Below are 72,089 nucleotides of genomic sequence, written 5' to 3'. Positions count from 1 at the left end.
GAATTTCCACAATGGTCTCTTCATTTGTATGCCTGACACCTAAGCTAGAATGACTGGAACAATGGGGGCTGTTAAGATCTCTTTATCTCTTTCTGTCTTTCTTTCTCTCTTTTTCCATGTGACTAGCTTAGGCATCTTCACATTGACATGGGCTCCAGGTAATTGGACTCTTTCCTCGTGGCTGGAATTTACCAGATTATTGAGCACTGAAAGAGACCAAGAAATAAGCTGTAACAACTTCTTACCAACCCATCTTTACTACTACCATAATAGTATTCTAAATTTTTTGTGAACTTTCCATTACTCAAAATTACTTCTTTATCAATTATAATTTTTATCTAAGAAAATAAAAATAAATAAATGGAAAGTTGACCTCACTTATATGGTAGAAGCATAGATTGAGCTTAGCTATTCCAAATATCTAGAAACTTAGGGTGAGGTGGTGGTTGGAAGAGGTAGGGCATAGTGGGAGGTCTTTAAGTTATTGGAGGCATGACCTGGAAGGGGATGGTGGGACCCCATCCCTTCTTCTTCCTCTCTTTTGTTTCCTGCTCATGAGGTAAGTGATTTTGCTCTGCCATATATTTCCCCATGTTGTGCTGCCTTGCCACAGGCCCAAAGCACAATTCATGGATAGGAACTTCTAAAACTATAAGCCAAAATAAATTTTATCCTTTTATACATTGATTTATCTCAGGTATGTGTTATAACAATAGAAACTACTAATTCCTATCTACTAATTTCAACTACTAATAACACAAATTAGTAGTTGAAATCCCTGAAATATGCCATGTGAAAACAGGTAGAAATTCTATGCTACCTAGTGACTTCTGGAGTCTTAACCAGTTCTTATAGAAAATCAGTGGATCACCAGGCCTTGAAATATGATACTGTATTTAAAATTTTCATGTTAAATATATACATTTCAGTGGTATATATGTTAAATGTATAACACTTCAAAGGTCCCGAGTAGAAAACCATATGTATATTTTCATTTTAAACATATATATATATTGGACACATATGTATTTTGCAATGTGTTACTTAAAGGTATAAGTACATTATATAGAATTATGTAATGATTTGTCTGTCAAGCCTTATTTTTTAAAAAAATCTTTACCAAATGCCTTTTTTCCATTTGTCATTGGATATGTTTATGATAATAGTATCTAAAATTACTAAGTTTATGAGTAAAGTCTGAATAAAATATGAACTTCACAGAAAAAAAAAGGAATCATATATACCTGTACACAACTTATTCATGGAATAAATTAGGAAAAGTAGGTGTTATATATCAATGATTTCTTTCTTATACATATTCCTTTCAGAGTACTCTCTAATTCTTTTCTGTTATGTAATCAAACAATAATAGTAAGACAGTGCAAGGCACCCACATTTGTTGCTCTTTGGCTTCAAGAGAAATTAGAAGTTTTAAAATGGAGTCAGCCTCAGCTTGAGGGCTCTTGTCCAGGATGTCTTTCATATGCTTCAGTTCTAGGCCTGAAGGAGACTGTCATAGCACACATCAGTGGGAACCTTCTGGTACACTCTCCATGTATTTAATAGCATGGTGCTTATCCCTCAGTCACTGAAGTGAACCCCTTTCTGGAGGGTCACCCCTGGGCCACTGGTGGCTCTTTGCCTAGAATTGTCTGGGGAATGCTACCGCCTGCCCTGGAACAATGCTTAGCCACAGCTGAAAATCCTGAGCCCATTTTGAGGTCAAGCCAAGGCTGGTGGCCCAGAATTCCCTATGGGATTATTTGGCATGAGGCTTCACTTGAAACCACCTTCTTTCTTGTGTCTCTCCTGCTAATAGGTGATTTAATAAATCACTTACACACGGCTTCTTCTGATAGGCACTGCTTCTAAAGAACCCAACTTAAGACAACAAACTGTCTACACTTCTAAAAAGTCTCCCCTACCAAAACCAGTTTATCTCCCCATCTGTGGATACTGGTTCCCTCTGAACACCCAAGAACAGATAACAAATTGCTCTCTCTGTTTCCACCCATTCCCTTCAAGGCTGTTCATAGGACAGATAAGTTTCCTTGGACTAATTTCCCCCCTGAGCAAATTACTGTTCTAAAGGAATTAGGACTGGGAATCAAGATGAGAACCTGACTCATTGTGGGGTGACTTGTTCCACGGTAGGAGGATGAGCTCCTCTGCTACTTATTAAGCTGCCGCGAAGAGTACCCCAGGCTGCTGGCTTGTTACTAGTCAGTTTGGCTATTCTTGAACAAGGCAACCATTGTCATGAACAGGAGCTTTCTGACCTCAGAAAGCCTCTGGGTTGAGGATGACAGAAATATGTTCCAAGTTGACTCCTCAATCTTTAACGTCCTATAAGTAAGCTACTTCTGTACAACTGTTGCTTCCACAAGAGAAATAGACTAGTTCCACCTGCCTTCTCCCAGCTAAGCAGACAATTAAGGGCAGACAAGTCCAAATCGAGAAGGGATATGGAGGAACATTTGTATTTGCTGAGTTTTATCTCTCTTCATTCCAAAACCTCTGCCATCTTTCATCCCTAATCTCTCTCTCTCTCTCTCTCTCTCTCTCTCTCTCTCTCTCTCTATCACACACACACACACACACACAAATTGCTACTGCACCTCCAAAATCCAAAGCATATTGCATACAGAAAAAAAAAACTTATTTTTCCTTCTCCATTCTGACCATCAAGAGTGTGGGTTTTGGGGCTCGGTGGTAGGGCGCTTGCCTAGCATGTGTGAGGCACTGGGTTCGATCCTCAGCACCACATATAAATAAATAAAAAATAAAAATTCATCAACAACTAAAAAATATTTTTCTCCCACACTGACCAATTTCCCAACACCAACTGCTTTTCTATAATTCAGTTCATTTCTGACACTAACCGGAGTTAAGTTCAGACCCCCCCAACAGGTTAAGGGCTCATTCCCACAGTAATTCTCCCCAACTCTAGATGCCAATCACAAGCAGTAGCCTCCCAATCTACCCACAGCTTTGGTCTGACATGGCTACAAATCCCTTTCTCAGGTTCATTTGCTTGCTAGTCATTGGCTTGCTAGAGTGACTATTTTTACAAAAAGGATACAGCTCAGGAACAGCCAGATAAAAGTGATGCACAGAGCAAGGTGTGGGTGGGAGGGGTAAGGAGCTTCCATCTCTTTGGGCACGCTTCCTCTAGTCTGCCAGCCAACCCAGAAGCTTTGTCCTTTAGGGGTGATTTATGAAGGCTTCATTATGTAAGCATGATTGATTAAATTAGTGACTGTTGGTAATAAATTCATCCTTTCAGTACCTCTTTACTTCCTAGAGGTATAAGGGTAGTTTCAACCCACTAATAATGGTTGGTTCTTCTGCCAATATCTACCCTCTACTCTGCACTCCAGCATGAGGTCCTCCAGGAGCCAAGAGTCATTTCATTACTATACAAGAAAACACATCCTGGAGAGCATAAGGGTTTTGGAAACTCTGTGCTAGAAATGGGCCTGAAGACAAAATGTACATTTCTTATCATAAATCACAATATCATAGACATGTTCTGGGTCTTCCATTTGCAGGGTTCTCCCCTCAGTTAGTCAGGATGTTTCATGGTAATAAGGAGCTAATATCTAGCCTTCTCAAACTCAGTGATGTAGACAGCCAGTGACACAAGGGATGAGTCACAGTGCAAAATATGGTTCCTCTTCCTTAAGCTCAATTCCACTCAGAGAATTTACATACACACACATACACATACACATGCACATACTAACTATATATATTATATAGTAAAATTCAAATTTGAATTTTTTTTTTCTGATACCAGGGATTGAACCCAGAGGTGCTTTACCACTGAGGCACATCCCCAGCCCTTTTTAAAAAACTTTAATTTTTAAATTTTGAGATAAGTTTTCAATAAGTTGCTTAAGGCCTCTCTAACTTGCTAAGGTTGACTTTGAACTTGTGATCTTTCTTCCTTAGCCTCCCTAGCTCTTGGCATTACAGGTGTGCGCCACCATAACTGGCTAAATTTGAATTGTTTCTAATGAATGTAAAAGTGCAAAACAATTTTATACCAGTACTACTTTGGACAGTGGCCCCAGACCTCTAGTCAGGGCCAATTTGTCCTGCTATGGTCTGAATTCTTGTATCACTCCAAAATTCATATGTCAAAATCCTAATCCCCATGGTGATGACATTAGGAAGTGGGGCCTTTGGTAGGCAACTAGATCATGAGAGCAGAGCCTTCAGCCATGAGATTTGTGCCCTTATAAAAGCTGCTGGAGGGAGCACATTTGCCCTTTCCACTTGTGAGGGCACAGTGAGAAGTCAGCAGTCTGCAGCCTGGAACAGGGCCCTCACCAGAACCTGACCATGATCCTGGCACTCTGATCTCAGAAATCCCAGCCTCTAGAACTGAAAGAAATAAATTTCCATTTTTCTAAAAGCCACCCAGTCTATGGCATTTTGTTACAATATTTCAAATGAACTAAGACATACTCACAGAATAGTAGACACCATGCCCAGGGCCCCACAATACTTGTAGAAGTACATGAAAGTGTTTGTTTTTTTATTTTCTTTTGGGGGGTACCAGGGATTGAACTCAGGGGCTCTCGACCACTGAGCCTCATATCCAATGCTATTTTGTATTTTGTTTAGAGACAGGGTCTCATTGAGTTGCTTAGTGCCTCACTTTGGGTGAGGCTGGCTTTGAACTCGTGATCCTCCTGTCTCAGTCTCCCAAACCACTGGGATTATAGGCATGCACCACCATGCCCAACATGAAAGTGTTTTTAATTTTAAAATCAGAAAGAAATAAAACAACTTTTAGTGTTCTAATACACAATATCAATATTTTTGAGTATAGAAATTGGTCTGTAAAGGCAGAGAGTGCTTAGGGCCCCTGCTCCAAGAGCATACTTTCAGTATACAGTAAAAACTTGCGGAAAACTCTGAATTTTCAATATCACATTCTTTCGATTAATCATTTTTGAGAACTGAAGTCTTTAAATTCTGAGGTAAAGAATTCCTAATGGTAGAATCTCATACATCTTGAACAGCAGTGGGATGGATTTACGGAACAGGGGCTCCTGCTGACCACACCACAGATCCCACTGTGTAAAGCAGTCTATACTGAAGAGTACTTTGCTTTGGCACAAGCCACCAATTCAGTCCCAGATACCATGACCAATATTTACAAAGAGTGGCAGATCCTCTTGCATGAATCTGTCTACTAAGTCATAAAATCTTAGAACTTAGAACAATGTTTGGTCCTAATAAGCCCAACCCTCCACCAATGCAAAAGTGTGTGTCACCCCTTAGCCCCAATTTGAGCACATCCTGACACTGTCTTCATCTGAGTTTCAAAGCAGTTTCTCTTTGTGTTATTGTCTTGCAAAGAAGGTAGCTGTGAAAAAATGCAGAAACACAAGATGGTTGTGTATATAGCTGGAAGCTTTCTGAATGAACGTACCACTGGGCATTTGGAGCCAGTGATGGTGGATGAGCTACAGAGTTTATGCGGTACCCACGAGGACCATTGTGGTCTCATCGTCCTGGGGGCAGGGTTCCAGACCATCATCCACCACCTTGTGGAGAGTGCTGTAATGTTGCTGGTTTTGGTGGAAAGAATGCAGCTCTGAAGCAGCTTCCCAAGCAGCAAAGGTGGGCAAGGGAAAGTCACTCGGCCTCTTGTTTTCAAAAAAGCATTTCAGGTTCCTCTCACTTAGCTTGGTGGCATAGTCCACAAATGTATTTTCCAACTGCTCCTTCTCCTTTTCCGTATACGTCTTCCAAAAACTCAGCTGCAGATAGCTAACTTGAGATCGGCAGCGTGCATAACAAGTGGTGAGCAGAGAGAAGAAAGATGCTGAACAAATCAGGCACCATCCTAGAATCTTAGGAAGAAAAAAATATGGAGGATATGTAAAAGTAAAATCCATTCTCAGGGAGCTGGGATGGTGTACAGCTAAATTAACCAGGGGGAGCATATAGCTAAGTTGATAAGTCATTACCATACCTCATTTCAAATCATTCATCTTAATTTTAAACACTTTTTAAACAGTCAACATGAAGTTAGAGTTTACCTTATATCTGTTCTCCTACCCAACATCGTTGCCATGCAAAGAAATAACCAAAAGGCCAGCAAATGGAAAAGAATAAAAAGTATGGTTTATCCCAGAATTGGATAAATCAAGTGCCCCCCAAATATTAGCTATTAGAAGGAAAAATTCTATGCATCAGTAATTGTGATCATTTGAACAATGACCAGTTCATTAGTCAGGTGTCTTAAGCATTGATAAATGTGTGTTGTATACATGGTAGAGGCCAATTTTTTACCATGTAACATTGTTTGCAAAGAGCAACAGACACTCTGGAAGAAAAGTCATTACTTACTGCCTGTGGTAAATGGAAGACAGACATAAGAAGGACACTTTAAAGCCTCTCTAAGTGCCAAGAAAAAAAATTGGGGTCATTCCAAATTTTGAGGATAATTCATCTGAATTTTGGTAATTAGAAAAAACAAAATTCATACCCTCTCTGATAAGAAGGGTCCCACTATGTTTCTAGTTTTTAAAGCAAGTCTACATATCTCAGTGTAAAGCCTAAATATTTTTGTTGTTCAAATTGTTTTCCATAATTGAAATTAATTTTATACTTAATTAACAACTAATAGATCTCTTTGAAATCATCTCAACATTTAATTCAAATGACCCTTAGTATCCCTTAACAGATGGGCTCATTTGAAAATAGAATAAAAATCTGCAAATGAACCCATTTAGAGCAAAACAGAACCACAATAAATTCCATATCAGTGGTTCCCAACCTCTCACTCTCAGATGAGGGATTACTGTAAAGGGTCTCAGCCTCTGCATGAACTCCAGCTCTGCATTGGCCTATTTGGTTTTAAACCCTAGCATTCCCCTTGCTATGGATGTTCCCTGTGCCTTGGTTTCCTCAACTGTAAAATGGGGGTTACCCATCTCAGAGGGTATTTGGGGGGATTCAGTGAAAAGATGTTGGACACACAAGTGCATTAGGTATTATCACATGCTATTTTTCGAATGTATATACATTTATAGAAAAGTGTTACTGAACTGATAATATCTTTCTATACTTATGATTAATGAGGTAAAACAACCATCATGTGAAAGTCCTCATATTTACTTCAGTCATTTGTGGACTTGTGGCTTCCTACTTCTTTCCTCTAACTTCCTCTTTCCTTACAACTTAGGCTTCTGAGTTAATTCTAGCTCAGAAACTGTATGATCAGCTTCAGATCCTCATCTTTCTTAGGCTTGACCTTAGCATTGACCTGCTCTCACCTGAGTGCTGAGCACTGAATATTTTTGTCCTTCTCCTCAATTCACAGTATCCACATTTCCAACTACAGTGTGGTAGATGCTTCCACCCCAGCCCTTATTAGTGTCCTGTGTTGCATAAGTCTCCTTCCCCAAACCCTGGCAGTTTTCTCAAGAACTTGGAAACCTATGTGTTCTAGAAGCTTTGTGCTAGACCTTCCAACTACAGTCCAATGTAGTTGTTATTATCCCCCATTATGAAAAAACTGGTGCTCAGAGAAGTTGAAACACAAGTTCTATGTCACATAGCTCATGAGTGGGAGCATCAGGATTCAAACCCAAAGCCAGTTAACTCCAAGTCTTGATCCATTCCACTACTCCAGTTGACTGTCCTTAATAATAGAGTCATCCAGCTGGATTTCTTGTTGCTCTGCCCCACCCAGGGATGAATGTACTTTTCCCACTCCCACCCACATGCCCAATTATTGGTCTGAACTGTATGTTGCCTTTTGCCTATCTGAACCTCATGGTCAGCACCTGCTATTGCCACAACTCCCTGTGTCCACATCTCTGGGGCATCTTCCCATAGGAATCAGCCGCAGGTCTTTCTCATTCTGCTGAAAAGTCAACATGTCATTGTGCCCAGTCTCAGCTATGACAGGATGTGCATGATTTCCTTGTGCCTGTGTTTAGAGAAGAAAAGCTTACACAGTGATAAGTGTTTGGACCTGGCACTGACTGAATGGAGCCTGGTGCCTGAGGACATAAACCATAAATCATTCATTCTGCCATAACATTCGTAATTAATACCTTCCTTCAACAAAAGATGGAAGACATTTGGGAGCCTGACATGTTTTATCTAAGATGTACTTTATGTTCTAAACAAAAGATTTTGTTTGAGGTATTTTTTTGGCTTATCAGTTTATAAAGAAAGTATAACTTTACTGCCAACCAGCTTTGGAAAATATGATTTTAAGAACAGAGTTTGCTGTTTGTGTTGTAAAGGCAAATCTTTGTCAAAAAAGCAAAATCATACTCTTTTCAGTACATTTATTCTGAAACAAACAGTATTCCTGCCAAATTGTAGACAGTAGACAAATCTTTTTGATTTTGCATTCCCCAAACCAAAATAAGCAGTAGACAAATCTTTTTGTCTACTGCTTATTTTGGTTTGGGGAATGCATTTCCTACTACTCACATTCTTTTCCTAAAGCCAGGGAAGGGCTGTACATCTGGATTTATGTTCATATACCTGGACAGATGGTAGCTACTTCCCTGCATCAATTAGGTGAAGCTACAATTTTCTTCCACTAAATAAAACAAAATTCCACATCTTGAGCTTCTAAAGAAATGCAAGAACTTTTTTAGCTGTATGACACAAAGAGTAAAAGACATAATCTCCATTGAGAATATGGTCAGTTTTCACTATTTAAGACTTCAGAGTCCTATGTTGTATAGAAAATTCTTCTCAATCTTGACAATATCTTTACATGGAAATAGCAAACATCAGAACCACTCAAGTGAATCCCTACACTAATTATATTGCATACAACTTTAAAAAGTAGTAGCTCATTTGGTTCAGCTGTATTTTAATAGATGGATAAGCTGTGCTTATGTTTCAAGAAAGCAGAGAATGAATATTTGATAGGAGATAGTAATTTTTAATTACTATTCAGCCATTAACACTCAGTTTGTGATTTGGTGTTATGCATTATTTACAAAGTCATCCCAGAGAGATTGCTTTAAAGTACTTAAGCATTTACATATACATAACCCAGAGGATATTTTCTTTTTGGAAATGGAAAAGATATAATCCAATCAGCAATTTTACTGAGCCATCCAACTTCTAAAAAGCTTTTCCTGAGATTGTCTTACTGCTGCATCATGTTCCAATTTCCATTTAGTTTCAAAATATTCTGGCAGAACTCAGACTCCACCCTGGCTGAAAGGAGGACAGAGAATACTTCAAGCTCATGCGGGGAGAAACAGGCGAGTTTGTTCTTACCTGAGACTGGGCTTGAAGGGACAGTTTCACTTCTTCATTCTCCACGGGTAGCATGCTAGTTTTGTCACAAGACACTTTGTATAGTTCTTCCCAGCACTCCTTGGGCTTGCCCTGGCAAATCAGTCCCAGGAGTCTTGAACTTTTCGTCCCACTCATGGCACATTCATAAAAAGTTCCATTAAGCAAAGCCACAGAGAGCCACATCACTGGAGCCACCAATGAACTCAGAGTGATCTGGCCCAGGACATAGAAGAAGCGGTAGCTGTGACCCCTAGGGAAGATTTTCCTGGGGTTCACACAGCAACCTGTGAAGAGTTTCCATGCTTTGTTGTTCACAAAGAATCCTAGGATCAGTAACACCCAGGCAGGAGCAAAAAGGAAAACCAACCCATAGACCGTATTCTCAGAGCTGCAGGGGCACTTAAAAGCCACAAGTGAAAAGAGACGCTCACCTCCCAAGGTCAGTAAAGCCATGAAGCTGTAGCCAATAGCAGTTTTCTGGTTAAGAAAGAATTTTAACATGCTCTGAAAAGCATCCATGTTGGTACACAAAGAGGGAAAATGCTTTGCCCTTGCTATTGACTCCGCAGCTGTGGCAGTGGCCGAGGGTGGAGCTCTTTCTTCATTAGAAACAACAGTCCTCCTTCTCAGGCTGAATTCAGCCAGATAAGGAAACAATGTCATTCCCTAGGAATGCATATTTCCCAACAGTGTTCAGATAATGCCTCCTACTGGTGGATATTGGGCCATGGAAGGGCAGCCTAAACAGAGGGATTTAGAATATAATTCAAAGTGCACAAGCTTCCTTTTAATATTATTTCCATGTGGCTTAGATTGAAAATCAGAAGGAAGTTCTGGCTAAGATGTACAATAGTCTAGAAACTTTCCAACAGGATGAATCAACACTAGCAGAAATGGGTTTCTGCCATTTGATGGGGAGCCAAATCCAATGTCCAAACACAGAATTTCACCATGGTCTGTCTGTCTCTCTCTTTCTTTCTTTCTTCCTTCTTTTTCTTTTTTTCCTCTTACTATATGGCTTAAGATTTGGAAGACAGGAATTCATTTTATGTCTTCTTAAAACTGCACAGTTTAGAGACTTGAGCCATATCTTAGGATTTGGAATATTTAACCTATATGGAAAAGCTTAGGGAGAGTTTGAGTTTTAAAGAAAAAACAAAACAAGAGGGGTCTTTATCATTACTTCTTTTTGGGGGAGGGGGTATTTGTTATCGAAGTCAGGGGCACTCAACCACTGAGACACATCCCCAGTCCTATTTTATATTTTATTTGGAGACAGGGTCTCATTGAGTTGCTTGGTGCCTTGTTTTTGCTGAGGCTCTCTTTGAACTTCAATCCTCCTGCCTCAGCCTCCTGAGCTGCTAGGATTACAGGCATGTGCCATTGAACCTAGCTGATCATCACTTCTTTCCTAAGTCATCATGGTAACCTCTAGATTAGTATCTCTCCTTTTGACTTTATGCCCATCCCACCCATAACCCTAAATCCATCCTACATACTGATGTGAAAGAGATCCCTCTAAAACAGAAATCCAATGCTGCATAGCTTTTTCACATCTTTAGGGACCCCACTGCCCACAGATTGAGAGATACGGACCTCCCTTGAACCTCATCATGATACCTCATGCCAGGACATATTCCTGCTACCTAGAGTATAATAGAGTGGCCCCTCTCCCCACCCCACCTCATCTGCCTGACAAAACTCACTTATACTCCTATATTCCAGTTCTAAATATGGTGTCAAACTTAGATCAGATGCTCATCCAATAATTTATTTTGAAAATGGCTATTGAACTCCCACTGTGTGCCAGGCACTGTGCTAGACTGGCTGTGCTCAGTAAGTACCTATTGAATGAATGAATAAACTTCTAAGTACTTCAAATTAGAAATAATTTAAGAAAATAATTTGTATTTCTATCCTGTATACTGCTCTTGATTTAAAAATCAAATCAAGGGATTTGGAATATTTAGCTTATATATTTAATATTTAAATTAAATCAAGTCATTTGAAAAATGACAACACATCGAACTAATAAATTTCCATTAATAAACTTTAGAACCCAGGCCTATGTGTTTTGTGAAAAGAAATTGCCTTGGACTAGAAACCAAACAATTAAGTTATACTGAGGTCTTAGTGTGTCATTTTACTTCTCTCCAGTATACTCATTTGTGAAACTAGGGGTTTAAAGAAATAGTCTCTAAAATCTCTTCCATTTTTATATTATAAAATTCTTCATGTCCTATGAAACAATTTTATTTATTTATTTATTTATTTATTTATTTATTTGTTTGTTTTTATTAGTTACACGACAGTACAATGATCTTGACATATCATACATTTGAATCCAATGGGGTATAATTTCTCATTTTTCTGGGGGTACAGGTTACAGAATCACATTGGTTATACAGTAACATATAAACAATTTTTGAGAATAACATTGTCACTCATTTATGTTTTTCTCATCCCACCACTATCCCTTTCTCCTTCTCAGAGACTTGTTATCTACAGTAATATAATTTCCTCTCCAACCCCAAATACACCTTGGCTTTAATCTGCCCTCGGCATCTGTTGCTCTGACCATGACCTTCCTATTGTGGCAGATATGTCCTAGATACCTTCTAATTCAGGATCCTATCATTTTCTATGATCAGTGTGCCAAACACCATGTTAATATGTTTACAATGAATAATATTTTAGTTTCTTACCCTCCTAGAGGATATACATATTTTTAAAAAACATTATTGAAAATAAAGCTATGTAATTTTCACAGAAACTTGTCCCTTAGGATGTTCCATAAAACAAAAGGATTTTACATTTTCACATGGCATAGAGTCAAAAATTGCAAAACTAAGTTGAACCCGAATGTCCTATGCTTAACCCTTGTGCTATAACACCTATAATCAGGTATTTGGTTGTCCTAATACATATCTGTTCTAGACCAAGTGGCAATAATTTATTTTTCTCTTTATTAGGTCGCTTTCAAGATGTACTTGGGAATTACACCAAGTGTCACCTGTAACAATGCAAGCAGAAATGAGTTTTCCCTGATTCTAGACAAGAATCCTCTGGCGGAGTTTGTGGAAGAGCTCCCTGCTGGGCGATCTTCTTTGTGCTACTGCAATTTACTCTGTGGGGTTATCCGAGGTGCCCTGGAAATGGTAAAGCACATACTTCATGTTGCCAGGTGTATTAGTTATCTAGTGCTGTGTAACAAATTGCCTCAAAATATAGCTATAGCAACTTAAAATAACACACCTTATAATCTCACACAGTTTCTAAGCATCAGAAACCTGGAAGCAGCTGAGATGAGGTTGTTGTGGCTCCAAATTCTTCACAGCTTAACACAATGCATTCAAGCTGTTGGCCAGGGCTACAGCCCCTGAAGACTTAGCTGAAACTGGAAATTCTATTCCCAAGCTCTCTCAGATAGCCTCAGGGCCTTACTGGCCATTGGCTCTGGGCTTCCTCAAGGCACTTGTCACATTAGACATCTCTGTAGATCTAATCACAACACGGCAGCATGTGTAGCCACCCACCACCCATGGTGCAACATGGGAGGATACCACCTGAGGGCATAAGTACCAGGAGGTGGGGATCCTTGCCGGCCATTTTGGAGGCTGATTGCCACACCTGAATTTGAATTTTTCATTGGTTTAACTGAGACACCTAGTAGCATCTATTAAGTGTCAGGCACTGAACATGCAAATAGGAATAAGATACCAATGCTGCCCTTAAATTTTTTTCTGTACAGTAGAAAAGTTGTAAGTGTATAGAAGTGTGATAAAGGGCTATAGGAGAATATGGGGCAGGAGAAACTTTCTGGACTTCTGAGCCAGCTTTTGAAGAAAAAATTGGAGCCAAGTGAAGCTTCTGGGTAAGGAGAGCAGGGGAAAATAATATTCCAGGCAAAGAATCAAAATGTGCAGAGGCTCAAGAGATTGTTTCTTTCAAAGAACAAGGAGTTATCTCTGTATGACTGACATGAGGAGTCAGACAGAGATTGTCATAAGAAGCCGGATAAAAGAAAGGAATTCAAACCTTTACGTGGAAAGTATCAGAGAGCCAGCATAGGTTTACAAACAAGGAAAAGATACTTTGAAATTTTTGTTTTAGGAATTTCATTCCCTTGTCAACCACAGAGCATGCACAAGAGGGAATACTTGGGGGGAGGGAGATGAACAGGAAGCAGATGATGATACCATTAAGTAAACCTGGAGAAAGCCTGCCAGTGGTGATGTAAATAAGAAGACCCAAGAGAACAATATTATGAAGGTAGGACAGGTAAGATGAGGTTGTCAATTGGCTGAAAGGGACAAGATTAAGAAAAATGATTTAAGAATGGCTTTTAGATTTCAGGATAACCTGCAGGGAAGATTGAAAAGAAAGCAAAACCAGGAGGAGTACTTTTGAGGTTGGAAGATACAAAGTGAGGAGATCAGTTTTGATCATGCTGGGATTGAGGTGGCTAACATACAGTGAGGACATTCGGGAAGAAGTTGTTTATGTGTGTCTAGGGCTTACAGAGAGATGTGGCCCATAAGAGGTATGGAAACTGGCAAATGATGCCCAGGGAGGGCTGTGGAGCAAGAAGAAAAGGGAACCACAAAATAACTCTAGGAAATAGCCAAATATAATGAGTAAATTACATAGAGAACACAAGGACCCAAAGGACGTAAAGGAGTAACCAGAGGTAGGAAAATAACAGGAAAAACAGAGTAACAAAGACAAGGGGAGAAGTATCTTCCAGAAAAGAGAGAAGTGAACAAGATCAAGTTCATCACAGAGGTTAAGTAAAACAAGACCTGAAAAAAGAGTCACACCATTAAATGAAAGATCAGAGAGGCCTTGGTAAAAGCTGTTTTGGAAAAGTGTAGGGAGAAGAAGACAATCTGTTATAGACTGATAAGTCAATGAGAGCTTAGGAAGAGGGAACACTCAACAAAGTGTAACTTTTCCAAAAGCTTCTCTATTAAGAATGGTGGGGCCAGGTAGTGATCAAAGACTAGACATGTGTTGGCCCATGAGCCATGCATGCAATTTTTAATTATTTTTGATAATTATGGGAAGGATAAAGTAAGAGGTGATCCAAAAGCATAAAATAATAGAAATAGTGTGTTCTTTTAGGCTTATCCTGTATCATCAATAGCGATGATACCAGGAAAGGGAGAAGGAAAGTTCTGGGAGTTTACAGGCAAAGGAAGAAACCACAAAACTAAATCAAAGTAAGATAAAGAAGTTTTCAGCTTTCATGGATGACAGTTAATTATTATGCTGAAAGAGAGATAAATATCAGACATCATTATGACCCCAAATACCCAAAGAGCTTCAACATAGTCTCCTTATTTTAGTTGATTTTATGTTAAAATTTGACAAAGGCATGAAAAATCTTATGGGGGAAAAAAAACCTAGAAGGTAAATTTAGCTTTTGTATTTGAAAGTGCAATCTACATTCTTCTGTTACCTGGTAGGCACCACAAGGTCCATGTACTCTGTAAGCCAGATTATTTATGGAGGTCTGTGGTTGAAAAATCCAGTCTGATAAGCTTAGGCATTCTTAGTGAGAGATTTGATCAGATAAGTTTCAATAAATATTAATCAATTGTCTGCTAGACCCAGGCATTTTTCACTTATTGTGTTCTTTTACTAGGTACTTTCACTTATTTATCCCAATGACTTAAAATAACTCTGGACAAATACTCTATTGAGGGTGGGTCAGCAATATCAGGCTGCTTTTATTTTGAATACAATTTAAATAGAGAAGTAATTCCTGAGGCTCTCTTCAGCACCTAGAAAATGGGAAATGCTTTAGAAAGGAAAAAAAGTCCTGAACATCAAATATTCATGTCTATAATTTCAATATCTTTAATTTTATATGTATAATTTATTTAGTTGATATTTTTTTCAAAGCTCTCAAAGCCATAAGTGATTGCTAAATGTTATTAGTATAAGTGATTATGTTGTTTTGCTAATGACAGAGTGATTTATGGTAAATCAGTTTGAAAGGAATCCTTTAAGAATCCATTTATCCTTGGAAGTTCTGCTTGGCCAAGCACATCGAGTCAGGGCTATATTTGAGTAGGGAATTTGAGTTCTATGTGAGATGAATCCATAGTTCAGCCCTGCTCTGTGAACATAGCTGGGCATGTCCCATGCATTTCGGCATCCTAGCCATCCAAGCTGGGCCAGGCATGGCCTACTCCTGTCTCAGCTGATTCACACCACAGAGGTGATATGTGACCAAACTGTCTCTGGAGGACAGTCAGGGCTCTTCAAACCTAGAACAAGTTCTTTTTTATATTTCCATACAGAAAGTAAAGAAAGCTGAAAAAATAGATTGAGAAAAATTTAGAGATCTTTTTTATAATTGAACAGGCCTATTTTTTTCTTCTTTTTTTCTAGGTTCATTTGTCTGCTGATGTTTCATTCTTGCAAGACAGACTAAAAGGTGACAGAGTGACAGAAATAGGAATAACATTTCTGAAAAAGCTAGACGAGAAAAAATATAGACGGAAAAAATGAAGAATAATGTGCAAAATGTGACAGAGTGGCTAGTTGAGGAGTGAATATTAGTGAAACACATACGGCTTCAGAAATTTTGAATTGCTTTATAGCATGAGCTTTGAAAGGCTTATAAATCAACCAGAAATTTAAAATGCAGAGCATGTGGATTTTCTTTTTCATATTTTCAACCTCACATTCATAGTATTTCATATACAGATAACTTTCTGCGATGAATTCTATATATTACACAATCCATCCTCAAGGAGTCTATTCATTTCATTAATAGGAGAAAAAAGGCACCACCTATAGAAACAGTGTATTATCTCTTTTTAGTAGGACAATGGATGATTTGATAGAGCATAGAGTTCATTATAGAGAGACAGTTTCTAGGTACTGTATATTGCATTCTCCAGAGAAATAGTTCCACTTGTAACACTTTTCCATATTTTCAAGAAATTATGGATTTCATATTTCTTATATATTATCATATAGCTTTAACTTCCTGAAGCTACTCTTGAATTGTAACCACCAAAACAAGTTATTGATTTGTATGCCAATTCAGAATCATTTAAAAATAGCATTTAATTTTTATTCACTTAGCTAGAATTAACAAAACCCCTTCATTTTTTTCATGTACTAATGACAACCAGTCAGGAAATCTCTAAAAATGAATGGTAAATAATGTTCTTTGAAGAACACTTTCTAACTCCAAAGTTTATTTACTTTGAATTTTTACTATCATTTTTAATCCCCTAAAAATCTTCCAAAGAATATTTTGTCTGTGGTCAGAACATATTTAAAATTCAAAATGAACCGCATTGTTAAATAGACAGTAATCTTTGCCAGACCATCAGTACACAAGAGCAGCCTTGAACACAGCCCAGAAATTAGTACTGCAGAGAACTCAGAGTACAAGTAAAAGTTATTATTAGCAGGGCTCCATGAATTAAAACTTGGGTCTGGTAGTGATAGAGGTCAACTAGGACTTGAGGAGCCTGATGATCCAATCCCAATTGTGTTTCCAGTGCCATCAGCTAATCCTGACTAGTGTGGCTAATCCTGGGCAACACACCTCTCTCCTTTCCTCCCACCCTTTAAACATGAGGGGATTGGATATGATAAATATCTAAAAAAAAAATCAGTGTGTTTAAATGATAAAAATGACCTCTGAAATTCCACATTTGGAGATATTAAAAGATCATAAGAAAATTGTTTATTCCTCATCTATCAGTTGTCTCTTTGAAGGCTATTGAGGTAGACCCAAAGGACCAGAGAGGGTCCCTGAGGCAGCTGCAGCATCATGGAAAGTCCTTCAGGTCTGTGGCACAGAAGATGAGTATAATCTTGAAGAAGATGTCAACTATCAGAAGGATATTATTTCACGTATTTTAAGTTCATGCCTCCAACAGAATGCTCGCCTGCAATCCATCTCAAAGCTTCTTTTTAGGATTTCCCCACTTTCTGTTCCATTACCTCTTTTTTCTTTACAGTACACTTATCCCTCCAGGAACCCATGGAGACCAATGTTTAAGAAAGTCCTTAAATCAGCACTCAACTAGCTCTATGCCTGGAGTATTCTCCTATCTCTCTATACCTTCCCTCCTTTTTTCTCCCAATCCAGCTATTAAAATCCATACCCAGAAGATGACTTAATCTTTTATTCTCAGTGAAGCCGAGTATTTCAACTAGCAATGGTTTTAGGATAAAGTTTGTTTATCCTGGAATATCCTTTGTGTTTCTCACCTGGTGGGAAGGGAGTCTCTTGGCATCAAATTTATGCTACAAAAGGTAACCTAATACCCAAGAGAATGACTTGTTTGCATTTAATATGTGTTCTAACCTGAGGAAAGTGAGAAGCTAGAAAGTGCTGCCCATTTGAATTATGAGCCACTAATTTTAAATTTTCTAAAAGTCACATTAAAGAACAGGTGACATTAATTTTAGTAATATATTTCATTTCTACTACTTATCCTAAATATTATTATTTCAACATGGGCATTTTACATTTTTTATACTCATCTTTGAATGTCAGTATGTATTTTATGGCTTTTAGTACATCTGAAATCAATGGTAAATTCTCAAAGATTAAAGAGAAATGTCCTTTCAAAACAATGAAGTTGTGATTAGTGGTGGTTAGTAGCTTTAGTTTTTATATCAAAATTAATTGAAATAAATTCAAAATTCAGTCACTCTTGTCACATTTTAATAGCCAAATATGTCCAGCTGCTACTATGGACAGCAATGGTCTAGAATTCCCAATCAAACGATCTTTAAATCTCCTTCATCTTTGATGCAAAGAAAGAATCTGGAGGATCCAGGATTATGGAAAGGAAGAGAGGAGATGGGCAGACCTGAGAGAAGCTAAGGAAAACCAGCATAAAGAAACTGTCAGACATCCATGGAATGGTCTCTCTCCACTGAGCTGTGACCCAGAGAAACAATAAACAAAGATAGCACATCATCCCTGGGCTCTAATTGTGTTTTCATTGCTATTGTGTAAAGTTGGGTCTCTCTGATAGAGGGTTTGACGAAATTATTCAGCATAACTATGAAGTGATGTCATATTTTCATTTCACAAAAGCCTTCAATTTGGACCTAAAATCTTGATCAAGGCAGAGATTTTTATCATCTTGGCAAAACAAAAAGAGGAAGAAATGTGTGGGGCAGATAGAAAGAGAGAGAGAAAGAGAGAGACTAGTGCCTTCAAATGACACCCTCAGACTGCTGCCCAAGGTGTTTCTGAGAAGGCCAGCCTTGGTTGCCTGTTCACTGTTACAGTTGCCAGGAATCAGAGATGCTTCCCTCAGCATTCCGTGCACTTATTTATTGTCTTCTCAAACTTCTCAGTTTCATCCATTAGTTATTAGAAGCCTGAATCTTTTCAGCAGTTGGAATGGACTATTATGAATAAATGGAAAGTTCCCTCTTTTCCTTGATAGAGACCAAAGAAGAAATGTAGAAAACCAAATGCTTAAAGTGAAGGAAATATTTCAAAATTTTAAACCAAAGACACCATTTTAACTAAGATTTGCTAAATATTAACTGAAGTAATAAACGCTGAAAGAAGCGATGTTATCCATTGGTAAGGGACCCTCCAGTGGGGACGGTAGACCCTCTGCAGTCCTTATGTTTCACAGCTTCATCTACCAGCTAGAGCCCTTGAGGGAGGCATCCTTCCAGACCTGGAAAATTTGCATGATAAAAGGTCCCATATTCTTCTTCTTTCAAAAGAGGGCCAAAGTTTGTTTATTTGCATGATAAAAGGTCCCATATTCTTCTTCTTTCAAAAGAGGGCCAAAGTTTGTTTACTATGCTTAGTTGTATATTCTTTGAAAGATTTGTCCAGTTGCTACACTTCCTCATTCTGGTGAACTTTCCAGGATTTTATCTGGGTGTGAACAGCAGTCAACCAACAGTGTCTAGAGCAAACCATCAGTAGAGAGAAGAGCACCTCAGTCTGTTCTCTGGGAAGGAAACAACCAGTTCAGATCTAATCAGCAAGTATCACCCTAAAATTGAAAACAAGTAACAGTCACAATAATCAGTGAGATTTTATTTTCAAGTATTTCACTAGAGAGAAGGAACTAAACCTAACAAATCAAAAATTGTAAAGCCTTCACTTGAAACAGTTAAGAAATAGATATCCTGGTGTAGTTACTGGTTATCCCTTAAAATCAGATTCTCTTTTTCCCAATTAAATCTTTCATTGCTTTTCTTCCTCTGTTTCTTTTATCCTCCACTTTTTTTTTTCTAGAAGTCCTGTTGCCAATTACATACTTTTTTCTTCCAAGGAATCTTCCTGAAACTTAAGTTTCTTTCTCTCCCCCACCCCCTCTTTAGTGCTGACAATCAAACCCAGGACCTTCTGCACTCTAGGCAAATGCTATACTACTGAGCTATGTCCCCAGCCTCTTTCCTTTAAAAACTACCTTTCATGTAATATACTTTTGTTGACTTGCTATGTCTTTCCCCCTCCTAATAAAATGACATTTTTCTGTTTGGATGTTCATCATTTCAATTAGGCAACACATCTACTTCAGGAGAAGTCTGCTTTATACCCACTTTGTTGCTACTACCTAAGCATAGGGTCTCATTTCCAGTTTAAAAACACTCCTGTGAAAGTCATAATCTACATATGGTATCCCCAGACCACAGTCATTGGTTCTGGCATGTTAATTTTATTTTTTTAAATACACAACAGTGGAATGCATTACAATTCTTATTACATATATAGAGTACAATTTTTCATATCTTTGTATAGAGTAGGTTCATGCCAATTCATGGCTCTATACATGTATCCTTTTTTTGCATTACAATTCTTATTACACAAATATACTACAATTTTTCATATCTCTGTTTACATATAAAGTATGTTGACACCCAATTCAATTCTTCATACATGTACTTTGGATAATGATGTCCATCACATTCCACCGCCCTTGCTAATCCCCTGCCCCCTCCCTTCCCTATCTAGAATTCATCTAATCGTCCCATGCTCCCCCTCCCTGCCCCATTTGAATCAGCCTCCTCATATCAGAGAAAACATTTGCCATTTGTTTTTTTGAGATTGGCTAACTTCACTTAGCATTATCTTCTCCAACACCATCCATTTACCTGCAAACGCCATGATTTTATTCTCTTTTAATGCTGAGTAAAATTCCACTGTGTATATATGCCACATTTTTTTTAATTCATTCATCCACTGAAGGACATCTAGGTTGGTTCCACAGTTTAGCTATTGTGAATTGTGCTGCTATAAACATTGATGTGGAGCATGCTACAGGGACACTGCTACATCGATGTTCATAGCAGCACAATTCACAATAGCAAGACTGTGGAACCAACCTAGATGCCNAAACATTGATGTGGCTGTGTCCCTGTAGTATGCTGTTTTTAAGTCCTTTGGGTATAGTCCTAGGAGAGGGATAGCTGGGTCAAATGGTGGTTCCATTCCCAGATTTCCAAGGAATCTCCATACTGCTTTCCATATTTGCTGTACCAATTTGCAGTCCCACCAGCAGTGTATAAGTGTACATTTTTCCCCACATCCTCGCCAACACTTATTGTTGTTTGTCTTCATAATAGCTGCCATCTGACTGGAGTGAGATGATATCTTAGAGTAGTTTTAATTTGCATTTTTTCATATATTTGTTGATTGATTGTATATCCTCTTCTGAGAAGTGTCTATTCAGGTCTGTTTCTTATTCTAAGACTATGGACAGTGTCTCTCGTATGTGGCTCTGGTTTCTGCTGACATAGGAGGAGGATAGGACAAATGGATGAAGAGGGAAAAAGCCTGCCCTATCTCTAGAATTTCATTTACACAAGCCAATAAATTTACTGTATTCTTTACAAGAACAGGATTCATATTTTGTTACCAACTAGCCATCAACAGGATCTAAAGTAATGCATTTTCCAAATCTCCCATTCCTTTTATTAGCAATGAAATAAAGCCTGTTTCATAATATCTGATAGGTCAAAATTCTCTGATTTCAGGAGCTGCCCAATGATATAAATCTTTCAAACCAGCAGACTGCATTTAGGGACTTATTATTTTAGGGAAGTATGTGAATCACACAGATTTTGTTGACTTTGAAGGTAAAATCCTAATTCCCAGTGATACATATCAAGTAATAGAAAAACCTGGAAATGCTGGTTTCTTTTATTTGTGTCCAATTAACATTTTTAGCAGGTGCTTGGTACATGTATTATATCATTTAATTCTCACAGCAGTTTATGAGGCATTAAGTTTGTAGTAGAAAGGAGAGGGTTGGCTATGAACCTACAAAATAACTTAATTTTCCAGTGCCTTACATGTATTAAGATGTGAGGCTAGTGGGTAAAGGGAGATGGCAATGGCTCCCAAGAATTCAACCTGGAGGATTAATGAATAAGGGACCATCGCGGGAGCAGCCAGCATAGGAAAGATGCTAGTTAGCCCTGAGTATTTTGAGTTTGCAGTGGCTTTGAAACATTCAAAAACTACCAGGAGCTCAGAAGAGGGAGTTGAACTGAAAATGGACTTTGAAGTCATCATTATACAGATCATGGATGTGGATGGCAACACTGAGAAGAGTATAGACTTGAGAAAACACAAGGGGCAGAGATAGAATTTTGAGACTCACCATTGTTCACGAGGCAACAGGGGAGAAGAACACCAAGGAGGCCAACTTTTCAGTCAGAAACATAGAGGGGAGAAACTCGGGGCATGAAGCCAGGTTTCAAAGGAAATAGAGCAGGCAGAGGTGTTAGATGCCACAGAAAAGCCAAGAAAGTTAAGCCAGTAAAGGGGTTTGGAATTTGCATTGAGAAGGTCTTTGGTTCAGAGCAATTTAGGGCAGTGGCAGTGGCAGAGCCTTCATTATGGTGGACTAAGGAGACCATGGGAGCTGAGACACTGTGTAATGGTGATTCTTTTGAGGAACTTGATCATAAAAGGAAAGAGGATATTCAGTGCAAAGGTGTGCTATTTGCTTTTTTAATTTTATTTTTTAAGAATGCATCTGTTTTAGTCAGCTTTTTCTCTGTTGCAACTAAATGACCTGACAAGAACAATTTTATGAGGAAAAGTTTATTTGAGGGCTCATGGTTTCAGAGGTTTCAGTCCATAGTCAGCTGGCTCCATTCCTCGGGGTTTGAGATGAAGCAGAATATCGTAGCAGAAGAGTGTGGTAGAAGAAACCAGCTCACATGATAATCAAAAAGCAGATACAAAATATATACCCCAAAGGCACACCCCCAGGGACCCACCTTCTTCAGCCACACCCCACCCACCTTCAGTTACCACTGAGGTAACCCCTGTCAGGGTTTTAATTCACTGATTGGGGTAAGGCTTGCATAACCTAATCATTTTTCCTCTAAACCTTTTTTTATTGTCTCATGTGTGAGCTTTTGGGGGACACCTCACATCCAACATAATAGTGTCCTTTGAAAACACAGGAGAGAGGGAATAACTGATGATGCAAAGTCATGAGAAGTGGATATGCGAAAGATCTGGATCACAGGGGAAGAGTCTGACTCAGAACTACTCGATTACTCCTTCCTCTGAGAAGTTGAGTGAGCAGAGAGCGGGATGGGATGAGAAGTTTTAGAAGACCTTGATCCCATTCGTGACCATTGACCTCAATCTTCCCCGAGAAGCAAGATTCAAGTTCTTTGTGGAGAAGGGGGTAGGCAGAGGCTGTTATACTTCCTGCTGTGGAGCTTTGTCCATACCCTTAGCTAATAATCCTTAAAGTAGCAAATAACCTGCCTTCAGATTGAATGATCATGCTCAGGGAGAAAATGCACATTATCTTTGCTTTACTTGTGCTCATTAATTTCCATGATGGCATCCTGACTGGTCAGGCTTATCTGAGATTCCCCATGAATGATGAGAACAATGTCCAGAAGAGATGGGCCATTTGGTTGTGTGCCATCATAAGGAGTTCTTCAAGCAGCCATCAGACTGTGGCTGCAAATTTTTCCCAGGTTTTCCTGCATTTGAAAATGTTTGTGATACACACATGGTAATGCCACTGGGGAAAGCAACGTAACTGACACTACCAAGACTTGTTGGCGATTATCCCAAAGATGTCACAGAAATGGGAAAAGCTGATAAAAGCCACAATTGGGAAAAAAAAGAAAAAACAAAACAAAACAGGAAAAACAGCACAAAAAGCTGGAGTATCATGAGCTGTCCATGGGCTGTGTGTGGATTGTGTTGCACATAGTAGCCTCCTGAGGGGATAGGCCTGGCACTGTGAACTCTCTGTCAGGGATTGATCACATGATGCAGGTGAGCCTCCCCCTCTAGCTCTGCCTAAGATCCCACACAGCACCTGAGATGGGTGTGACTTGCCAAGATGTCAATCAATCTGCTGACCAAGAGATGTCAAGAAGCAAGACTCCACCTTTGAAACCTTATCCCTTTCTCTGATGTCCCAGCTAAAAAAATAAAGGAACCATGGGCTCACACTCTCTTTGCCAGCGCTTAGCATGGAAGCTGACCCTTAAGGTCGCAGAGCCGTCCTGCCCTTGGTTTACAAACTACTCTCTGTGTCATGTGATTTTTGCTGCTTTCTAAGCTTAATGTTGCAGCCAGCTCTTTTAAACTGTGTTTGTCTCCTCTGCATGGATCATGGGGAAGACTGCCAATAAGACCACTTTTACTGCTGGAGAAATGCTTAAAAACTGACAAGAAGAAAATCTCCACTCCCACTGCCAGGAGTCCCCCCAAAACCATAACCTGTGTCTGTCTGGTGGCTGCCTCAGACATTTCACATTTCAGACAGTCTGGAAGCACTCCAGGTCAAAACAATGTCCTTTTAAACCCACTAGACAGGTGAAAGATAGGCCTTTTAAGTTTCTCTGAACACCTGCTGGGTGTAGTCCCCTGGGAGGGTGTCAAATCAAAATGAATGAATTGAGGGGAAAAGTCCCAAAACTGGTTGCTCAAGTTCAGACAACTCAAGGGGTAATTCTTTACCAAGAATGTAACTTCTCCAGACTCAAAAATTGATTAAAGTTGTATTTCTATGCATGAACTCAGCCAGCTGTCTCTTGGCAAAGATTTATTCCTATAATATAAACTTAAACGTAATTGAACATAGTTGAACTAAGTCTTAATGATATCCATGGTAGCTACCTTTTAGAAGCAGAAATATTTGTCACAAATTTGGCTAAAAGACAGGGAGGCAAACTATGTAGGAAATTGATATTTCTTTCCAGTTCTGGTATATTAGACTTTATATAAAAAGTTATAAAGATAAAAGTTTAGAACAACAACAAAAAGTATTGGAGAATTTATAAAGTATCCTACTTTTTTAATTGATAAAGTTATGATAACTGAAAGTTTGATTTGATGCCATAAGGAAGATACCAAAAAAGAGAAAATTAAATTAGCAATTACTAGTATATGGAATTGCTTCCTCTTGGAGATATGTAAGAGTGCTCCAATTCCTATTACCTCATCAGCCAACTTACTTACTCAATTACCTCCTTACCCCTCCCACTGCCTCCTCCTTAGAAGCTTAAAAATATTCTCAAGTCTCTATCATCCTAGAAAGAACACTCCCTTGACACTTCTTCCCCACCAGTGCCTTCCTTATCCTTCCATTGCCAAACTTATCTGAAAATCATGATGTGACAGAATAAGTACCAGCTTTGAAACTGGACACTCTTGTGTTAAAATGCTTACCTTGCCAATGAAGAGCTGAGGGACCTTAGGTAAGTCTCTTTCCTTCAGGAAAAATAACACAATAACACCTTCTTTGAAAGATCATTTAATGAAGGGCACCCGTTATTCTTATGCTTATTGATTTCTCTTCTTTGTCTACCATTCATTCCTCCTTCACTGCAACCTGGTTTCTAATCTCACATTCCACTGAGTCTTTAGTACTGCTGCAATTTACCCACTTATTTGTCCAATAAAATAAACATTTTATTTCTAGTCTATCTTTACCTCTCTGCAGTGTCTTAATATTCCTCACTCCTCCTTCCCGGTCCTTTCTTCTTGTTGGGCTTCAGAAAAAAGTCTGCATCTTGATTCTTCTGCTGTATTTCATCAAATGACGCCAAGTCTCCTTCATGGCCTGTAGTTCCTCTGCCTTTCCCAGATGTTATGCACAGGGCTCGTGGCTGGAGATTTCTCAAGTTCAACAACTCCTTGGACACTATGAGCCTCACACAAAATGCCTCTCCTTTCTACCCTCCTCATCCCCTGCTTCCATTCCCTACAAGTGACTCCACCTGGATGTTCCAGAAACATATCTGGTAAGTTCAAATTTCAGCTCATTATTTCCTTTGCTCTCTGCTAACTCTCCTTTTCTCTAATTTTCCACTTCCTAGCTAATGACCTCATTTTCAAAACTAAAACCCCTTTATTCATTTATGGCCCCTTTCCCTCTTAGTACTTACATCCAATCTGTCATTAATTCTTTTAATTCTACATTCTAAATTGCCTTTAATTTTTCTTTTCCACTTAGTTCAAGGATCCTCAATTGGACTTTGTTTGTTTGTAAAGAGCATCTTACCATTAAACTTACATCACCTTCCATTTTTATATTTTTATTTTGAGACAGGGTCTCCCTAAGTTGTTTCAGGCCTCAATAAGTTATTGAGGCTGGCCTCAAATTTGCAATCCTTCTGCTTTAACCTCCTGAGTCTCTGGGATTACAGGTGTACACCACCACACCTGGTTCATCTGCACTCTTGAAGTTGCTTCCTACTTGGTTTTCCATCTCCAGTTACTTCCACCCCTTTTTCACTCTCCACACTGGAATCAAGTGATTTCTAAAGTAACCAGATGGTGATAACACCTATGCTTCTCCAAGGTTTACCTGTCTATAGCATTTCCAAAACATACCATCCTCCTTTTTTTTTTCCATCCTCCTTACTCATCAAGTTAGGTCCATCTCTTTAACCTCCTGCATATACAATATACTCAGTAAAGACTATCCTAACTGGCCCATGACCCACTTCTCTGGACTGAATGATTTTCCCTCCGTTAGTACCTCACACACATTTCTACTATATATGCTGAGTGTATTCTTACTTGTCTTTCCCCCTAAATTAGTCTGTGAGTTCTTCTTTGACAAAGAGTACATCTTATTTATCTTTACATTTCCTAGCACCTAGAGTGATCCCTGACACTCAATAGTATTTTTTATTATATAACAAAATTGCAGAATGAATGAATGAGATGATAATCTAAATATCCAATTGGCCCATCTTGGAAAGTTATCCTCCTTTTCTCATTATTCATTTGACCTTCTATTGCTGATGTCAAGATTTTTGTGCAAGGTTCTCCAAAACTCACCAATATGAAACAGATAGAATGTATCTTTGTAATTATAGATGCATGTGGTCATGAAGATATCCAGAGTGCTTTGACTGGTCATGCACAGAACTACGTAATTTGCTCAAGACATGGGGATTAGGGGGAAGACCATAATTTTCTTGCATATTTCCTAAATTATGTGTTCTCCCTTTTAATTTTCTGGTGTGATCAATCTCCATAACAAATGGGATAAATATTCTTTATTCTACCTGTCCTTTGGTTCACTCTTTCATTTTAAGGACATAGGCTTTAAAATTAAAAGCCATGCAAACTGTAATAGAATGGATATGGGTACCTCATCAAAAAAAGATTTTATTTACTTTCATAGGTAAATTGAAGACATCTTAAAATAAGCACAATAAAAATATCCATTATATCACCAAGTCTGGTTGAATATCAGCAACCCCACCACTACCACTAAATGTCCCTTGAATAAATTTCCTGTTTTCCCTACATAATGCCATTTCCTTAGTTTTATTCCTTACCACCACAGAAATGGCTTTCCCTTCTTGCCATTCCTGAAAACTAACTACCACTTTGTTAATTATACTTTGGATGATAGTAGTAATGTTCTTTTTTAGGATATTATCATTTTTATAGGGATATATAAAATATTTTTGGAAAAATAACATATCTATTTTTCTTTAAGCTTATTCACAAAAGATTAATCAAATATGACGAAATAAATCATGGTAGATATGTAAATAAGACTTTTTATTAAAAATAAAAGAATCATATGTCTATCAATAAGGACTAATTGAGTAGACTATAATATATCCATAAAAATGGAGTATGTACTGCTATTTAAAAAGTAATGAGTAATATATCACTACATGTTATGATAACTTGTAGAATCTATTAAGTAAAAAAAGGAAGGTGGAAAACACTGCTCATAATAAACTAACATTTATCTAAGACAGGGGAGTTCTCAAATAAATAAATGCAATATGCACATATTGTTCCATTTAATAACATACATTTAAAGTGGAAGACTAAACCAAAAACATTTCTTAAAAGGTTACCATCTTTGGGGTAGAGACAGAATGAAAGTAATAAGGATAAAAGGTAGACTTCTCAAAATATACCTTGATTGGTTGGTTTGACATTGCAACTGTGTAATCACTTAATGAAATAATTAAACATGTTAAATTGAAAGCAATTACTAACAATTAAAAGCAACATTAAATAAATGGAGCTAACTGCATAGTGAGTTAGTGGCATAACATATAAAGAAGAAGTAATGGAAATCATTTTAAACACAGTTAATTTTATTGATTGTATGATTTTAGGGGGATATACTTTAAGGACAAGAAAGAACAGCAAAAATTTAAAAATACAAAACTGCCCTCCATAATAAAATTACTTATGGTGGTATTGGCATAATTATCAGCCTTTGAATTTACACGGTAGTATAAAGAAAAGTAGCAATTATGTTAGTGTTATTAAGACAAGGAATTTTTGGCATGAGAAAAAAGTAATTAAAAAGATAAGTCTAATAAAGTTAAGTTATATAAAAAGTATAGTGTATAAGTTGAATTGGAAACTGTCAATATGGAGTCTTTATGTATTTTTGTTTTAGAAGATCACATGGGAACCAAGGTGAATTAGCACATTGTTGGTGGGATTACAAATTAGTACAACCACTCTGGAAATCAGTGTGGAGATTCCTAGGAAAAACTAGGAAGGAAACCGTGATATGACCCAGCTATCCCAAAAGAACTAAAATCAACCTACTACAGTGTTACAGTCACTTCAATGTTTATAGCAACATAATTCACAATAACCAAATTATGGAATCAATCCTGATGTCTCTCAATAGATGAATGAATCAAGAAAATGTGGCGAATACACACACACCCACCCCCACACACATATTTATACAATGGAGTTTTATTTAGTCATGAAGAATGAGGAATGAAATAATGGCATCTGCTGGTAAATGGATGGAAATGGAGAAAATTATGCTAAATGAAATAAACCAGACTCAGGAAATCAAGAGTTGAATGTTTTCTCTATTATGTGGAAGCTAGAGCAAAATAAGGGAAAGAAAAGGGGTGGGGCAATGGAGATTGAAATAAAATTTCTTGTATATATCATTTTGTCAAAATGAACCCAAATGCTATGTATAATTATAATGATCTTATTTTTAAAAAAATTAAAAATATCCCACAGAGACACTCAAAGCACATATTATAAAAGAAAAATTGATGAATTGAATCACATTAAAGTTTAAAATTCCTTGTACAACTGTGTAATATGTGACAATGAATCCTTCTAATATGTTTAATTATATGCACCAATAATTTTTTTAAACTTCTATGTATCAAAGTTCATAACCAATAGAGTCAATATGGAGTCTATGTATTTTTGTTTTATTCACAGAATGGGAGTAAATATTTGCAAATCATATATATAGTAAAGGGTCAATATGCACAATGTATATAAGAAACTGAAGCAACACTCAGCATTTAAAAATATACATGAATAAAATGAAATGAACTCAAATAGACACTTTTCCAAAGAAGATATACAAATGGCCAATAAGCACAGAAAAAGATTCTTATTTGTATAAACAAAAGTCAACCAAGTGAGATACTGCCTCACACCCATTAGGATGGCCACTGTCCAAAAACAAAATACATAGTGTAAGTCAGGATGTGAAGAAGTTGAACTCTTGTGAACTGTTGGTGGGAATGTAAAATGTTGCAGTTACTATGTCAAACATTATAGTGACTCCTCAAACATTTTAAAATAGAATTACCATATGATCCAGCAATTTCACTTCTGATTAAATGCTCCTCAGAATTGAAAGCAGAGTCTCAAAGACATATGTGTACACCTGTGCTCATAGCAGAATTGATTGTAATAGCAAAAATGTGGAAGCAACTTAATGGATAGATTAAAAAGTCTCACAAATATTGAAGTATCATTCAATCTTAAAAAAGAAGGAAATTCTAACATATGCTATAACGTAAATGAATTCTGAGGATATTAATGCTACATAAAATAATGCAGTCACAAAAAGGCAAATATTATATGATTCCACTTACATACAGTATTGAGAAGTAGTCTCATAGAGACAGAAAGCAGACTGGTAGGGTGGGTGCCAGGGGTTAAGAGGAAGTAGGAAATGAGGAGTTACTGTTTAATGAGTACAGTTTCAGTTTTGCAAGTTGAAAAGAGCTCTTGAGATGGATGTTGATGATGATTGCATAACAATGCAAATGAACTTAATATTACAGAAATATACACTTAAAATGGTTAATATGGCAAAGTTCATGTTACAGGTGTTTGACGAAAATTACAATTTTAAATGAATCAGCCAGAAGTGGTAGTACTCTCTGGGTAATCCTGGCAGCTCCAGAAGCTTAGGCAGGAGGATTACAAATTCAAAGCCAGCCCCTGGCAAAGACGAGGCACTAAGCAACTCATAGCAGAATTGATTGTAATAGCAAAAGTGTGGAAGCAACACATTTTTGCTATTGCAAAATAGTGAGATCCTAAAATGCAAAATAGGTCGGAGGATATGGCTTGGTGGTTGAACCTAAGTTCAATGACCAGTACCAAAATAATAATAATAATAATAATAATAGCAACAACAACAACAAAAATAATGATAAAATATGTATAGTAAAGAAATGATTAAACACAGAAAAATTCTTAAGGGGCATTCCAAGTTTGCAATAAATGTAATTTCAATTATTTGAATCGAATTCAAACAGATAATGCCTCTAGGAAGCAAGTACGAAGTAAATGCTGACAGAATATTTTATGATGTTAAGAAACCATTTTTAGATGTGATGATGTTGATGATGGTATTGTGATTTTTTTCTAAGTGATTTCTCTTTTGAGATATATTTTATATTTACAGATAAAATGATGACATGAGAATAGGCCTCAAAATAATCTGATAACAAAGGAAATAGTGGGAATGTAGATAAGATTGGTAAGAGTTGGTAATTATTGAAGCTGATGTGTGTGTGTACACAGGGCTGCATTTTATTATTTTTTTTCTACTTTGTTCTTGAAACTTCCCTTAATAAATATTTCTTTGAAATGATAATGATTAAATATTTAACACTTGTTAAATTTATGTTTACATGATCCATTATACTATTCTATTTTTCTCTATGTTTACATAACAATCATACAATAATTTTTTAAAAATCCTTCACCACGATGGTCCATCCATATCCATTTTTTTAATCACTCCTCCATTGTCTACAGGGAAGTATAAATCCTTTCTGATGACAAATGTAGCCTCTTATGACATTGCATCCAAGGACAGGACAATACTGAACTAGTTTGTTTCCTGAATATACAATGCTATTCTTGCCTCTGTGCCTTCTCATATACTGTTCCCTCTTCCTTCAATTCTCTTCCCCTTTTTTACATCTGATAAACAATTCATCTTCCAGATACATTTGTAGTGATTATGTTCTCCAAAACCTATGCCCTATCTGATGTAGCTCCCAGGCAAATTAGTACTCTATTTCTCTGACATGTACAACATTAATCTTTGCCTAAATTCCAATGCATGATAATTATTGGTGACAGGTCTTTCCTGTCCCTTTAAACCGTGTTCATGTAATGAATACTTAGTAAATATTTATTAAATCAAAATAGCTCCTGCTTTAAATATTTTTTTTGAGTGACATTGCAACTAGAAGCAAAGGTACAGTGAAAGAGATCTATTTAATAACAAGAATATTTTTTCATGCTTTGAATCAATAGAGAAAACAAACCAGAGTTGATTAAAGTGGTTATTAGGAATTTTGTTTTATATCAGAATACAAAATGATTCTTGTCAAACAGCACATTATTATGACTGTGGTCCTAAGATTAGGAAACACAGAAAGGAAAGAATTTAAGCACAGATTATTAATATCATGTAGACAGTAGATTACCAACCACATTCATGTAGATAGTAGATGCACTGACCATATTCAGAGTGCCTCTTGAAGAGAATTGGGCATTACAAAGGATATGTGAAACACTGATTAGAAACACTATCAACATTTCCAGATTCTGTCCATACTTTTTAGTGATGATTTTAGTGACAATGTTGCTTCTCCTTTTTTTCAGTTTACTTTTTAAAAAATTGATTTATACAAATACTTTTAAAACAGTAAGATAAGAATGTAAATCATCTGCCTACCACTCGTCCCCTGCCCGAACTCCACTATTTCTACCTCTTCTGGTATTTGTTGCATTTCTAGATACAATGTGCTCACATGGCCCTTTTTTTTTTTTTTTTACTGTTCAGTGCATAACTTTTAAACTTCTTTTTACCTTCTGCATAAGGAAGAGGAAGCTTTCTCCCACACAGCCTGTACCCCAGTCACATACATAGGCATTCCTGACATGCATTCCTCTATTAGAGTAGGTTTTGAGCAACCACATCATCACTTTTACTTCTCTCTCCTCATTTTAAGTTAGTGTCTGGCACACACTCAAGGGAGGCATTAATCTTTATCTCTTGAAGGAAAGAATTTCAAAGACTTTGGGAACGAGTTTTAAAACCATCAGACACTATATGAAAGAGGTCTCAGTGGTTTTCCAGTAAAACCATAGGGACTCATAATCTTGTTAACATTTTAAATTTTTTCTTCTCTAACTCTTGTCATCTGGGGCTAACTTATTATGGAGGGGCTGGTTTTGCCATCATTTCTGTAGGATGTTTTCATTTCACCATTATCTTAGGGTTTTCTTTCTCCTCTATCTTGCATGGAGTCCCTTGGTTCCTTGATCCTATTACTTTTATTTCTTGGCCTATTCATTTTTTCTGGAAGAGTGCATGAACCGGAAACCTCCTAATAAAGAGTGAAGAGGAGATAAAGGTTGTGCAGATATGATTATCCAGCTTCTAGTTATTTTTCAGGAGTTCGGTACCACTTGATTCTTTGTCCTTGGTCTGTTCTTCTATGTGGTAAGCTGTAGGATTTTCTCTGTGGTCTCAGTGTTCTGAAATTGCACCATGATACAGTATGGGTCTGTATGCTTCCACTTTGCTGATCACCTACTGGAACTCCAGTCTAGAAATCATACCTTCCTTAACATGTGGAATTAATTCTTTAAAAGTTTCTTATCCAATTCTCTCCATTTCTCTGCTTCTTCTGGAATCTTATTGATAGGATATTAAAACTCCTCGAGTAGTTCTCTAATTGCCTTTATTATTTTTGCTTTTTCAACTCTGTTTCTTTTTTTAATAATTACTTTTTAGTTGTAGTTGGACACAATACCTTTATTTCACTTATTTATTATTATGTGGTGCTGAGGATCGAACCCAGGGTCTACGCACATGCGAGGTGAGCACTCTACCACGGAGCCACAACCCCAGCCCTCAACTCTGTTTCTTAACACTACCTCCTACAAGTTTTCCCCAAGTTTATCTTCCAAGCCTTCTATTGTATTTTTAACTTCTGCTAGCGTCTTGTTAATTTACAAGAATTTTTAATCCTCCAAATATTTTTAATAGCATTCTATTCTTATTTCTTATATATAATGTCTACTCTTATGTCTCAAAAGTCATAAAAAAGTAGGTTTAAAAAAATATCTTTTTAAAAAGTGTAGCGCTTCTGTTTCCCGTAACTCTTTTTTTTTTTTTCTATTTTCTTTGGCCTCTGTCTTTCATATTTTTCTCAAACTTCTGTAGCTCCTGGGCTATCCACTTACACTGAATAAAATATGAATTTTGGTTTATAGATTAAGGAAAAGTTGGAGAATGTTAAGTGTGAATCTCAAATTGTGCCAGTTTATTGAAGTCTCTTCTGGGCAGTCATATTTACTAGAAATGGCTCTCTGGACTACTTCCTGGAGAACAGAGGACCAAGGCGAGCGTTCTACAAGCCAGATTCGGGAAGAAGGCTAGGAGGTAAAAATTCAGTATATGTTTTTAACTTAGCTTCCATTTTTTTTTTAATGTAGGGCCCTTCATTTAGAAATCTTTTTTTTTAAATTTATATCTAGAGATTAAAATTCCCATCTTGTGCTAGGGTGTGGAGGTGCAGTTCTCACCTGAGTTGAATGGGAACAAAGAACTGAGAGGCAATTCCTAAACAAGTTCTCCATCCACCCTTTTAACTATATCACTAGCCTCATTTCCATAGGTTACTGTTGCTGCTGATTCCTGAGCTGGGCCTTTTGCAGATTCCATGGTACAAATCTTGTTGCTTCTTACCTTTTCCCCCTTCTTGTTTGGGTTTCAGATTTCTCAGGTCTATTAGCCTAATCATCATTCACCTTCTGCTCACCAGCATCCCAAAACTATGCTGCTCTTTCCTCCTCTCCTTTTCTCCGGTTGCCTTATGCCACTGAAAAAGAACCTTTTATTTTTATTGTGGCTAAATGTACTTTCACACCAACAGTTTTAACCAGAAGTTATATCTTTTTATTGACTTTTGCTGCCAATAATAATGTGTACCAAGCATTATTTATAATAAGAGTAAATTGTTAGACCTCAAATTGGAGTGGCAATATAGAGGATCCAGAATAAAGTCTGAAATTTTAAGAAAATAAAACTATTATTTTAAAGAATATGCTTCATCATAATCTGCAAGGAGAATTAGGCAGCTTCTAGCTGGGATAAATGTGCTTATGATCCTGGAAACGTTGTGGAATTCTGTTGGTATGAACAGTGGCAAACAGATTTAAAAGTTTTCTTTAAAAAATGAACTCATTAAAGTTAGTCCTTTTGATTGCATATGAATTGCGTAGAAGCAGTTGTCTCATCAAGAAATCTTGAGCAGAGCTGGAAGCTCAGAAAAGGGTTAGGATTGTTTTTATTTTTAAGAGGAAAAACATCTGGTTTTGATTTTTATGCCCTTCCCTCCAAGTACTTTTAAATATCTTTAAAGATGCCTAGACATATGATAATCTCGTCTCCATGAAATAACGAGGGTTTAATGACTCCCTTAAGTATTCAGGTACCTGCTTTGCCATCGGAATAGGTTGTCCCATATTTGTACCATGTCTCAGATTCAAGTTTATTCAAATTGTTATTTTGGTATCAAACTGTGTGACTTAAGAATATGGTACAATGAATCAAACAGTTGGTGGCCATCTGCCTCTGATTATCTAATATACAGATTCATCAGAGTGACAGAAATGAACAATTGAGAATACCAAATATTGTAGAGGTTAAAAAAAACTGTGGAAAAAAAATAGTGGAAACTCTCATAGTAATATAAATTAATAAGGGGCTGGGCATGTGGCTCAAGTGGTAGCGCGCTCGCCTGGCATGCGTGCGGCCCAGGTTCGATTCTCAGCACCACATACAAACAAAGATGTTGTGCCCGCCGATAACTAAAAAATAAATATTAAAATTCATTCTCTCTCTCTCTCTCTCTCTTAAAAAAATAAAATAAAATAAATTAATAAACCATTAAGGCAAACATTGGACATAACCTGACAAACTGAAATATGTACATACCCTTATGCTCTCATCTATTCCTTGAAACAAACCCTGAAAAAAAAAACCACATGTACATAGAATACAGATCCATGAATGTTCACTTTGGCATTGCTCATAAGAGCCAGAAATGGAATAGCTTAATGTCTATCAGTAATTCAATGGATGAAGGAATTGTGATATATTCACATAATGAAATAGTATGAGGCAAATCAAAAAAAGTTGTTCTAGACATAATATGGATGAACATCACAAAATAATTCTTAGAGGATGATTCCATTCTCATAAAGTTCAAAGATATGCAAAACTAAACATTAGTAGTCTGCCTAATAAGCAATAAATTCATCCTCATGTTAGTTTGGTAACATACAGGTTCTAAAACTGTAAATAAAAGTAAAGAAATTATTGTCTCCCACTTCTGGGTGAAAAGAGCCAGAATTATACAGACATGTGGGGCAGGGATTTGGGGGGTACTGAATAGGTATTATTTCTTTCCCTTTGGTAGTGATTGCATTGTATATGTTTTTAAATTTTTACATAATTTTCATATACCATTCTAGTTTTGATATCTCACCATTTTTTAAATTGCCATAATTTGCCTGATCATAGAGACTTTTTTTTCTTTTACTGGGAAACTTCTTAGTGTTCTAACAGTGTGTGGCAAAGAATTTTGACAGCATGTATACTTTTTTGATTCAGATCTTTCATTGAATAAAAATATAATATTACCAATTTCATAGTCTTCACACTGCAATTCAAAAGAGATATTCTATAGGTAGGTGATGAAAAGGAAGAGATAAAATTAGGTCAAATAGAGGCTTAGTTTTCAGGGCAGGTAAGGGTTTGGCACACAATGGGCAATAAAAGCAGAATGTGGGAGTTTGTAGTGACAAAATAGGCAGTGGTTGCTGCTACCAGGGCTGACTCAGGGAGTATTTCTCCACCTTTAATCTTAGGGAGAGTTATTTATCATAGGCCACCTGGGAGATAAAATGTGGGTATTGTCAAAGTTAGGGGTTCCAAGATGTTTTCCAGTCAGAGACATTTCGGTATGTGGTTAATTCTGTTTGAGGATGTCTCCCTTGGGAATTTCATCTTAAATCAGTTCAGAGAGCATTGGATGGAGCAAAGAGACCATGCTTAACCTTATTCCCTATAGACTGTATATCATGCCAGTACCCAGCACAATGTGAAATCATCTCTTATATGTTTATTTTTCAGCAAATATTAACAGCAGATGCTGTGTCTGAATCTCTCCCAAGAATAAGGCTTCAGGTCAGCATACAGCTGGGAATGATTCTGAAGAATTATTTGGTAGGCCAGCAAATAAATATACACCAAGTAGAGAAAGACTTCTTGAGCCCATGGTGTGGCCTATTTGAGGCCAGGCCCAGAGGATTGGTGTGGCAAGCCAACCAGCAATGACCAGGTTCCCACCATGAAATAATCCTACTGTATCTTGGTCCCTCTATCTTTATTGAAAGCAGTCTTAGCTATCAACAGTTGCCAAGTTTCACAAAATGAAACGCAAAGTATTAGGGTTTGCTGAGAATATCTGTATCTCTTCTGCTTACAAAGGCACTTGTGCGAAGAAGGGAGAAATCTGATCTAGTAATAAAAACAATAATGTAGCCATATTACACCACAAGATTTAGACAGGATCAGCTCCCTAGTTTTGGTTTTGCATTTGTTGACCACATGATCTGGAACTAGTAATGCAACCTCTCTTAACTTTTGATTCCTCGCACCTAAATGCGGGTGATCTGTTTATGGGTATCCCATTAAACTCATGAAAACAAAATGAGGTCATAGATGCAAAACTGCTTTGTTGACTGCAAGCCCTTATGGTAAGGACTATTTTTAATCTTTTCCAATTATGCAGTTGATATTTATTATTCGTTAACCAAAAAACAACAAGAAAAGAACAATCCAAAGATCAAAAGTGCCTGAGGTTCAAAAAAAAGTCTCCATACAAATCTTAAGACTCCAGGAGTGACCACATTTGACAATTTGGGGCTTATCTTTATACATTTTATGATTCGTGTGTGTTGACAAAAAAAAAAAAGGATTATAGCCTACTAATCTGTAGAATACTATACAGAAATTTTTAATAACATAAATTGTTATATACTGACATAGAATAATATTTTATGTGAAAAGTTACAGAACAACATTTTTAGTGCAGTCTTTTTTTTCCTTTTCTTTTTTTTGCAGACAGAATAATAACTACCACAGGGAAGTGAATATTGCAATTTGCAAATGAGGTACTTTTACTTTCTATCTTACACAATTTCCACTATTATAATTTTTATATGAATATATTTTTATCTCACATATATTTTCACAATAATTTTTAAAACCTGCAAGAAAAGAGAAGCGTACACCAACAAAATAAACACAATATGATACTACTGAAGATGTAAGTATACAGGCTACACCTGGAAAAAAAAAGTTATGAAAGGAAAGAATACACACACACAAAAAAAAATTGGAACTAGGCACAGAGGCACATACCTGTAATCCCAAGTGCTTGGGAGGTTGAGGCAGGAGGATCACAAGTTCAAAGTCATCCTCAGCAATTTAGTGAAACACTCAGCAACTATGCAAGACCCTGTCTCAAAGAAATACAAGGACTGGGGATGTCGCTCAAAAGTAAAATGGCTCTGGATTTAATCCCCAATAAGAGAAAAAAAATAAATAAAAGGAAAAAATGGAAAATAAAATAAAAGAAGCAAAATGAAAATAGGCATGATGTGACTTTTCAAAATACTTTTTTTTAGGAAGTGGAAAAAAACTGATCATGCAGCATCACTGCCAACTTTCTTTTTAAACATGACTCCCAACCACAGGATATTCAGCCCTTCTGACTAGTTCCTTTTAAGGGCCCTGTGCAAAAAAATGGCAAAATAGAACCCAGTACAGGGGTCTGCCAAGAGAGGAAGAGCTAAATATAACCAGTTTAAAGTCTTCATATTCCATTTCCTAAAATGTAGAAATCAGTCATAAATTTGAGGAATGGGCAGGAATGACAAGCTAATGGAAGACAAGCTTCCCTGAAAAGTGCTGGCATTATCAAGTAAGAGAGTTTACAATAAAAATCACAGATGTCATCGCTCTCACTAAATTCTTACATCCTTTCCATCAACAAATCCTGTCATGACCATGTACAAAATCCATTATTTACCATTTTGATTACTGCCCATCCAATTCACGTTTGCTCCTGCCTATTTCCACTGCAGTGACCTCCTGTTAGTCTCTCCACCTCCACCCTAGCTCTTCCTCTTTTCCCTGCCATACCTTTCTCCTCAAAAAAAAAAAAAAAAAATCTCCTTAACATGTAGAGAAAATGAAAACCCAAACCTTAATATGATTCCAAGGCTCTGTCCTATTTGTTCCTTCCTTATTTTTCCATTCACCTTTAAGCTTCCAACTAAGATCTGTCACACCTCAGCGTCTTTGCACATCCTTTTTCTTCTGCCTGAACTGCTTTGCTCCCTACTCTACAGATTTCAGTTTCTCAAGACTTTCTCCAACCTCTTCCTTCCCTACTCTAAATCAAATCACAATTTGCATTTTTTTCCAGTAATTATTTGTATGGCATGGATTTTATTTGCCTTTCCTTCTCTGCTGAAGCTGCTGTATGACTGGGTAGGGGGTTCATAATACTACCCTCTCTACTGTTGTACATATTTTAAACTTATCATAATAGCTTGAAAATGTTTCCTCGGATCTTACAAACTAAAAGCAATAGTTATTGCCTGCAGTTATCCTAAATTACTTTTCCAACTTTATGTTTTTTGAAAATTTTCCTTTTCATGGTTAATTTTTATATAGTAACCATATTAGAGCCATAAAATGCTGTTATATTTGAAAGACCACAGAAGGGTTGACTAGAAGTCCAGCATGCTGGACTTACATTACAGTATGCTGCAACCTGCACAGCTGAACTCTAGAAACCTGTGAGGGGCAACAGGGGATTAAGAAAGACACACAAACATTTACAAAGAGAAAGCTGGGACCAGGTGGGACACCGACCTCTGATGGAGGAACAGTGACCCAGACCTAGCGCAGCACGTTTATTATATAAGTTTTATCATCAAAAGGTTTTCTGTAGGAAAGTTTCTGCAAAGCAGGCAGGCTTGAAGTTCACAGGGCTTAAAAGCAATTGTAATTATCTTGTTATGCTCAGAATTCTCTATCCCTGTCAGCTGGTGTCTGAGCTCAAAGTCAAGACTGATATAATTCCATGCCTTTGCACAGAACTTCCTCAGGCAAGGCATCATATAGCAACTGAGCAATCTTGTCCTGCACCTTTGCACAGAAAGTTCCCAGAGCAAAGCACAGCCACAGCTCTGAGACAGTCAAAAACCATGACCCAGGTCACTGTTCTCCACAATGGTACAAGCAGGTTAGAATGTCACAATTTTTAGGTTCCTAATAAGCTGCTATTGGCAAGGAAGTGAATTTTCAACTAACATCAGATAACTTAACAGAAAAGTCTGAAGCTGAACTGTTTCATTTTTCTCACTACTGAAAGCAATAACTATTGCTTTTAAAAGACCAAAATGTTTTATTTGAAAAGAACCCTAGAATAGGGATATAAGACTTCTAATGTAGTCTCTGTTCATCATTTTGGGTGAATCATTTTTTCTCAGTTGTTTGTTTAGTAATTCATATAATAAAGAGATTAATATTTCAATTCAGATCTAAAATCCTACAATTTAAAAGGGGAGAAAATAGCCATAAATAATATCAATGGTTTTTTATGAAGCAAATAATTCAATATTTCAAAAGAACTTTTTATCTATTCATTTATAAGGTCACAACCCAGGAGAGCTATTTATACCAGAAGAATCTACAAAGCCAAGAACAGGAAGCATTACATCTCCTTCAGAAGATTTGATACTGTCACTCTCCTTCTTTCTGTTAACATATTTGTGCAACATGCTGTAGTACTGGTCCTTTGGATTGAAAGTATACAGTGTTGAAATTTGCTGCCAGTCTTTAATACTTGGGGTGTTGTATTCTTTTGGATGTGAGCACTCAAAGAAACATTTAATATTTTCTTTTGCCAATTCAGTGGCATGCTCCTTGGCTTGACTTTTAAAGATCTCCTGCTCATTCTCCAAATAAATTTTCCAAAATTTCAGCTGCAGAAAACTAACTGGAGACAGGCATCGGCAGACAGATGTAAATATCACAACGACGATAATAACAGCTGCTATGATGATCCAGCCCAGCACCTTAAAAAAACACAATAAATAGCAATTTTTAGTCACTCTTCAGAAACAAAAACAAACTTACAAATCCTCAGATAAAATTTAAATTACTCACCAGCTAGCATGGTGAACAAGGCAACAGTCTTTTAAGTCTTAACCCCTTAAGATTAAGGAATGGCAGAAACTTCCCCAACTCCTCAGTACAATTGCTTACTAGGAAAGTCAGGCACAGGCCAAGTCATGTCAGGGACCCAGAAGGAGCCCATAGGTCTGTCACTCCCCCTAGAACTCAAAATGTGGATTTCCTACAAATGAACACTCTACAGAACCTCTGAGCTTTATAAGCCCAGAGGCAGCGTGGCTGGTGGCTTTAGGTCAGGCAGACCCATTTTATTGTACAGACCCATTTAATTGTGATAATTCTGCTGCTTTCTCCTGCCCAGACAACTTAACATAGATTCTCAGTTTTCGCTCTACAAAGGAGATAATAATACTCCTGCAAAGTTGTGAGAATAATTAGGTGGTAAAGGACCCAGCGCAGCCGGGGCATGCCTACTGTCACCCTCCACCTTTCACCACAGCGCCAAGTACTATATGAGTGCTTTTTCTCCTTTTCGTTGGTTTTATTGAATACTTGCCTATGGGTACGTTAGAAACAGGCGCTATTCCAGCTTCTCTTTGGGTGACATCTGTCTGGAGAAAAGTCACTGAATTCTCCTTCACGAGGTCGCCCTCCTGCTCCTCCCAACCCGCGTCCAGCGCCAGCGCCTGACCTGCGACTGAGCCTTGAGTTCCTTCAGGAGGTCTTGGAGGTCGGACTTCTGGTCCTTGCTGCAGGGAACCAGCGGTAGCTGGTCGGTGCAGCCTGTGCGGTTTCCGCACAGGTACTGCTCCAAGACCTTGCTCCCGCTGGCTGCGCATTCATAGAATGAGCCCCCAAGCAGCGCCACGGCCACCCAGGTGAGGGGTGCGAGCGCTGCAGCCACGCTGATCTGCGCGAACACCTGCGCGCCCCGCAGCCCGGAGCTGCACCTCACACGGGCGCCGGGCGCGCAGCAGCCGGTCAGTAGGCGCCACGTGCGAGAGCTCAACATATAGCCCAGGAGGAAGAGCACAAGCGCTGGCACCAACAGGAAGACCAAGCCATAGGGCAGGTTCCAGGTGGCGCTGCAGGGGCACTGGAACACCACAGTGGAGAAGATGCGCTCCCCGCTTGCCGTCAACAGTGTCACCAGGCCATAACCCAGCGCGCTACTGTACTTGAGGTGCAGGTCCAGCACTGTCTTAAACTTTTCCATGGCTTCTCCTAACCTAGGGAGCCGTAGACAGGCCCAGAAGTTTCTGTCACTTTGCTGCCCTGTTTGTCAGATGAATTGTGTGAACTGGGTCTGGGGCTTTCCAAATTCTGCTGAGAAGCAGCTTTCAAAAAGGGAAGAGGGCTTCTCAGGTCTTTTGAGGTTTCACTTTCTCACTTCAACAAAACCAGCTCTGGCTGACAAAGCTATATACTACCCCTGTTGACTTTGATCTCCCCAGTACCCAACCCTTTCTAAAGGCAGAAGCACCTGTTAGCTTTCTCCTCCAACTCAGGAACTCTGTCAGAAGAACAGCCCTGTTCAATTGGTCATTATCTTTGTTTCCTTCAGTCAGACAGCAAACAAGGGCACTTTCATTGCCCTTTCTGATCAAAGCAGTCACTGAGCAAAAAAGGGGGAGAAAACCCCCAGAATTTCCTCTATATTATAGTCATCCTAGTTTCTAAGCCAACTTTCAATTCCAAAAGTACTGATCATTTTCAGGAAACGTTTGAAGACAAGTTTTTTTCTTTCATAAACTAAATCACACCACAACCCAGAACAAAGTCAAGTTCTAGTACTTCCATGTTATTCTGTCCCCTTCCTGAATAGAACCACTAGCTTCCTTCATATGAACTCTTCTCTCCTAATCTCCCACATGGCATTAGACTGAATATATTGAATTCATTTACTCATCAATGCAATAAGTATGATTTTTTTCAGATATGCCATAACACTGTCAGTTTCTGGGGGAGTGTCAAATTGTTACTCTGTGACCACCAAGTTGATCAGCACAGAGAGGATAAATGGTTGTTCAAAGATCATTAGTAGAACAACAACAACAACAAAAAAATCAAACTCCAGCTACATCTAATACGTTGTTTGCTCTGCCTTCAGTTTTCTCAAGACAGCATTGCTCTGACACAAACTGTAACCACTTCCGTGACACTGATCCTTACTTTGGTTTCAAAGTGAGGTGAGTTACACTTGAAAGAACATGGGCCTGAAGTTAGGTGCATTGGGACTGTGTGTCACTTTATGTGTTCAACAAGTTAGCTTCTCTAAGACTCAGCATCCTTGTGGTGAGCCACCCATGGGCTGTGTGTGTGAGCTGTGAGCATTTTGAGCGCACAAAGCAGACTGGACTGATAATGCTGCTCTGTCTGGGCTGTGCACATAATGTGTCCCCTTCGTTTGTCCTGCCTTTGATCATCACACAGCACATGAGATGGACGTGATCTTCCAAGATGTCAGACAATGTGCTGACAGCAAGAAGCTAGACTCAACCCCCTGAAACCTGACCCCTTGCCTCATTTGAATGGCTTCTTCCCAGTAAAACCTGGGTTCAAGGCATGTTCTTTCTCTTTCTTGCCTCCCTTGCCTCCCTTGTGGGAGCTGTGGCTGAGGAGCGGTCACTAAACCCAAAGAAAATTTACTTTATGTGTCCTTGTCTTTATTTATTCTGCCAAAATTCACTTGGAGTGACCCTAACGTGTTGTCGTGTGTTGTGACACATCCTCATCTGTCATAGAAGGATAATAGTGTCCATTTAAGATTGTTGAGATGAGTAATTGAGTAGCATATCTAAAGTGCTGTAACATAAAAGGTTTGTCATTAATTAAATGCTCAATGTGAGGGATTAATGCTTAAACTGCACCTTTGGGAGTAGAAAAAAAACTACACAATAACAAAAATACAAATGAATGCTCAGTTTCAGATGGAGGATTACTTGATGACTCTCTACTGCTTTAGAGAATTGGTGTGTCTCTAAGTTGTGTACCTAACTACAAGGAGGGTATTCAGATCCAAAGTTCATTTGGACAGTTTTCTATGAACTAGTTGCTATTGGCATCCATCTATTAAGTTTGCTTAATTCTATTAGGAAAAAATAAGTATCCTATAGAACGAAGTGATTTGCTATAGAAGGGGCAAGAAACATAGGATTCTTTTCTTACTTCCACTTGTCATCTTATTACTTCCTCTCACCACCCTGACCAGTGCCCAGCATAGTACCTACATCAGAACTTCCATAGTGATGTGATAAATACCTATTTTTTCTGTGTATTTAGACGCTGACTCCAGATTCTGATAGTTGGGGCCCTATTCTCTGAGATTAGACCAGGCATCGTGTAAACTTGCAGCAAGTTTGCATGTTTGAGGAGAATCACTTTTGCTATGACTTATCTCTGTGATCCTCCATCTTCAAAAACCCTTCCTTCCTTCCCTTGTGCCTTGGGTAACTCTCCTCTTACTGGTAGACACTTCTTCACCCATCTCACTCCTCTAAGATGTTTTCTCTCTCCTCCACACTTCCCATACTCCAATAGAAACAAATCCACAATTTTTGTGCAGAGAACTGTAGTTTATTCTCCCGCAAGGCTCAAGTCATTCAGCACCATCCCTCCCTCTACTTCACCCCTACCACCTGTCTTCATTTCTTCATTTATTAAGATTTGAATTAAGGTGACACACTTCTGCTATTTTTTAGTCAAGTCTTCGGTTTCATGTATGTTTAGCTACAAAAACTTCTGTTAGTCCTGTCCCTCAACTAAATTAATTCATTTGTTAGCCAAATGAATTAGTTAGTTCCTCTTTATCAACAGGTGTCCTGTTCTCCTTGAGCGTGTAGCACTAAGGCAGAGAGAGTTCTAAAGTATTCAGGGAATGAAAAGGATATGAAATGTTAGCGTGTCATAAGGAAAAGCTCTGTGAGGAGATGACATCTAATATTTATGACAAAGAGCTTGGTCTGAAAGGTCAGCATGGTGTGAGCATAGAGGGTAGAGAGGCAAGAGGACATGTCATGAAGACAGAGCTGCAAGCAGAAGGTCAGGTTTAGGGGCTTCACAGACCAGAATATATCATTTTTAATTCTGCTATAGAAATTCTTCACAGAATGAATTGCATCCTGACATACTGTCCTGTCATCTTATGTATCTAAACAACACCTCCTGGGTTTGCTATTTTTGTGTCTCCGGAATAACATCTGTCTCAGATGCTGGTCACCATTTTATACTCATTACAGGTTTCTTCAACTGTTGAGAGTCCAGGTTCTGCAAGTCAGGCCTGAATTTTCTCTCAGCACTGACATTGACTCTAGGACACTGCTACCCACCTCTGACATCTCCAGATCAGTGGGTAATTCCAGTTATGGGTCTATTAAAAATTTCCCAGTTCTTCATGTCTAATTTGTGTGCTAAGAGGACGCTGCTGAGTATCTCAACACTCAGTGAAAACAGACTAACATACTAGTGGTGTTGAGAGGATTCAAGAATTCTTCTTTGAGAGTAGACTACATAATGTTTAAAATAATAATGTTTAAAAGAACTTTTTAAAAAATCTGATTCTGATGCCACTTTTCTTTAGCTTTTGAGAAGTGAGTGGGAGATTCTCATGTTAAGCACACCAGAAAACCAATGTTTATGGGGTTTGTTTCATTTTCTTTGTGGGACATTGTTTTTCAACACTATCATTTGCAATGTCAGGAATGGGTGTCAGAAACCACAATTTCTCAGAAAAAAAAATTAAAAGAAACCCTTGAAAGGAAATACATAGAACTCTGTGATTCTGTAAGTTCTTACATTTATCTTCCAGGGAGCTGGTTCCCAATCCTTATTCTCTGTAGCTCTCATGAGAACTCACAACTGTGGTATCCTCCCTGCTTGGAATATGACTGCTATGACATTCCTACTCAGAGAAGAATATCTTTCTGTATGTGTTTTTTTTTTTTTTTCCTTGTGGTGCTTGGAATCAAACGAGGCTTCATGCTTCCTAGGCATATGCTATGTTGGCTGAGCTACATCCCTAGCCCTCTTCCTGCATGTTGGGAATATGTATATTTTTCATGTTAAGCAAGGGATTTGAAAGTCTGGGACACGTTATTATCTTAAGTTTTTTTTTAAACTAGCCTTATTGAGACATAATTCATGTATTATACAATTCAACCAATTAAAGTGTATAATCCAATAATTTTAGTATATTCACAAAACTGAACATACTAACCCATCACCACATGCAACCATCACCATAATCAATTTTAGTACATTTTCACCACATAAAAAAGAGACTCCATGACAGTTAGTAGTCATTTCCATTTCTCTTCCCTTTCCCACCTATCATCTTCCCCTAGCCCCCGGGGGCCCTGTAATTATATCTTTTGACCAACACCTCCCCATTCCCCCACATCCCCTAGCTACTTGTGCCTCTGACAACCACTGTTCTACTTTCTACTTCTAGGACATCAACACCAACACAATGAGCTCTTTCTTAACATTTTTTTCATATAAATCATCCTCTTCCTAGGATATTCTCTGTTAGTTCCTCTTTATCAATTAAGTGTTAGTTTAAATATCTCAAAGAAGCTTTCTCTATTAGATAGTTTAGGCTATGCTATGCTGCAATAACCACCGTCGATCTTGGTAGCTTAATACAATTAATTTAATTTCTCACTTCCAAGTCATGTTCCGGTGCACCTATTCTCTATGCTACTTTGAATAATTAGTACCTCCATTTCAACCCAATGCCTCTCTCATTCTCTGAATTAGTCAGAGATCGCTGGAAGAATAGAAGTGATATAATTCATGATGATACATTCTATTAGTATGTATGGGGGCTTATTATATTGACTTATATGATCAGAGGCTAAATAGCCCCATAATGGGAATCTGCAAGCTGGAAAGCCAGGGAAACTTGAAGCTCCTCCCTCCATGGAGCTGGAAGCCTCAGAACAAGAAAGATCAATGATGCAGCCCTAGTCAGAGGCCAAAGGCCTAAAAGCACCTTGAGAACTCTGTTGCAAGTCCTTGTGCAAAGTTTGAAGACTCTGGAATCAGATGTCCACAGGTAATAATAGCAGCAGCAAAAACATCCCAGTTGAAGAAGGGTTGAGCATGTTAGCTTACCTCCTTCCACTTTTTGGTTCCTCTGGGACCCTAGCCTAGCAGATGGTGCCTCCATGTTCAGGCAGGTCTTCCCACACACATGCCAATTTTCTCTGGAAATACACTCTCAGACACACCTGGAAGTATGTTTTACCAATTTTCTAGACATTACTCAGTCCAGTCAAGTTGAAAACCAAAATTAAGTGTCACATTCTCCATGATTGTCACAGTAGGAAGAGTGCTAGTAGGTATCCTGGCAGTCATTAATACTTCAGCACAGTCTATGCATGGGAGCAAGGACACATAACTTGCCCATTGGCCAGAAAGAATGGAGCCATCACTAGTGTCTATTGCAGTGTCTATCTTCTGTTTCGTTTTTCAACACCCCCGCCCCCCAACACACACACACACAGAACCCACTAACTTCCTTCCATAAAGACTAAAATCCAAACTGGTCATTGTAGGAAGTTCACTACGTGTGGTAGTCTGTACTTCAGGTCTTCTTGTGGTCCTCTTGACCACAAGTCAAGAGGTTCATATTAGAGCTATGAACTAATAATGATAGATTAATCCATTCCCTGAAGAAAATGCATAGTGGAGGGTCAGGGCCAGCGCAACCATGGGAAATATCCCATTCTGAAAGGAGAAAATGGAAGGTGGTGGCAGGCACTAACCTGTTGCAATTCTGAAATGGCCCCTCAGCAAAAGCTGCAAAGATCCCTACACTTGAGGTCCAAAATGTTTCTTGATTATAAGTCTTCCAATACCTGGAGTGTCTCCTTCTGTTGTGTTCCTTGGCTGCATGTACATGCCCTTATTGGGGTCTGAGCATTTTTTTTTTTTTTGGTCCAGGTCCTTTTTGTTCAAAGACCATAGATACACTTGGGCTTATGATTCCTTTGGTTTAAATCTCAACTGAAATTTAGTAAGGTTTTTTATCCCTTTGAATTTGGTTAACTATACTTGCCAACATTCCACTGTCCTTTTGGAAATTTGCTTCTGAGATTGGTTTTGACCCATTTTCTGTATCTTTTGCCTTTACAGATACCCTGAGTCTACATGAGTCCATGATTTTCTGTGGAAAAGCTACATCCTAATTGAATCTTTGCCTGAATATTTACCCAATCCAATACCTTAATGTTATCTGTCCTAACAGTTTTAATCTACAGAGAAGCATTACCAATAAATGTAGAAGCCACACTGTTAATTTGATCTTTCCACAGGTTTGTTTTAATGGACTTTGTCTTTCAAGGCTTTATCAATTTCTAAGTGTTTGGAGTCTAAGTTTCCAATGTCTAGACCTCCAATTTTGGAAGGCCCCAATTTCTTAAATCTCTCTTTTTCGTATATGCTTACAAACCAGCTAATTCTTTTTGAGTTTATAAAATCTTGCCAAAACCTAGTCCATAGATAACACACACTTGTAGGAACACACACTAGAGACATTGTTTTCCCCCTAGAATCACATTTTCTTTACCTACATAATCTTCCTTCCAATTTCATACAGAAAGTGGTTTTACCAACCACCACCTAAGGAGAACTTTCATCTATCTAGCCTTCATTATCAATTTCTATGCTGTCAACCACTGGTTGCCACACTCCTCACCCTCATTATGGAAGCACACTGCTTCAAATCCCAGTGTCTGGACAGAACTAGCCCCAAGACTCCAGCAGCCTGTGAGGAAAAGGGGAAGTACTGTCCTTTCTTGTGCCTTCATAGCAAAGGGCACTGGGTTGGGTGAGTACGGGGAGTCTCCAGTGCAGTCTTTGTTCATAGTCCTTACCCACTCCTTGAACTTCTTTGCCACATATTTGTTTCCTTATACATGTGACAGTTTTATAATCTTTTATTTCCTGTTTACTACCTTTTGTTTATCTTCCCAATTAGATTTTAAGTGACATGAGGGCAATAATCATTCCTGACTTAATCCCTTTTTTTTCTACTCAGGTACTATCATAGCACCTAGGATATTGTAAATGTTTAATAAATATTTGTAGAAATAATGAATGAATCAATTACATGATTGAATAAGTGAATGAGTGAAAAAAAGACTTGAATTTTCTCTTCTCTTCCTGTAGTTAGCATTATGCCTGTTTCATCCATCTCAAAACTTGACCCCTTTTGCAGCTGTCTTGCCTGTCTGAGCATGACCCAGCTCAGAACAACAAAGGCATCTTGTGACCAACAGCAAACAGCCTATCCAGAGCAGGTCAGGACAAAACCAGGAAGAAGTCAGCTGTGGGGAAGGTTCTAGGTGCAGCTGAAGAGCCTCATGGACACCCACTGCCTCCCACTTTCATTAGGGTCAACTAGACACAGTGAGGGAGGGTGGAGCTGCAGACATGGGTAAAGCAGGGAATCTCCCACAACTTCCTCCTGTCAGGTCAGGTGCTTTGGTCTTGTTTACTCAGCACAGTTGTCTTCCCTGCCATCTCCCCTATTTCTCCATCTTTCCATACCCACACATTACTGAATTACTTAACAGAGGAATATTTATTTTTACTTTAGCTGTAGGAAGCAACCAAAGAGCAATAACTATTTTTCCATATTTTATTTTTAGATTCCTTAAGAGGTTTCACTTCCTTTCTTGGAAGCACTGAATCAAACCTAAGTAAGTTTTGTTCACAGCTAGACTCAGAGCTTTACTCTCTGTGACTACTTTGGCACTCTACCTGACTTCCTGCGGTAGTGCCAGGCACCTGCAGTACTTACCTTATTAAACTAATCCAAGTTTGACAGTCTTCTGGCTCTCCGCCTAACTCTGTGACTATTCATCCAAGTCTCCTTTCCAGGTTCTCCCACCCCTTCCCAACTATTAATATTGCTGCTCACAAAAGTTTAGTCCTTTCTACATACACTCCTTGAATAATCTCCTCTTGGCTGCACCACTAACTAGATATGTGAACTTGGGTAAGTGAATTCTCTCTGTGTGTCTCAATTCTCTCATCTGTAAAATGAAAACATTGTTGGGAAGACTAAATGAGTTGATAGGTATAACATTCTTATGTTAGTGCCTAGCACATAGTGAGTGTTCAAAAGGTGTTAGCAATTTATGGTTATTCTCCTTTCCAATGGCTTTGATAACCAACTGGATGTTAACATTCTAAAATCTTCATCTCCAGCCCTCCCTTCCCTAAGTTGTACATGGATGTTTCTAGGTGCATCTGTAGATTGATTGGTAGATGTCTTCACTTACAAGCCAACCAGCCACCTCAAACTCAAAATAGAACTCATTTTACCCTACTATTATTTTTTTTCTCTGGAACTTTAAGGTCTTTTACGTTAGGAAACTCAGGGTCACCAGTAGGAGTCACTCCATTTCTCTGCAATGTAATTCTGCTCCAAGACTGTCCCTAAGTTTGGATCTCTCCTCTACACATGTGGACCAGCTCCTCATTACCTCACTCCACTGCAGTTTATGCCACACAGTCCGATCAGAATCAACTTCTTCAAAAATTCGAATGAGTTACTGCTATTGGGAATGCAAAGTAGTACAGCCACTTTGGAAGACAGTTTGGTAGTTCCTACAAAACTAAAACACTCTTACCTTACGACTCAGTAATCTCATCCTTTGGGTACCTACCCAAAGTAGGTACATGAAATTTGCATATGAATATTTATAGTAGCTTTATTCATTCCTACTGGAACTTGGAAGCAGTTGAGACACTCCTCAGTAAGTAAAAGATAAACAAGTGTGCTACATCTAAACAATGGAATACTATTCAATTCTAAAAAGAAACGTGCTCTCCAGTCATGGGAATACTTGAGGCAACTTAAATGCACTTACTAGGTCAAAGAAGCCAATCTGAAAAGCCTCCATGCTATATGATTTCAACTACATGACATTCTGGAAAGCTCCAGAGGTAATAAATGGTGGTTGCCAAAGAGGGAAGAAAGAATGAATAGGCAGAGCACAGAAAAAATTTAAGGTAGGCGAAACTAGTCTGGATGATAGGGGACTGCGGTTGTAGTTCAGTTGTAGAGTGTGAAGGAAGATTCTGGATATATTACAATGGCAGATATATATCATTATACATTTATAAAAACCCATGTCAATGCAGGTTCATCAATTGTAACAAATGTACTTATCTGGTGGGGGATGTTGCTATAAAGGAGGCTGTGCATGTAGGGCACAGGGAATATATGGGCAGTCTCTGTACCATCCTCTGAATTTTGCCACACACTTTAAGGTGCTCTAAAATAAATCTCTTTTAAAAATGACTCTAAGTATACTCTAGAGACTGCTGTGCCCATGTCAATGGGACACAGAGTATAAAAATTTGTAGTAGTATTATTCATATCTGGGAAAAAACATGGTTAAAAAAAGACTGATAAAACATAAGAACTGGTAAATAAAAATGCAAAAACAAATATCCAACAACAGCAGACAAGATCAGTTGTAAAAGAGTCAAGGAAGAGAATATTATACAGCAATGTAAATAAACAAACAAATACTGCTATAGCAACAATCGATTGCAAGGATGAGTTTTTAAAATGTAATATCAATTAATAAAAATCAAACACAAAAAAATGTTTGGTATGATTTCACTTGCGAATGGTTCAGAAATAGTCCAAACTAAAGTATATTTTGAGGATGTAGAAAGAAGTGATAAAGAAAAACAAAGTGATTAAGAATCAGAACAGTTATCATCTTTAGGACTTGAATGAAATTATTACTATTGGGAAAGCAGAAAGGAGTATGAACAATGTCATATTTCTATGCCACTGTGAGTGTTACAGAGATGTTTCCTTTATAATTATGCTTTATACAGTGTCTCTTAGTATTTTTATGACTATGGGTTATTTCTCAATTTATGAGGCAGAAAAAGGAAGTAATCCAATTTCATTGTTTTCTAGTTGAAAACCTCTCTGCTCTCGGTTGTCAGGAGAACAAGTGTCATATCCATACCTTGGCAGGGAAGAAGCTCTTGCTTCAAAAACCTCTGCCCCACTTCATCCTGTGTCCTCTGGCTGTTAGCACCACAGATCCCTTTACATTTCCTGTTCTTTCTCAACACCATACCTTCCTACTTGCTTCCTTTGTTACCTTGAATGACATTACTCTGTTCTGTCCTTTAACTGGACACCTATTATCTTCTTTTAATAATCACCCCTATGTCCTCTCTTCATCTTCAAAACTCCCAATGAGAACTAGCAATTCTGTTTTCTTTGCTCTCACACCATTTTAAAAATAAATAATGGTGCAGTAGTTCTTAATGTGCCCATTGCAACATTTCTTCCCAGGGTCTGTCTCCTATGAGACTGGGAGCTCCAAGAGAGCTCATTTACCACTTTGTCCCTCCATGGTATCAGCCATTCTCTGCTTGCAGCTCTCTCCTCACACCTGAAGTAGCCTTTACTCATTGTGTAATACTTTTATTTACTTAGACCCATTTTAACCTATGTTATACAATCTTTGTGAGAATTAAAATAAGAATCTGGAGTGGTGGCACATGCCTATAATTCCAATTATTCAGGAGGCACAAGGTTCCAAGTTCAAGGTCAGCCCAGGCAATTTAGTGAGACTGTGTCTTAAAATAAAATAAAAAGGAGTGGGCATGTAGCACAGTGGTATAGCACTTGCCTAGCATGTGTAAGGCCCTGAGTTCAATTCCCAACACTGTTAAAAAAATTTTTAAAAAAGCTCCTCACAGTACTAAGAACATTTTAATTCCACAGTTAAATATTATAAAAGATTTTTTGTTTTTTTGGTTTTTTTTAAGTGGAGATGCAGACGTGTGCTAGAGGGCGCTGATTCACTGTTTTATAATAGGTTATACTTTTGAAGACTTTAATATTTGACTCAGTCATTAGGAACCAGAGAATCAGATGTTTAGTAAGCAAAATATTATCTTTTAAATTCAATGAAATAAATTAATGAAAGCATTTAAAAGTCTATAACTTATTTGAAATTATTTTGGGTTAAAATAATCCAATAGTCAGATTGATGACAATGACATTATATTACTGGTTTTAGTCCATTTTCTATATACCCCAGCCTAGGGTTAGTCCAACAAGCACTGGGAAAATCAAAGTGGGCAATGTGGATTTTGGTTATATACATACATAACCAAAATATATCTGGTTATGTATAAACTGCCTGGAGTTACTGTAAAATGGGAAGGCTGGACTAGATCATCTTCAGGGTCCCTTTCAATTCTAACATTCTGTAATATACAATTCTATTTCACTAAAGAAAAGAAACAATTATTCAGTCATAAAAATGCATAACTTTTCCTATGTACAATATAAATACACCAGAGTGAATCTCACCATCATGTATATCCACAAGAACAGGGTCCTAATCAGAATAAAATATATTCCATGATTATATAATTATATCAAAATGGATTCTACTGTCATGTGTAACTAAAGAAAACAATAAAAATATAAAAAATAAGCTTTAAAAAAGAATTAATTGTTGTGGTGTGAACTGTTAAATACAATCAATAAGAGTATAAGTTGTAGGTTATAGATTAGTAAAAAATATAGATTATAGATAGAAGATTTTGATAAGTGAGATAAGACAATTATAAAGCAAGAACTGTCATAGATAGGCCTAAGACTCCATTTTGCTGCCTTCTATAAAATACTGTTACAAGAGCTGTTTCTGAGAAACTGAAATGAAAGATGTTTTCTGATTTTAAAAAATTGTCTTTCTGTACTTTGTACCCCACAAATTGTATCCTACTCAGGATGCAGCAGTGGTTATGGTGAGCTACATCCTGGGTGTGAATGCCCTTGTGGGTCTACATGACTTTGAAGTAGATTCTTGCCCCCACCACCACCACCACCCCTGCCCAAGTTCAGGATGCTACTGTGTAGTACCTGCTTGAACCCAGGACTGTGGTCAACTGAACTGCAAAGCTAATGCTTTTTTGCTTCTGTTTATCCCTTGCTTGCTGACTGGAAAATTCCAGTCCTGCCAAGAGTCCACAGGTCCCACTTATTAATGTTTTAATTTCTATGATTGGCTAGCTTACATGATGATAAGCAAGTCACTGAGTTGTGGGTTTTTGTCCTTATACTCTCTTTGGATGGACCAGGAAGCTGCTGTCCTCCCACAGAGCTTGAGTCTCTGTGGTGGGTGACAGTCCCTGGCCAGGTAAATGAAGCTCTCTTTTGATTTGAAATTCGGACTTAAGAGTGCTTTCTGAGGCATCTCTCCATAACATAATCTTGGGGATGAGATTGGAGGACATTATATTAAATGAAACAGGACAGGCACAGAAAGATAAATCTGCATGTTGTCTTAGGTAGAAGCTCAAGAAGTTGATTTCATACAGGTAAACAACAATCTAGCAGCAAAGGGACAAAGAGAGAGGATGGATAAACAGGTACAAAATACAGCCAGAGAGGGAATAAGTTCTCATATTCTACAGCATAATAGATGACTATAGTTAATGATGTTTTTCTACATATTTTTAAAAAGCTTGAGAAAGAGGATTTTGAATGTTCCCACAACAAAGAAATGATTATGTTTGATGTGATAGAAATGCAAATTACTGTGATCTGATCATTATACATTGTATACATATACTGTCATATCAGATCCCATATAAAAGTGCAATTATTATGTGTCAATTTTTTTAAAAAAAAGATTAGAAATAGACATTACCTGTAAAAACAATTTTTAAAATCTTGACCAAAAAGTGACGAAACTCAGTAAAAAGTTATAAAGAACATTTTAATTGACAAAAATAGGAAACAATAAAAGCAAACAAAATTGCCATTCCATTTTCCCTTCTCATAGTGCTGGGGTTTTATTTATTTATTTATTTGTAGATGAACACGATACCTTTATTTTATTTGTAGGTGGACACAATATCTTTATTTTATTTTTATGTGGTGCTGAGGATTGAACCTAGTGCCTCATACGTGCACAAGCGCTCTACCACTGAGATACAATCCCTGCCCTCAGAGTACTGTTTTTAAAGGGAATAAAACAACTGGCTGTCTGCATGATCTATTGGTTGTGAACTATTTCTTAGCCCCTTTTACATCCCCACACCCTCTGTTTAATCATTCTAGCCAAATATTGCCTTCTTGATTTACTTTAAGCAAGGCATTAGTCAGCCAATGGAAAGCATTGTAGTGTTATAGTGGCTTCATTCACTTCAAGCCTGAAAAACCACAAACATTTATATAGGGCGAAGTGGGGAATAATAAATATTAAATTAAGACACAGAGACTAGTATATCATTTGGGATTTTTGTTTGTTTGTTTATGAAGGTCAAAGTGGCTCACAGTTTGGAGACAAGATGAAACTAGAAACAAGAAGCAGAAGTCTGATCTCTGCACTGATCATGTGGTCTCTGGAGGCTGTGCAGCAGAATTCTACACTATGGCAAATAGTCGTAGTAATTCGTAACTATGAGGATATCCTTTAGTCTATCTTTAATATGGATAATTTACTTTAATAATAATATTCGTTTGTTATTTTATTTCATAAGATTAAGGGTAAAAAATGGCAATGATTAATTTAGAGTTTTTGATATAACTGTGCTTATCACTCAATATTTTAAATGATTATAATTCGGCATTTTGCACACTTCAAATAACTAAAATTCAACTATCAGAACTTTTTTTTTCTTTTTTTGGTTTTGAGCTTTATACAGTAGTCCATAATAATTGATGGCTGTGTCTGTGGTCATTTTCTTAATCTCTCTGAGCCTAGCTTCCTAGTACTGGCATTATAGTGTGGAGCTGTGGACATTCTTTGAACTCTTCTAGGCTTCAGTAAGATAGCTATTACAATCACCAACATCCAGTGTGCTTGCTCTTATGTAAGAATGGTGTAAAATGGACTGGGCAATGTTTTCATAATTTAAGGACATTGTATGAAATAAGCCTGACATGTAGGTTCTTCATATGCCATTAAAAAAAAAGTTTATCTTACAGAATTATCAAATCATCCTTCTTTCATTCCCTACTTTTTCCTCTGGCATCCCCCCGCCCAAAAAAAAATGTATATATAAACAGATATTATTATAAATATATAAATATAAATATTTATATATAAAATATATAAATATTATATATAATGTGTTTATATAATATATAATACATTATATTATATATTATATAATATATAAACATATATAAAACATGATATATAAACATATATGTATATACACACACATACATATATACATATATATTTTTTATTTTTAAGAAATGACTTTTTCTCAGTAGTGAGTTCACAAAGTTCCTCTCATCATCTAAAGGACTCTTACAATATTCACAGTGCAACACAGAAATCCTATTTAGAAATTAGAAAAAACCTACAGTAACTTATATGAGACACTCTTTGTCAGAGCCTTTTCCAGGAAATCAGTGTACTCTGAGGTGCCCTGGTGTGCCAATCCATGTGCAGGTGTGGCTGAAGGGCCAGCTGAATAACCAAGCCTCCCCAACATGCAGCTACCCACATCCTGACACCCACACTGCATTGTCCTGTGTTCTCTAGGAAGTCTGAGGTGCCTGTGGTGCTTTCTGGGTTGCACAATGTTGTGAACTCAGAAGGCACTCTCTTAGGCAGTTGCTGAAGCTTAGCAACAGTCTGTTGATTACTAGTGGTTTACAACTTCCCACGCAGATGGTATGTTATTTTAAGTTGTGCTTTGGCATCTGGGCTCTCTGTCCCACTTGGGACCAGCCTATGTACAACAATCTTGTGGCAGCTGCTTTTGTGTATCTTGTTAACATCGGTCTTTCAGTATACCCTTTCCTGGAGATGGAATTTAGGACTTCCACATAGCTCAGAGGTGATAATGTTGAAAAGGCTCCAGGATCTATTTGGAGTATCTCACAGGGCCAAGGTTCACAGCTATGTGGGAGGTTAATGAGGTTAGCTCATTACAAGAGCTAGAGCTCTTAGCTTACTCAGGCTGCCATAACAAAAATATGATAGACTGGGGTGACTCACTAAACAGAAATTTACTTCTTACAGTACTGGGGGCTAGGAAGTTTAAGATCAAATTGCTGACAGATTAGGGCCAGTTTTTTGGTTTATAGATGGCTTCTATTTTCAGTGTAACCACATATGGCAGAAGAGACAAGGGACCTCTCTGGGGTCTCTTTTATAAGGCTGCTAATCCCACTCATGAGGGCCCCACCCTCATTAGCTAATTACCTTTCAGAGTTCCCTTTCGCCTAATACTATCACACCAGGATTAGGTTTCAACAGGTGAATTGTGAGGGACACAAACATTCACTCTGTAGCAAGCTCAATGTTAAGTCTTATAGGACCAGTCTTCATATTCCATTCATTCAGTCAGTCTATTCAGCATGCATTTTTTTGAATACCAAGTACAATATACACTAGGCACTGTGTAAGAACCTTGTATATAAATGAGCAAGAGACAAGATCCTTTCCATGAAGGAATATAGTCTAGTGGGGAAGATGGACTAAGCTGCTATTTTTATGACCTCTTTGGGTCTGTTAAGTGTGAACCACCCAAGAGCAGCAGTGTTCAGTAATAACAATCTGTCTTAAACTGTTTATGCAATTGGTATTCAACAGTGATAAAATTCTATGAATTCATCTTTGAAAATAATCAAATTTTTCTTTTTTTTTTTTTTTGGTGTCAAAACAGAGCTTTAAATATATACTCAGTACCCCAAGATTTCTCCTCACGACTCTAATAAAGGACAGGGATTCATTCTTCTGTCATTAAAAGAAATTCCTTAGAGAATAGGGTGAAGGAGTTAAGAAATCAGGATTATCTGCATAGAGAGGCAACAAATGGGATCTATTTTATTTTATTTCAGGCCTCTGTGGACAAAAATTGGTGAACAACAGACTAAAAGCTACAAAGTAGAGACAACTCATAATCCCTTCACACAAAAATGTATTTCTAGTGAGTTGCTATTTCCATTTGTTTGAAAGAAAAAGAAGGTGTCTCAACCATTGAAAACTCTTTTGTTCAGAAGAAAATTCCTAAATATATACTAAAAACATCCCTCATTGTTTAATCTGGAATGTGCTGGGCAGACTGGAATGTTTTTAGAAGCTCTAGCCTTAAGAAATTCTACCTTAAACCAAAGCCTCAGGAGCCCATTCCAAATCATTAGTGTTTCCACAGGGACTTGCCACTGAAATCACATGAACATTCCATGACAAAGGCTTCCCACAAACTAGTTTCTAAAGATACACAGGGACAGCACTGTGACTTTTCTGATTTAGAAGGTATTCTTCAACTTATTAAGGGATCTCCAGGGTGATTAGGGGCAGGGCCATGGCAGGCAACCATGCTCTTCTACAATAAATAGAACTCAGAGACATACACATCATTAGATACCCTGGATTCATCCTCTTTCTGATCAGTACTTCTACAAAATACACATCCCTTTGGTCATACATTTTGCCTGTGAGCTGGGCCCTAAGTATTTCCTCTCCAGACTTGGTTGAAGAGCTTAAGTACCTCCTACTGGAATAATGTGGCCACTTATTCTCGCCCCCACTGGATCCATCCACTACCCTAAAGCTAATTTCTTTCTATAATGAAAATTTGATTATTTGAAGAGAAAACCTTTATTGGCTCTCCATTGCTTACAGAGATTTTTCCAATTAGAGGGAAATTCTCCCTTAGAGTGTACTTATGGAATGGGAGCTATGGTTTGAATGTCCCCTTCAAAACTCATGTTGATTCATTGCCACTATGATAGTACCAAAAGGTGGTAACTTTAAGAGGTTATAAGATCCTGAGGGCTCATTGTCTTATAAATGGGTTAGTTATAAAGAGAGAATTTGGCAGACTGTCTCTCTCTAGCCTCTTTCTCACCATGTGATGCTTTCTATCATGTTATGAGGCAGTAAGGACATCATCAGATGTGGCCCCTTGATCTTGGACTTTCCAGACCTTAGAATTGTATGACAAAAAACTTTATATTCTTTATAAATTTTTTCAGCCTATGATATTCTGGTACAGCAGCAGAAAACAAACCAAGACATGAACTAACCCAAGGATCAAAACATGGGAATATGTGACATCATCATATCCCCTCAACCATGCCCCTTTTGTCCACCATATACATTTCCCATGCCATGAAAACTGCTTCATGCTCTCTCAATAACAGATGAATGTTGCATCCTTCAGTAATGCTAAAAAAGGTTGAGAGCATTCATTATATAATCAAATCCAAATTCCTTAGCATACCCTACAAAGACCTGCACAATATCTTCCCTGCTTTCCTTTCTAGTCTTGTCTCTAACCACTCCTTATTACATGCCTTGTGGCCAACAATACCAATCTGGATTAATTCCTGAGTCAGACTTGCTTTCTCATATTTCTATTTTTTCATACTATTCCCTTTACCTAGCATTCATTTCTCCTCTTCAACAGCTAGTGAATTTCCATTTAACCTTTAAAAAGGCACAAATTTAACTTCATTAAACAAGCTCCCACGCCCTCCTTGCCTCTTCTGTGGTCATTATCTTAGTTCACGGGAAACTCCATTCTTCCAGCTGACTCCCTCCTCATAATGCAAGTCTTTGCTACAGTCTATGAGGACATATGTTACCTGATCTTGTTCCCATAATTTTCTCTTTACCATTCTGCTCCCATCACACTGGACTTTAGTCCTGAAACACACCAAATGCATATTGACCTCAGGACATTAGAAACTGCTCTTCTGTGTGAAAAGCTCTTCTCCATGTCCTTGTGGTTCACGCTTTCATTTCCTTCAAGTGTCTTCTCATATGTAATCACACCTGAAATCATTTCTTATAGAACAATATCAGCTTTCCATCACTTTATATACCTTTTGCTGTATTCTCCATCAGTTATTGCCACTTGACATCTTGTATTTTTGTCATTGTTTGCCTTGTTTGCCCTGAATCCACCTAAACTAGGACATAAATCTCATGAGGGCCAGCCTTTATTTTGTCATTGCTGTTCTCTACCTATCTTTGTTTCTTAAAACAGTACTTGGCATGTGTTGTCATTTTTGGTTATCTGTCAACTCAAGTGACGTGGCACTTTGTGTTAAACAATATATGAATTTATTTGTTCCTTCCTAAAACCCCACTAAACTGGCAGTAAATGGATTTTTAAAATGACATGGGAATAACAGCATCAATAAAGCCTACCATGATCATCCCATTTAAAGTCGAGCTCCAAATTCCTCAATAGGACACCCATAGCACAAGAGTTAATAACTAGAATCAACAAATGGGACTTACTCAAACTAAAAAGTTTTTTCTCAGCAAAAGAAACAATAAGAGAGGTAAATAGGGAGCCTACATCCTGGGAACAAATCTTTACTCCTCACACTTCAGATAGAGCCCTAATATCCAGAGTATACATAGAACTCAAAAAATTAAACAATAAGAAAACAAATAACCCAATCAACAAATGGGCCAAGGACCTGAACAGACACTTCTCAGAGGAGGACATACAATCAATCAACAAGTACATGAAAAAATGCTCACCATCTCTAGCAGTCAGAGAAATGCAAATCAAAACCACCCTAAGATACCATCTCACTCCAGTAAGATTGGCAGCCATTATGAAGTCAAACAACAACAAGTGCTGGCGAGGATGTGGGGAAAAGAGTACACTTGTACATTGCTGGTGGGACTGCAAATTGGTGCGGCCAATTTGGAAAGCAGTATGGAGATTTCTTGGAAAGCTGGGAATGAAACCACCATTTGACCCAGCTATTCCCCTTCTTGGTCTATTCCCTAAAGACCTAAAAAGAGCATACTACAGGGACACTGCTACATCGATGTTCATAGCAGCACAATTCACAATAGCAAGACTGTGGAACCAACCTAGATGCCCTTCAATAGACAAATGGATAAAAAAAAAAAGGCATTTATACACAATGGAGTATTACTCTGCATTAAAAAATGACAAAATCATAGAATTTACAGGGAAATGGATGGCATTAGAGCAGATTATGCTAAGTGAAGCTAGCCAATCCCTAAAAAACAAATGCCAAATGTCTTCTTTGGTATAAGGAGAGTAACTAAGAACAGAGTAGGGAGGAAGAGCATGAGAAGAAGATTAACATTAAACAGGGATGAGAGGTGGGAGGGAAAGGGAGAGAGAAGGGAAATTGCATGGAAATGGAAGGAGACCCTCATGGTTATACAAAAGTACATACAAGAGGAAGTGAGGGGAAAGGGAAAAATAATACAAGGGGGAGAAATGAATTAGAGTAGATAGGGTAGAGAGAGAAGAGGGGAGGGGAGGGGAGGGGGGATAGTAGAGGATAGGAAAGGCAGCAGAATACAACAGACACTAGTATGGCAATATGTAAATCAGTGGATGTGTAACCGATGTGATTCTGCAATCTGTATACGGGGTAAAAATGGGAGTTCATAACCCATTTGAATCAAAATGTGAAATATGATATATCAAGAACTATGTAATGTTTTGAACAACCAACAATAAAAATTATAAAAAAATAAAATAAAAAATAAAATAGGCTCCTGTTCCCATTCTTTTTACCATGCCTTCCCCCACCCATTGCACCCCTCTTATCTCCTAATGAATTATACAATTAACTCATAAATTATACCAGTTTGTCAAGACCCATCCCTAAAATGTAAGCATCAAGAAAGCAGAGATCTTTGTTTTATTTTCTGATGCAGTGTTCTAAGTACCAGAACAGTACTCCGCACTTAGTGGGTGCTCAAAAACGGAATGAGTAAAGAATAGAACAATCCCATGAACGCCAAGAGCACAGGGATGACTGGTAACTCAAAGGGAGAATAAAGCCCAAGCCAGCAAGAGAATAGGATGGGAGTTGTCAGAAGCAAGTCATTCAGTAGAACCACAAAGAGGCTCAGAAATTGGCAGCAGGCACCACTGAAATTGGGGATGCCCCTGAGTGGAAAACGGAATCATGACAAGCAAAGCGCACTGGCCACAGCAGATGACTCTGAAGAGACTGAGAAGAGGGATTTAGGACTTACAGATGAGCACAGCTGAGAGTGGAAGGGCTGTACTTAAGCAGAGGATGAGGATGTCCCACCCAACTGTGAGACCTGTAATCCCCTTATTCCACTTGACTTTGGGGCCCTTCTTCTAGTTTCCCCACCAAACTAACCAGAGAACAGACTGGAGAGTCTCTCTGCTAAAAATTATTCTGTCCAACAGAAAACACTGTAACAGACTTCTCAGAAGGAACATCAAAACCCAGAAGATCATAGAGCCACTACTTCACCCTTCTGAGGGAAGGTTATTTTCCACCTAGAACAGCTGGTTAAGTGATCAATCAAGTAACAGAGAGAATAAAGACTTTTTTTTTTCAGGCCAAAGGAGAAAAAATATATTCGCCTCCCATGCATACATTCTCAGGAATTCAGGGAGACTATGCTGCACCAAAATGAAGTGTGACTGAAGAAAAAGGGAAGCGTAAGAAGCAAGAAACAAAAGATTTACACAGTAAAGAGGCAAAGCAAAGCCTCAGGATGATGGAGAGTTTCAACCTGTCTACGAAACAGATGACCCAAATCTAGATATGTAGTGGAACACATGATTTTTCTCCTTCATTTCTTAAAAACGTGTCAGGACTTAATTGGCATTACAAGTATAAAATAAATATTCAACCGAAACATTTCTGGAAGCATATGTCATCTTTGCTAGTTAATTAAGCTACAAATACCAACCTCTTCTCAACATGAACCTGAGGAGGAGAGACTCAAGCTGAGGGGCTTTGCCAATAGAAATTATATAAGCACAGGCAGGGAGAAGGGAGGGGATCTGGGCCCTTTTGCTTGAGCCTCCATTTTCTCATCTATAGATTTAGGGGGCTCAGTCTGATCAGCTCAAGTTCCTTTTTTGGTACTAAACTTTGAGATAGACTTTCACACCTCTCCCTAACTCTTTTTTTCCTGAGTCATCTAGACATCTGACAAAGATGACCATATAGCCCAGATTACCTAGTACAGTCCTGGTTTACATAAGTTGTCCTGGAATAACTCTGAACTGTTTCTCCTCTAACACTCAAAAAAGTGTTTGGGAACGTGCACCTGAGGATGCTACTGGCGTAAACATGGAGGACTGAGGAACTTTCGGATCCGGGGGCTTAAACATGGACATGCGCCTAAGGAACTTCCAGATCCAAGGGCCTAAACATGGATGCCTGAGGCATTCCGGATGCTGAGGCCTAAACATGGATGCCTGAGGCACTTCCAGATCCTAGAGCCTAAACATGGATGCCTGAGGACTTCCGAATCCTAGAGTCTCAACATGGACGTGCACCTGAGGAACTTCTGGATGCTACAGCCTAAACATGGAGGACTGAGGAACTTCCAGATCCAAGGGCCCAAAGATGGACATGCACCTGAGGAACTTCCATATCCCGGGGCCTAAACATGGATGGATGCCTGAGGAACTTCCGGATCCTAGACCCTAAACATGGACGTGCACCTGAGACACTTCAGGATGCTATGGCCTAAACTTGGATGTGCGCCCGAGGAACTTCCGGATCCGGGTGCCTAAACATGGACGTGCACCTTTGGAACTTCCAGATCCAGATCCGGTGGCCTAAACTTGGATGTCTGAGGAACTTCCAGATCTGGGGGCCTAAACATGCACACTTGAGGCACTTCCGGATCCGAGGGCCTAAACATGGATGTGTCCTTGGAACTTCTGGGTCCTTGTGCCTATAAAGGGCAGGGTGTGACTCTCAGAAGGGACATGGCCCATGAAGGGGAGCCGAGTATGGGGCCTGTTGGGGGGCAGACTGAGCTGTCACACCCTGAACTTGAATATGAAGGCGGCCTCACTTCCCGGCCTTCCCCTGGGTGTCACTTCCTCCCCTTCCAGTCGGTGCCGGGGAGGAAGTGAGACCAGACGCAGGGGCCAGGCCCTGAGGAGGGACACCGTCTTTCTCCTCACTTAGCCCGGCGCCGGCCTGGCTGGGGACAGGGACGTCTTGTGACACTGGCTGCCTCCTGCATCCCTGCCCCAGGACCTCAGGGACCACAGGTGGGGACAGTCGTTGACATGATTCTCCCCTGGCCACTGACCCTCAGCCCCGGGGTCTGCCCAGGGAGAGCGCTGTCTCCCAGAGGGTCAGGGGGCCCCTGTGACCTGCTGCTCCTTACCTACCGTCATCCTGAGTGAGCACAGGTCAGGACACCAGACACTACTGAGAGTGACATCTCTTGGGTGAGCAGCTGGGGACTTTGCCTCTATCCCCAGGCCTCAGACACCAGATGATCCCTCCCAGAGACAGAAAATAACCCCACACTGCCCAAGACTTATTTTTAAGCTTTGGATTCTGAAATTTTCCTGCTGCCACCTTCTTTGTGAAGCCAGTTTTTCAACAGAGACAATATTCCAAAGGAAAAACAACAACATGGAGTCAATCAAACCAAGCTGACACATTTGGTCCTCCAAGAGAAATCTGGATTGGAGGGAGAACAGCCATTCTCAACTGGTGAAATAGTGAAGTTTCCTTGTCCTTATTTTGTGTAAGCAAAATGAATACTCTGATGTTAACTCATCAAATTATTTTTGATGAGTGCTTGGCTCATAGGAAAACTGATTCTGTTCTATGGAATGAAGTGTTACCTGATTTTAAAATTAAAAATGAAGCTAATAAAAAAAAATATTTCCCTTAAAAAAAAAGTGTTCTGGTTTGGAGGATAAACACGTGGCCCTTCTACCCATAACTATATCCACTTTAACCTTATTTTATATTTCTAAGGAAACACATGAATTTATTTTTAAACTTATAAATTTAACATTCCATAGCTTACTTTCTTTTAAAATTTGGAGAAGTTTCAGATTACTTTGTGAGTAGCTTGTGAACTATTTAGAAAACGTTTTTTTAAGCCCAATAAACTATAAGGTAAATTCTTCTCTTTAAACACTTATTTTTCAGTGTGCAAAAGTATTGTTAAATTTTTCTTTTTAATAACCTTAGACTATGTGATATGTAAAAATTATGACTAAAATATTTTTTCCATAATTAATTCAATAGTCCAGGTGATATCTTTTAATTATTGAAACAGTCTAAGGTCTTCTGTCTGACTTTATTCACAATTGTAACCATGCTCTTCAATGAATGTTCTCTCAGTAAATGATAGGTCTCATCTATCATCAGGGCTGTTTATAAGTTAATTGGTTACAAACAAGGGAATATGTTACTCCCACTACATAAAACAGCTCTGTAGCTAATCATGCTCACATTTTGTTTAAGGCGAGGACTAAAATTCCTGCCAATCCCCTAAACAACAGCTCGTATACTAGCCAATGAACTTGAAATGCTCCTTTCATAGTGAGCAACACAGAAACAGATTTCATAATTGATTACTCAGTTTCAAGAGAGATTTAATATTGCTTGGATTTCTTGAAGACACAAAGAGTTCCTTAGTTTTACTAAAACATGTACCATCCCTGATAGGAAACACATCTCATTATGAAGAACTGTGATTTGTTCTAGCATTATTTTTCACTTACCCATTTAAAATTACTGCCTGAAGAAAATTTTTTAAGTGAGAAAAATATTACATTCATTATAAGGAGGGAAAGAAAACCCCATGTAATTTTAATTCATTTTGCTTTAAAGATACATGATTACCATATTTAAAAAAAAATCACTTTTAAAATGAGGTAATGTGTTAGAATGGGTCATGCCTGTCTAGCCTTTACCTAAGGAAAATTGGACTTGGCACTCTCTTGCACAGTTCATCTCCATTACAGTTTGCCTGAGTTTTGGATCTGAGACCAGGTTTGCCTGTAGCCTCAAAGAGTAATCCCACCCCCACCCCCTTTTTTTTTTCAAAATTTCCTTTTGATCATTTCAAACAGTTCGTCTTTCTGAATGGGAAAGAGTAGAAGAAAAGAATGTTGAATGAGGTTAAGTAAACGGAGAATCTGTCACATAAAGCAAGTTTAAATCCCAGTAAGAGCATCCATGCAGGACAAATGGAAGCATTATTCTTTTGAAAACATTATTCTTTTAAACAGTGTGTAATGACATCCTCCCCAGAGACTTTCCATGAAAGAGAAAAAATGCTTCCGCAGAAGTCATTTTCTAGATTCCACAAATAATGAGGGAAGCATAGTTAAAAGTCAAACTTATGTTTTCTCTTTGTAAATAGGTCAAAATTAGAACTGCAAAGGTATTACTCACAGGAGTTTTTTCTGAGTTCTTTCTTTTTTAAAAAAATTTTATTACATATGGGTATTCCCATGAACCAAAATGAATAGTAAGAGGAAAGGTACTGTTATTACTTTAGATCTATAAATCAGTGAATGTGTTCTTACTCTAAAATTTAAGCCAAATAAATTTTCTATTTTCAAGGGAGAAATACATCAGGTTCAAATATGCTGAACATAAGTAATTTATTCTTTAAGTTCCTCCTAAGTATATCATCTTCATATAATCAAACATCAATTGTGGATTACATTTCCAGTATTCTATGTACTTGTTACCTTCTGAGGACATGATTGCAAATCACTATGAAAACTTAATGCTTAAAAACAAATTTTGGTGTTATTTAAATATCAGATGTTGGTTGTTGTTTTAAATGTTAATATGTTTAAACAACAGAAAAGTCAATAAACAGAGAAATTACTTCTTTTGAATCAAATACTACTTTATAAGTTTAATGAATGCATGTCCAAACAAAAATCCCACCTCAAAGATTTCAGAAAATGTGAATTCATTTTGAATGTAACCTGTTACACAGAAGAAAACACTAGAGAAAAATCACAATTATGATCTGTTTATTTAGCAAAATAAACTTGAAGAAAGTTTTCTATTAAAAAACATTAAGAATCATATCCAGATTAGACTCCCTATATTCTTTGGTATTAAAAGTCAGGATATAAAATACTTTATTTTGCAAAGTTTAGTCATTGGATCTAAAAGAATTTTCCATAGAAGGAAATACAATATTAAGTTGTCTGTAATTGTCTTATTTATTGAAAAATCAACAAATGTATAAAAGCAACCAATATATGCTTGCAGAGACAACATCATCAAGGAGATTTTGTGTATAGGTTTCCTACTGGAAACAAGTTTTAAGTTTCTAATGATCTTCTGCTATCATTTTTTCTATTATATGAATAGATATCCAGTTCCAATAATGACAAATCCTGTCACTCATTTCTTATAATTCTTGGAATTACATGATTTGGTATTTTTCACAATACAGTATCTGGAAATTGCTAACAGCATTAAATTTAAATTAATAATTATAAAACCCAATTCTTTCTAAAACTTTTTTTATTTACCTTAAGAAAAAATACTTAAAAATCAAGCTTTTTATTTATTTCAAGGGTAGTACTTTAATCACTCCTAAATCAGCAAATCCAACACTTCCAAAAACACTAGGGGACAAACAAGCTATTCTTATTCCTTCGATAAATTCTTTGCTGCTCCAATTCTGATTTTTCCATGTCTCTGCTTTCTTGTATGAAAATGTCTTCCCTTAACTTACTAAAATGAATCTGAGGAGAAAAAAAATTCAATAACAAACTGGGGCTTTTTTGTTTTGTTTTTTTGCATAGACTCTTTGTGATCATAAAATGATCAACCAATTTTATGGCTTCAGTGCTAACACTGTGACTGGGAACAAGACGAATACAACCATAATAAAATACAGCTATCTATTAGAAGGACCGCATAAAGACACCTTTGGCCATATAGACTCTGGGACCTCTGGAAATAAGTCAGCTGCATTGCCAACATGACAAAGAAAATCGCAATGTTCAGAATCAAGAACAGTCTGGTATATGAAGCAGACAGCGATGGAGCTCTGCTATGACTAGTTGTCACCATCCGCGCCTGTCCAAAACGGCCTTTCATCAAGGCCCCATTTTTATGTTTTTCATATGTTACATCTGCAAAATCTAAAAGGTCTTTCATTTCTTCATCTTCATCTATGGGTAGTTCTTTCTGTGCCAAAATCTGAGCTTTTTGTCGAATTTTTTTCTCATTGACTTCAATCTGTGCAAAAATATCAGGGACAGCATCCACAAATTTATAGCGTTTGCCTGATCTTCGGTTTTTCTTTGACTTGCCTTGCTGCTGCTGCTGCTGTTGCTGTGATATGGCAAAAATCCTGTCAATGGCCTCCTCAGTCTGTCTCTTATCTGAAAATCTCAGCAGGCGCTCAGCAGTCTTCCTAAAGCTAGCTGTGTTCCGGACTCGGGACAGGATCTGCTTCTCCAGCAGCTGGAACACTGGCTTAAAATGCTGCAGATTGTGTTCCACAATAGCAGTGTAGTCCTTCACCTCAGGGACAGTGGTGCTCTTGATGGCTGAATTCCAGTCAAACAGAATTTCCTGGCGATCTGCAATGACCTGTGCAAAAGCAGACTGTCCTGTGGTCTCACCGGTCCACAGGTAAATTGCATAGGCATGTTCACTTGTGGCTATGAATACATCCAGTCGCTGAGAGTCTCCGTGGATGCTGAAGCTCTGAACATCTACAGATGGCCCTATGAAGAGGTAAGCTGCCCTAGTGATGGGACTTCGGAGATGCATGGTGACATTCACATAGTTTGTTCCATTGTAGGGATAGCCCCGAGGGTACGTCACTGAGGCAAGAGTTGCTTTCTCACTATAGCCAGTATCATCCATCCAGTACATTTTATAGAGTCCATCTCGCTGCCTGATGAAAGCCCCATGGACACCATCTACTACTGTCTCCTCAAAAGGAAAATCTACATTGTGGAAGAAACTTGCTGCCGTCTCCAGGGGACTCTCCTCTCCCAGGTGTATTTGGTCCACAAGGAGAAGAAGCTGTGGATGTAGGAGGATCAGATTCCTCTGAATGTTCTTTAGGTTGAGCCCGGGATTATAAGCTCCCACACCTTCCCCTCGGATGAAAACCACTCCATCTTTCTCCATTGCTGCAACCACTCTTCCCTGACAGTTAGCAGCCAGGTCATGCTTGTATTTAGACCATTTTGATGAGCAGTCTTCTGTGACCTGACCCTCCCAGGGAGAAAAGCAGCTCTTTGACACAGCTGGAGAAAACATTAGAACATTGTTGAAGAAGGTATATTTTGGCCCATAGAGAGCCTCAGTAATGAAAGGCACACCATTGGGAGCAAAAGTAAATGAGTTTTGATCAGGATGTTCGTGCCCTGCATTAAAATTTCTCCATCCTTTGATCCACTCTTTGTATTTGTTTCTGTGGACAATGTCATATATTGCACGTCCCCCAAGTTTTCCTGACTTGAAGGAAAGGAAAGATCTATTGACTTCTGCAGGCAGTGCACTTCCATAAGTCACAACACCCCAGTCTTCAAAATAATGCAGGGTAGGGGTGCCAAAATCTGGAGGAGGAACCGATTTCAAGCTGGCATCATACCTGAGGGGATTAATTTTTAAAAATTAAATGGTTTTCCAGTGGAAGTGAAAATAATACCAGAACTGGTGCCACATGGTAATGTGGCTAGAAGAAACAATACACAAATGTCACCCAGAGCACCTACAGTGTGGACTATATTAGGGACACTTCTGAAAACACAGATAATTGGCATGCACAAGGGTAAACCTCTGGTGACTGAAGAGGAGTACAATTTGTGATCCTTGCGTTTGAGACTTAACTGACTTCTGTTGCTAATTTCTACATGGATATTCTTCACTTGACAATTTTGGAGCTGCCACCCAAACTACTGGGCCCCACAGATATAAGCATTTCAAACTCAAATTTCTAGTCAAGAGGCACCTTTTCTAGGAAACTCACGTTAGGATCTGGAGCTGATTTTATTGACTGGTTTGAAATCAGTTCCTCCTCCGTGTTTTTTTTTTTTTTTTCTAAAATAATTAAAATAGGGAGGAACTTCACACATTAGATAAAAATGTATGGCCAGTATTACATCTGAAAACATAAATGGGTGAAATTCCAGGAAACTATCTAATATTAGCAAGTTTAACATTGTGACAACTACTGCCTAGAACAGCTCTAAAGGTTTATTTTAACTTTGTTTTAATTTACAGGTAATGCCATGCTTCTTAGAAAAGAAGTGACTTCTAATTTTTATTTATGATAAATGTTTATTATTAAAGTAATACAATAATTAACTTTCACAATGATTAAGAACAAAGGTTGTTTAAATTAGGAAGATCTCCAAACATAATAATGGAGAGGAATATTTATTTTTGAAGATCTTGGATAACTGCCTTGACAAAGCCATGTGATTTGCTGCTCAAGGAAAGAGAGGTGGACTAACATTATTAGCTCTTGTATACTTGGCCTAGTGCAGTCACTCATGGTACAGTTGATCTCATTGCCCTTTGATTTGCCCTTTCATCTGTTGTTCTAGAGTCTCAGTTTCAGGACATCAGAAATCACGTCTCTACTGAGGTTGAGTGTACTGTTGGCTTAATTGATAGGATTTAACAAATACAAGCTGAACTGGCCATCCTTCTCTCAGTTTTTGATTGGTTTGTATATTCCTATAAAGGCAGATTTTTAACTAAGCTTAGACTTAGCATTAATCTGAATCCAATAGTTGGCTTTGTAGAACTCTCTTGGTTGCATATTCATGGTAAGTAAAAGTGTTACTTTCTTTTTACTATTAAGTAGTTACTCCAAACCCCTCAAAGGAGCCCCAATGGTTGTACATTAATATATTTAGCTCATCTATGAAAATAGTTTTAAAATGCTAGTTAAACTAGATAGTTACCACTTTTCTAATGTTTTTTTTCCCCTCCTCAACTGTGTAAACTTTGAAAAAAAGAATAAAGAGAAGCAGACTATAATCAGCTTATTTTGGAGCTGAATGCAAATTTCAATAGCCTGAAAGTCATCAGGGATTAATGATTAACTGGTTCCCTGTAATTTTGATTTTAACTTATTGGATGCCAACAATATATTTGGCAATATTTTAAAAAGGATACACAAGCCTCTCCTTCTGGGCTTAAAAGATTACGGCAAAAAAAATTACACGGTCCTTTTATTATCAAAGTGAAGCTGTCAAATACTGTCAAGCACTTTTAAACATTTTTGAAAGTTTAGGAACAGCTTTGCTATTAGAAGATTATAATGCTCCATTTACCAAAACAAAACAAAATATTTTAGTACCTTCTTATTTTCATGTGATCGTAAGAATAATCTGGACTAGATTTTGTGGCTTTCTTCTTAAATGATTTAAAAAATGGTGTCGAATCAAATCAAGATTTTCTATGAAATAGAAAAGGCCTAAGACATCTCTAATACAAGGGAATCAAGAACTACAATGTGTAATTATATCTTGAATGTAAAGAAATGTTTCTAGCAGTTTCAAATATTGTGATGGAAGTTAAACTAAAGCTGCACATATTTAGGTAACATGGAGAAGAGGTTTTAAAATGGATTTTAGATTAGTATTTCCTTTTAAATGCAAAAAATTAGTGCACAGCATGAATAGTACCCCCATTACTTTTTCTCTTTAAAGCCAACCCAATGTGTCATACCAGAGAAATTCCGTGTGCAAAGTGCACCAGCGCTGCCCTTTGGATGGTGTCCCTGGACCTTCTACCACACGATTCCTTCTGATCTGGTCAGCCAGCCAGTTTCCACTGCCATTACGCATGACAAATTTATCCAGGAACACTAATTGGCTTTCTGGACCATAAAACCAGTTGTAATTTGAATCTGCAATGGCTACAGTTCTTTGAAACCCTGGGGAAGGAAGTTTGAAAGAATTGAGATCAGCTTAAAACTGTATATTCACATAAAGATCTAAACAATGATTTTCAAACCTAGCTGCAAATTAGAATCAATGGTGTATCTTGGATAAAATAAAACCATGATGTCCATGCTCTATCCCACATCAATCAAAATCAAAATCCCCCTGAAGGTCTTCCATAAATCTTGTATGCAAGCTTGTATTCGTTATGTGGCAATTTATCATTGATAACAAATGTGTAACACTTATTAATGTATATAAACATTTTACCCTCTTTGTTCATTTTTCAACATCCATACTATGTACAATTATATTTGCATCTTTGCATGAATATCCTCTTGTGCACAGTAAGTTCCTGAACCTGGAACGAGTACTAGCTCTCCCTCAGCTCAACTTGCATTCCAGGCCAGGACAATAACACAAAGTACTCCCATTTGATTTCTAATAAAATTAGTGTATATAAGTAATATAATGCAGGACAAAAACTTAACTCCCAGAAAAGATTCTGTTGGAATCTGTTTATGTACTGCTGGAAGTTAAAGAAGTAGAAAATGCAAGGATCATCAAGCAAAGAATTGTTATTGGATTAAGGAAGAAAGACAAAGAAGAAGAACAGATATGCTCCAGGTACTCTTGAAAAAGAAGACTGGGAGAAAACTCTGGGCCAGATAAGAATAACCATCACCAGAATCCAGACTATCAACTGTAGCAAAAAGGAGATTGCAGTGGAGAACAGATTGCCAAAACACAGAATTCTTTTAATAAAAAATACCACCATGATTGTATTTATATAATTCACAGCTAATAATTTCTCCTTCTAATCAACTAGTAAATGCTTTTCCAAGTAAATCTTAGCATAAAATGTGATAGTACAAAGATCACATCAAGTCTGTGAGCTCCTTGAAGGAAAGAATGTATTTTATTTCTCTTTAAATCCCCTGCCTAAGCCAATTTGGAAAGCAGTATGGAGATTTCTTGGAAAGCTGGGAATGGAACCACCATTTGACCCAGCTATTCCCCTTCTCGGTCTATTCCCTAAAGACCTAAAAAGAGCATGCTACAGGG

At 37.9% G+C, this 72,089-nt stretch overlaps 4 protein-coding genes and 1 long non-coding RNA gene across 8 annotated transcripts in view; 1 reads left to right on the top strand and 4 right to left on the bottom strand.

Annotated features, from left to right (window-relative positions):
- Nucleotides 1–4,679: 4,679 nt before the first annotated feature.
- Calhm5 (calcium homeostasis modulator family member 5) lies at nt 4,680–9,898 on the bottom strand. Its single transcript, XM_015500472.2, has 2 exons — nt 9,280–9,898; nt 4,680–5,870 (listed from the first exon to the last, which is right to left on the bottom strand). The coding sequence occupies exons 1-2, from the start codon at nt 9,817–9,819 to the stop codon at nt 5,490–5,492; spliced, it is 921 nt and encodes a 306-aa protein (XP_015355958.1). The 5' UTR covers nt 9,820–9,898; the 3' UTR covers nt 4,680–5,489.
- A 2,310-nt stretch (nt 9,899–12,208) lies between these two features.
- Trappc3l (trafficking protein particle complex subunit 3L) lies at nt 12,209–18,252 on the top strand. Its single transcript, XM_015497478.2, has 2 exons — nt 12,209–12,458; nt 15,700–18,252. The coding sequence occupies exons 1-2, from the start codon at nt 12,285–12,287 to the stop codon at nt 15,817–15,819; spliced, it is 294 nt and encodes a 97-aa protein (XP_015352964.2). The 5' UTR covers nt 12,209–12,284; the 3' UTR covers nt 15,820–18,252.
- Nucleotides 17,988–37,604, bottom strand: LOC125613338. The gene is made up of 2 exons (XR_007343874.1): nt 37,545–37,604; nt 17,988–19,310 (listed from the first exon to the last, which is right to left on the bottom strand). It is a non-coding gene; the product is annotated as an uncharacterized LOC125613338 (long non-coding RNA).
- Nucleotides 37,605–39,027: 1,423 nt separating this feature from the next.
- On the bottom strand, nt 39,028–41,751 carry Calhm6 (calcium homeostasis modulator family member 6). Its single transcript, XM_015500463.2, has 2 exons — nt 41,023–41,751; nt 39,028–40,273 (listed from the first exon to the last, which is right to left on the bottom strand). The coding sequence occupies exons 1-2, from the start codon at nt 41,545–41,547 to the stop codon at nt 39,851–39,853; spliced, it is 948 nt and encodes a 315-aa protein (XP_015355949.1). The 5' UTR covers nt 41,548–41,751; the 3' UTR covers nt 39,028–39,850.
- A 24,354-nt stretch (nt 41,752–66,105) lies between these two features.
- Dse (dermatan sulfate epimerase) overlaps nt 66,106–72,089 on the bottom strand; it is a 40,395-nt gene continuing 34,411 nt past the window's right edge. For 3 of the 4 annotated variants that reach the window (XM_015500455.2, XM_048792042.1, XM_048792074.1), the window contains 2 exons: nt 70,810–71,017; nt 66,106–68,719 (listed from right to left, as the gene is read on the bottom strand). In XM_015500455.2, coding sequence (XP_015355941.1) covers nt 66,955–68,719; nt 70,810–71,017 — 1,973 coding nt within the window. In that variant the 3' untranslated portion in view covers nt 66,106–66,954. The remainder of the gene's footprint in view (nt 68,720–70,809; nt 71,018–72,089) is intronic. The other variant, XM_048792169.1, reaches the window with a different exon arrangement.

The sequence above is a fragment of the Marmota marmota genome, unplaced genomic scaffold (assembly GCF_001458135.2).
Source record: "Marmota marmota marmota unplaced genomic scaffold, marMar, whole genome shotgun sequence".
NCBI classification, from domain to species: domain Eukaryota; kingdom Metazoa; phylum Chordata; class Mammalia; order Rodentia; family Sciuridae; genus Marmota; species Marmota marmota.
The sequence above is the reverse complement of the archived record's forward strand: the minus strand, read 5'-3'. Positions and strand labels throughout refer to the sequence as shown.

What these genes read in the sequence shown, in the direction of transcription:
- Calhm6 (XM_015500463.2), bottom strand. Translation starts at nt 41,547, where the DNA reads ATGGAAAAGTTTAAGACAGTGCTGGACCTGCACCTCAAGTACAGTAGC. An exon ending in AACTCAAGGCTCAGTCGCAG is followed by an intron (nt 40,274 to 41,022) that starts GTCAGGCGCTGG and finishes TGTTTTTTTAAG; the next exon opens with GTGCTGGGCTGGATCATCAT.
- Calhm5 (XM_015500472.2), bottom strand. Translation starts at nt 9,819, where the DNA reads ATGGATGCTTTTCAGAGCATGTTAAAATTCTTTCTTAACCAGAAAACT. An exon ending in CCCTTCAAGCCCAGTCTCAG is followed by an intron (nt 5,871 to 9,279) that starts GTAAGAACAAAC and finishes TTTCTTCCTAAG; the next exon opens with ATTCTAGGATGGTGCCTGAT.
- Trappc3l (XM_015497478.2), top strand. Translation starts at nt 12,285, where the DNA reads ATGTACTTGGGAATTACACCAAGTGTCACCTGTAACAATGCAAGCAGA. An exon ending in TCCGAGGTGCCCTGGAAATG is followed by an intron (nt 12,459 to 15,699) that starts GTAAAGCACATA and finishes CTTTTTTTCTAG; the next exon opens with GTTCATTTGTCTGCTGATGT.